This window comes from Cucumis melo, chromosome 12, assembly GCF_025177605.1.
Source record: "Cucumis melo cultivar AY chromosome 12, USDA_Cmelo_AY_1.0, whole genome shotgun sequence".
Taxonomy (NCBI): domain Eukaryota; kingdom Viridiplantae; phylum Streptophyta; class Magnoliopsida; order Cucurbitales; family Cucurbitaceae; genus Cucumis; species Cucumis melo.
In genome coordinates, this window is record NC_066868.1 from 21,385,054 (window position 1) to 21,457,142 (window position 72,089).

The following is a 72,089-nucleotide window of genomic DNA, read 5'->3' on the forward strand; positions in this document are numbered from 1 at the left end:
ATGTTCTCCGTAAACATGCATGTACGTTTTTCCTGTTGAATGTTTTTCTTGTCGCTCGATGTACACCTTGTCACTCAGTGTTAAACTTGTCGTTTCGACTTGTCGTTCAGTGATGTAGAACATATGCTTCTTGGTCTTAGCTGACAATGGGTCTAAATCAATGATGAGTACATCTTTACTTGTATGCACATACATCTGAATCCTTATGTTACATCTCATACATTTTGTGGTTGATTTTCATTCACCGATTTCGTTCTTTTCAATTACCCGATTTGTTTCTACTGATTTCGGATGTATTCCATTCACTGATTTCGTTTCTACTTTGGTCTACTAATTTTGGTACATTTCCATTAACTAATTTATTTTCTATTTTCGTGTACTGATTTCAGTTTATATTGTTGTGATTCATTTTTTTTATGCTTTTTACAAAGTCATTTTTTGTATTGTTTCGTTTAGGTGATTTGGTCCCTTGTACATATCCTTTATTTGATCCGAAAATTATGAATTCTCCTACCTTCTTCACCGTTATCAAAATATATTTTTCCAAGTTTAGTATACTCACTAATATCTTTGAGAAAAAAACCATTTATGTTGCAAAATTTTTGTCCCTTCAACATATTGTCTTATTTTTTCTTACTTTTTGTATAGTTTCCAATATCTACTATTTGACTATGCTTAGACTTAAATTTTGCATAGATTCCCTCTACCTTTTATTGGTGTGGTCATTTATGTCAATATTTACTCCTCATCTCCCTCATATATAAACCTCATCTCCTCTTATCATTTACTACTTTCATTTCTTATTGGTTGTCTTCTTCCTTTGTTTAATTTATGTTTCGTAGATAAATGCTTCTAACATTTCCATACTTTTGTCTGTAATGTGTAATGTATGTTTCTGCCTTCTTTTCTAAGCACATTCTATAATTACATATTTGCTTATCCGATTCCTCTATCTTATGTCAATTATTTTATTTCCTTCTCTTCTAATGTATGTTTCTTTTCATATAAATATACCTTACCTATTTGCTTTTGTGTTTTGTACTTCTTTTTTCCTTTCTCTTCTAATGTATGTTTAGTTGTATATTAGTGTACGTTGCTTTTGAAAAAATTTCAATGATGTTTCAACCACTATGAAACTCCTCTTAATGTTGTTAGATAATTTTACTTATTGTTATTCATTTTCTTTCATGTCTTGCGTGCATTCTGTACCTTCTACTTTGGCTGTTCATATGCTTTGTTGTTTGTTTTTCTTCCTTCCTAATTGGTATTTCCACAACAATGAAATTTGGTTCAACTTATTGAACCGATTTCTAAATTTTGAGGCTGCTTAACACCTATTTTGAAAAATGATTTTTACGTTTGAATGTTATTTTTTAAAGTACATGTTTGAATCTTAATTTCGGGCCATTGTTTTACATACAAGGTATGTAATCCTTCCTTTTCCGCTTTATTTTTGTTCATTTCTGCTGCATTTAAAAACTTTTCCTATTTTTGGCGTTTGTCGTATCCTAACTTATTTACTTTTTTATGCATAACGTCCGCGGTCATCCCACCCTTGTAAAGGGTACTACAGATTAGCTATTTGTAGATTTAAAGTTCATATTGTATTACTTTTTTTCATTACAATTAAAATTATGTAATTTATTTATTTTGTAGCAATCAAACTATCGGTTTTGTAATTAATTTTTTGCATGGACATTTCATCTATTTAATAAATTTTTTATTATTTTTTTATTCCATGCTTACAAAGTTTCAAATTTGTGTTTTTTTCACATCCACGTGGAATATATTTTCTTTTGAAAATTACCATCCCAATGTCTACATTTTCACTAGTATAACTCACTCTAGTGTAACTAGTTATTTGACTACAACTTTTTTTAAAAAAAACTTTCCTACTACCCTATCATAACAATCATAGTTGTAAAATGTGAATTTTGTTCGTTGAAACGTAATAGAAATGAGAACTTTACATTTTCTTTAAAGTTAAAAAAGTTTGAAATGGTTGTTTTTAAAATATGCCCTAAGATGTCCAAGTAATTAAATTAACTACATTTAATACGTACACATTTCACCACAATCTAAATCATGTTTAACTAATTGTCCTAAGTTTTGAGGAAAATCAAACTTTGACCGTTAAAAACATAGTGAAGTAGTAATTCTAGCACATTATATTTTTAAAATAGTTAGTTCAGTATGACACATACTTGTAGAACTATAGCTACATTTTTTTCTAAATTAACCGCTGCCCTTTTAAAACAACGTTTCAAAGAACTTATTTGTCTTAGTTAAAATAAATGATTAAGTGTAATTTGTCTTATGTTAAAATAAATGACTAAGTGCAAGCAAACACTTTTCAAATGTTTTGAAGGGTTGTTGGAGAATACTTCGTGGGAAGTCGTACTATCCCCTCTAAGTGCAGTGTCACACTATCCTAGCATTTTACCTGCTGCACAATTTGATAAACAGAGAAACGACCAATTGCAAAGATATTGATGACGTTGACGAGGGGGACTCTGCGTATGTGACAACCATCGCTGCATAAGACATTCAGTACATGAAAACCACAAATGAGTGGTCTTAATGGCGCAACAAATTAGATGAAGCAATGTTCACCGAATGACAGTTGCGTAACGTATAGCTAAAAAAAAATTAAATTAGAACCCCTCGATCGTATGGCAACTTAAATGACCTATACTCTGTATTTTTTTATATCTAATGTGTATGCTTTACATCAATTGGGAATTACAAATTATATGTCATGTTAGAATTAGTACTTTTGGAAAGAATAAAATATACTTTTGGAAAAAATAAAATATAAGATTTATTTCCTAAATATTTCCTAAATCTTTTCCTTTCTTATTCCTATTGTACTCTATTTATACTCCCTTTGTACCTATTGTTTTTGTTCATAAGAAAAATAATAAAAACTAAAGTATCGTGGTTTTTCTCCCGGTTCTCGGGTTTCCACGTAAGTCTCGGGTTGTTGTTAATTGCTTTCAATATGGTATCAGAGCAAAGCAATAACGAAACCCTAGAAAATAACCTAGGAGAAACCCAGATCGAAACTGAACCCGTCACCGCCGCCGCCGCCGCCGCCGCCGGAATCGCCGCCGCCGTGGACGCCGCCGTCTCCGCCGCCATGGAGAAACTGCTCCAGAACCTACAGAAACCGCCGATCTACCCAACGGGAGTGGTTCCGCAGCCGTACGCGCCGCCGTCTGACCAGAAGTTGATTCACGCGCCGCTCGTGTCCGGCGCGTGGGCCCACGCGCCGCCGCCATTTCACGTCACCGCCCATCCCGTTCCCTTCTACGCGCCGTCGGATGTCCAGCCGTCAAACCCTTCCGGCCATCCGCATCCTCATGCGCCATCTACGAGCTCCGGACAGCATCCCTCAATCGTAAATCTGTCAAATCAGTACAGTAAGCAGCAGCTGTACGTTGACCCTTTACAGCAACCGCTGTTTTCTGGTAACGGAATTGATCAACCCCAAAACAGATCGGACATTGAAGCGGGCGAATCTTCAACGCATTCCAAACCAACCGAGTTGCCGATGTATTCCAAGAACCCGGTAACTTCGTTCCCTAATTCACAGTCAAATTATATAACTGGCTCTTTGGGTTCGTCTACAGGGAATTTTTCAGGCGAAAAATTAAATGGTCAAAATTATTTTTCTTGGTCACAATCAATAAAGATGTTCCTCGAAGGTCGATACCAGTTCGGATTCTTAACTGGAGAGACTGTACGTCCTCCACCAGGAGACGCCTTGGAACGACTCTGGAAAGGAGAGGACTCACTTATTCGGTCCATGCTGATTAATAGTATGGAACCACAGATCGGCAAGCCTTTACTATATGCAGCCACAGCAAAAGATTTGTGGGATACAACTCAGACCCTTTACTCGAAACGACAGAATGCCTCTCGGTTATATACACTGCGAAAACAGGTCCATAATTGCAAACAAGGGACCCTGGACGTAACTACCTATTTTAACAAGCTCTCTCTCCTCTGGCAAGAGATGGATTTGTGCAGAGAGACAGTTTGGGACACACCAAATGACAGTACACAATATGCTAAACTTGAAGAGGCTGACCGTGTTTATGACTTCCTTGCAGGACTTAATCCCAAATTTGATAATGTTTGTGGTCGTATACTCGGACAAAGACCTCTTCCCTCCCTAATGGAAGTTTGTTTTGAAGTCCGCCTGGAAGAGGATCGCACTAATGCCATGGGTGTATTGACTACCCCTACCATCGACTCCGCAGCCTTTAGCGCTCGGTCCTCAAATCATGACAGTGACAAGAATAATGGGAAGTCAATTCCTGTGTGTGAGCACTGCAAGAAACAATGGCACACCAAGGATCAGTGTTGGAAACTCCACGGTCGTCCCCCAGGAGGTAAGAAACGGTCCTCCAACGAGAAACAGAACTCAGGACGTGCCTACATTAGTGAGACTACACCTGCTAGCACTTCTCAATCAACTGATCCTACTGTGAGCCAGACCAAGACTCCGACTCTGGGTGCCATTGCTCAGTCAGGTATGCCTCAGTCCCTTGGGCTTATTAGCGTTGATGGAAAGAATCCCTGGATCTTAGACTCGGGGGCTACAGATCACTTGACAGGTTCTTCAGAACACTTTATCTCATATGCCCCGTGTGCCGGTAATGAAAAAATCCGAATAGCCGATGGCTCTCTAGCTCCGATCGCTGGCAAAGGACAAATAGTTCCCTTTGACGGTTTTGCTCTCCAGAATGTTTTGCATGTCCCTAAACTGTCTTACAATTTGTTATCTATAAGCAAGATCACTCGTGAGTTGCATTGTAAAGCTATCTTCTTACCTGAATCGGTTTATTTTCAGGACATGAGCTCGGGGAGGACGATTGGCACTGCCCGGCATAGCAGGGGACTTTACATCCTTGATGATGATACCTCATGTAGTAGTTTGTCTAGGGTTAGTTTACTGTCATCCTACTTTAGCACTTCTGAACAAGACTGTATGTTGTGGCATTTTCGACTGGGCCACCCAAACTTTACATATATGCAACATTTATTTCCCCACCTTTTTTCTAAAGTTGATGTCTCTTCTCTATCTTGTGATGTGTGTATCCGGGCAAAACAACATCGAGTCTCTTTTCCCTCACAACCATATAAACCTACACAACCGTTTAACCTCATCCATAGTGACGTTTGGGGTCCTTCCAAGGTCACCACCTCCTCGGGAAAGCGGTGGTTTGTAACTTTCATTGATGACCATACCCGTCTCACCTGGGTCTACCTTATCTCAGATAAATCCGAGGTTCCATCCATTTTCCAAAACTTCTATCATACTATCAAAACACAATTTCATACAAAAATTGCAATTCTTCGAAGTGATAATGGTCGGGAATTCCAAAACCATAACCTTAGTGAATTTCTAGCCTCCAAGGGGATTGTTCACCAAACCTCATGTGCCTACACTCCTCAACAAAATGGAGTGGCCGAACGAAAAAACCGACACCTTGTGGAAGTAGCCCGTTCACTTATGCTTTCCACTTCCCTTCCATCATACCTGTGGGGAGATGCTATTCTTACAGCTGCTCACTTAATCAATAGAATGCCTTCTCGTATCCTCCACCTTCAGACTCCCTTAGATTGTCTTAAGGAGTCTTACCCCTCTACTCGTCTTGTTTCTGAGGTTCCTCTTCGTGTGTTTGGGTGCACCGCCTATGTCCATAATTTCGGCCCTAATCAGACCAAATTTACCCCTCGGGCTCAGGCCTGTGTGTTTGTTGGGTATCCCCTTCACCAACACGGTTATAAATGTTTTCACCCGCCGTCTAGGAAATATTTTGTCACTATGGACGTTACTTTCTGTGAAAACCGACCCTACTTTCCTGTTAGCCATCTTCAGGGGGAGAATGTGAGTGAAGAGTCTAACAACACCTTTGAATTTGTTGAACCTACTCTTATTACCGTGTCTGACATTGATCCTCATCCCATAATCTTACCCACAAACCAAGTTCCCTGGAAAACATATTACAGGAGGAATCTCAGAAAGGAAGTTGGGTCCCCTACTAGTCAACCGCCGGCTCCAGTCCAAAATTTCGAACCTCCTCGAGACCAAGGTATGGAAAACCCTACAAAACCTTGTACTAATAATACAATGAGTGAGAATGACAAGTCTGATATTGCTGTTCTTGAAAATATGGAAGAAAAGAACTGTGATGATGAGACTGAGGTTAGAATAGAAACCAGTAACGATGAAGCTGAACAGGGTCATACAAGAAAACTTGATGAGTATGATCCCTCTCTTGACATTCCAATTGCATTGAGAAAAGGTACCAGATCATGCACTAAACATCCCATTTGCAACTATGTTTCCTATGATAATCTCTCTCCACAGTTTAGAGCGTTTACAGCAAACCTTGACTCTACCATAATACCGAAAAATATCTACACTGCTCTAGAGTGTCCTGAATGGAAGAATGCTGTTATGGAAGAGATGAAGGCTCTCGAAAAGAATAGAACTTGGGAGATCTGTGCTCTACCCAAGGGACATAAAACTGTAGGATGCAAATGGGTATTCTCTCTCAAATACAAAGCAGATGGTACGCTTGATAGACACAAGGCAAGGTTAGTTGCAAAGGGGTTCACTCAAACCTATGGTATTGACTATTCGGAAACCTTTTCTCCAGTTGCTAAATTGAATACTGTTAGAGTCCTGCTATCTGTTGCTGTGAACAAAGATTGGCCTCTATACCAGCTGGATGTTAAGAATGCTTTTTTGAATGGAGACCTTGTGGAGGAAGTCTACATGAGCCCCCCACCAGGATTTGAAGCCCAATTTGGTCAGGAGGTGTGTAAACTCCAAAAATCTCTATATGGTCTGAAACAGTCTCCGAGAGCATGGTTTGACAGATTCACTACCTTTGTCAAGTCCCAAGGGTACAGTCAAGGGCACTCTGACCATACTTTATTTACAAAGGCTTCCAAAACAGGAAAGATAGCTATTCTAATTGTTTATGTGGATGACATTATTTTGACTGGAGATGATCAAACAGAAATCAGTCAACTAAAGCAGAGAATGGGTGATGAATTTGAAATCAAAGACTTGGGCAATCTGAAATATTTCCTTGGAATGGAGGTGGCTAGATCAAAAGAAGGTATTTCCGTGTCTCAGAGAAAATACACCCTTGATTTGCTAACCGAGACAGGTATGTTGGGATGTCGTCCTGCTGATACTCCTATTGAATTCAACTGTAAACTAGGAAACTCTGATGATCAAGTTCCAGTTGATAAAGAACAATATCAGCGCCTTGTAGGTAAATTAATTTACTTATCCCATACTCGTCCGGATATTTCCTTTGCTGTGAGTGTTGTCAGCCAGTTTATGCAGGCTCCCTATGAGAAACATATGGAAGCTGTTAACAGAATCCTGAGATACTTGAAAAATACACCTGGTAAAGGGTTGATGTTTAGAAAAACAAATAGAAAGACCATTGAGGCATATACTGACTCAGATTGGGCAGGATCTGTTATTGATAGAAAGTCTACATCCGGTTATTGTACCTTTGTTTGGGGCAATCTTGTAACTTGGAGGAGTAAGAAGCAAAGTGTTGTGGCCAGGAGCAGTGCTGAGGCTGAATACAGAGCTATGAGTCTGGGAATATGTGAGGAAATTTGGCTCCAGAAAGTCTTGTCAGATCTTCATCAGGAATGTGAGACACCATTGAAGCTTTTTTGTGATAATAAAGCCGCTATTAGTATTGCTAACAACCCAGTGCAACATGATAGAACTAAACATGTTGAGATTGATCGGCATTTCATCAAAGAAAGACTTGACAGTGGAAGCATATGCATTCCGTACATTCCTTCAAGCCAACAGATTGCTGATGTTCTTACCAAGGGGCTTCTCCGACCACACTTCGACCTTTGCGTTAGCAAGTTGGGACTCATTGATATTTACCTCCCAACTTGAGGGGGAGTGTTAGAATTAGTACTTTTGGAAAGAATAAAATATACTTTTGGAAAAAATAAAATATAAGATTTATTTCCTAAATATTTCCTAAATCTTTTCCTTTCTTATTCCTATTGTACTCTATTTATACTCCCTTTGTACCTATTGTTTTTGTTCATAAGAAAAATAATAAAAACTAAAGTATCGTGGTTTTTCTCCCGGTTCTCGGGTTTCCACGTAAGTCTCGGGTTGTTGTTAATTGCTTTCAATATGTCATAATATTGTTTGCCAGTTGTTTGTGTCTCGTGAATGTGAAAATGTCAAATTGCTAACGTGTTTCATGTATTTGTTGTCATTTTTCATTGTCAGTATGACAACCTCGTCCTGTGCCCTCTAACATGTATGGACGGAGGAGGAGGAGGACACTCTTGTCGAGTATTTAGTGGAGTTGGTGTCCACCAGGGATGAAAGTCCGACAATGGTACGTTCCGACCAAGTTACTTGGCCCAACTGATACGCATGATGGCCGAAAAATTGCTTAGATGTCGTGTCTACGCAACCACTGTAATAGACTGCATAATAAAGATACTTAAGCGGACCTTCCAGGCCATCGCAAAAATACGGGGGCCAACGTGTAGTGAGTTCGGTTGAAACGATGACGCAAAATGAATAATTGCAAAGAAGGAAGTCTTCGATAACTAGGTTAGGGTAAGGAAAAATAATCTAAACGTGACACTAATTGTGCATTGTACATTTAGTTCACAATTTTTGTATCAGTAGTTTTAAGTAGTTTTGTTTTTTATGCAGTTGTATCCTGCAGCGAATGGACTCCTTAACAAAACCTTTCCCTATTAAGACGAACTTGCATATGTGTGCGGACGTGATAGGGCGACGAGTCGCTTTGTTGAGACATTTATTAGTGTCGGGTTTAACAAACCTATCGGGTATGAGGGGTTTGACACATCCATGTACAGTTAGGAGATTGACATGTCTTAGGAAGACATATGCACATCACGACCTGCTTGCGCGTCAAACGGTAAGGTCAGATCGAGCGGATCAAAGAGAAAGAGAGGAAGCCAGCTAGAGGGTAAGCTTGACTTCATACATATGACCCTCAAGTATACGAATGACTAACTTAAGACGATTGTAAAGCGGCCTGCACATGCCCTTGCCAATGACACCAATGTTTGCCAGGAATTCTTACGCTTATTGCGTGAGATGTTCGACTTAAGCAGTTTGGATAGGGCATTGTACCAAAGGCAGCTGATGTCTCGTATGGACGACATGCGGGGTTTCGTAGAGATGACTGACGAGGAGAGGAAGAACTTTTGCAGAGTCCTCCTACGAGACATCTCCAGATAGTTTATGTCCTTTGGCTGACTTGCTTGTTTTTTTCTTACTTCACTTGGACTATGTTTTTTACTGTTCTTTGTATTCCTATTTTAGCAAACTTTTTTTCGTATGTACAGTACTTGGATCCCTGTATGATTTGTAACCTGTTTATGCATATGTTTTCTTTGTCCCTTCTACATCTCTTTGTTTCTGTTTAAATGTTTTGTTCAAATTAAGGCAAATAGTAACAATTGAAGAATATGGCGTTCAAGAACTACGTAATAAGAATTTAATTAATGACAATAAATATGGACGCATGCGTTAAACCACGTAATTAAATATGTTAAAAACAAATGTACGACGCTATCGCTAATTACAAATAAGCAATAACTAGTTTGTATTCGTAAAAAATGACTTAAAATAAAATTAGTATAATTTGTTAACAAATTATTTCGAAATTAGTCAAGAGTATTTTCTAATTTAATAACTTTAGACATAGAAAAAAACAATATGCAATAAGACAGGTTCAATGCTTTCGTACTAAAAGATATGCAATAATAATTTATTTGGTATATATACAATGTGAATTGAATTGAAAAAAAAAATTAATAAGTAAAAAAAAATATTCATAACCCTATCCACGTAACTCTTTCCATAAACACATCTTATCATAAAATCCTTACAAACCTACCAACGTAACCCTTACCCAAACACATTTTATTCATAATCCTTCCTCCAAACACCTTTTATCATAAAACTATTTTTTAAAACATTTTCCCCAAAACACTTGTTATGATTATAAAACTAGTTTTATCATAACACTAACTCTTCCCCCAAACACCCCAATATTTATTTTATATATTTATTTAAAAATTAATTAATTATAGGTAAATTTTCATAAATATAACAAACTACTAAATTATTTACGGTCTCCATAAAGTTATTCATTTTTTAAATATTCCAGGTTTGTCCTTCCATCTTTTCGTCTCTCTTATTTTCCTCTTTTTACGTCGTTTAGATTTGGATAGCGGGATGTAAACCATCATGTACCAAAGAATTAACCAAATCTAAATGATTCTATAACCAATTCTAAACGATTATGTCGTGTAACCAAATTAAACGATAGAACTGAAAAAAATAAATCGTTGATTTGTCCAAATCTAAACGACCAAATCTAAATGATCACGTATCAAACAATAGTCAAATATATTACACGCATCGTTGACGGGATTTGTTATATTTTCGAAAAGACCCCTTAATTATATATAAAGGATAAAAATAAAACTTACCATAATACTAATCTCTTCATATTACAGCTATTAGGAAAAGAAAAAAGGAAAAAAAAAACACACAATTGACTAATTATTAAGAGAAAACCCTGTTTAATGGTTGTGTTTAGTTAAAATATGTTGTATTTATTAGGAACGTTTTAAATTTAATAAATTCAAGTTTGATAATTAATTTGATCGAATTTAATAGATACGACCAAACTGAGGTTTAATTCTCATATATTCCTTATTATTGCCCATCTCAAAGAAGGAACAAAAATCGAGCCTCAATTAGTATTTTCCATTCTCTTTCTTTTACTGTTTGATGATCTCAACTTGTAAAATATTTTACTGCCTTCATTCTTTTCATCATATTTTAATATATCTTTTTTATTGCATTTTAACATTTTTTGGTTTCAATTGTAAGGAATTTCAGGGTTATTTTCAATAAAATTATCCTCAATCACAAATTAATTGTTAGAAAATATTTACGAAACATATCAAAATTTTAGATTTATCGACCTGGTAGAATTGTATTTGTTTCTATTCGCGATATTAATAATCATCTTTGATAAAATCTAACATTTTATTATGTTTTGTTATTATTTTAGTTTATTTTGCTATAAGCATTATTTTTATCTGATTATTAGTTTATAGATAAGTTTATATGTCTGTATTGTTGTACTAAAAAAAAGCTTATATGTTAGTCCAAATAAATATTAATATTTTCACGTAATCATGGATTTTTTCAGTAATTTATTAATAATTAGTTGTCGTGTTAAAAATAAAAATAAAAACAAAATATTTTCATTTTTTTAAAAACCTATTTCATAATTTTAAAATAGATTTAAAAATGTTTAGGTTGATCTTGAGAAGGATAGGCACATATTTATAGATGTTTATTGTGTCTATTATTGATAAAATAATTTTTTTTTTATATTTTATAAATATTTTTAACAATTTTGTTTTAATTTTAAATTTATTAAACAAATAATAATCTAAGTTATTAAGTTATGTAATCAGGATAAAAAACTAGTAGAAACATTCAAAAATGTTTTCTAGTCTAAGATTTTGTAGGGTTTTCATTATTTTATAATAAAAAATGGATATTCAAACAACATATAGTCTTTTAACATATAAATTTATGCCAATTTCTATTTCAAATATATTTTATCCTTCATTAGAAAAATTAGATTTGACCACAAGAGTCCAGAATGAACGCTCTTCTTGATTTATAGACCAAACCATACCGGTCAAAGGTCTATTTTTGACATATTTAAGGTTAAAACATACATCTAAACACGAAAACTAAATAGTGAGGTTGATAGTACAAATACTCTATCATTTAAACTATCAACAATTTGAGAAAATGGGTATGACCTAACTTATTTGTCAGATTTATACATAATAATATAATTATGAACTATTGAAACCATTCCTACACAATTTATATTTTAAACTATATATTATAAAATTTTGATTTTGAATGGAAGAAGTCGCATATAGCAAACGTAGAAATATAGTATTAATTCTAAATTTATAATATATTGCACCTTAATGTGAAATAAAATAGAATTTCATATGAGCAATGTTTGACGAGTAGATGTGTAGAGTTAGATTCATTTGATGAAGAGAATTTGAGTTTAAAATAGTCTATGCAAGCAATCTATAAGGAAAAACAAATTCGGAGTTTTGAATTTCAACAGTCATATAATAATTTCAACATAAAACAAATTCATTATTTACTAATAATTAATATTTGACTAACTATAACTAGTCTGGTTTATAAATATATTATAAAATACATTCTCAAAAGAATTATAAATTGGATTTTAAATTATACTTCCAAACACATGGAAAATTGAATTCGATTTCATCGAATCTCTTATTTTAAAATTGCCAGCAAACAGCCTTAAGGATTCTCCAAAATTGTTTGTGAATTTGTTGAAGAAAATTGAGGTATCTCGGCGTTGTCTTTGTACGGACGTAAGCATAGATTTAAGGTTGTTTAAAAATCTCTTCGCAAAAAACAAATACTCCCAAAACTATTTGTAAAAATAGGGATTGAATTGAATAAAATTCGGCCTTTCATAAAGACTGAAATGTCGACACCTCAGCAACCCTTAGATGTCGTGATATTCAATCTTGTTCTATAACTTTCTTTCTTTCTTGAGTTACAAATCTTAGCTTCTCCTTTATTTTCACAATCTCTAGGCTCAAAAAAGTATTTCCAAACTCAATCTCTCTCAAACCTCTCAAAATTTATTATTTTTTTAACACCACCTAGAGATAAATGAAATTAGAAGAATAATTAATTATTCATGAAATCATACTAAAATCTTCTAATGAGTTGTTAAGCCATTTGTTACGAAGTCCACAATGTAAAGAATAAATAAGTCATTAAATTGATGTTTTTTTAACCGAAGAACCAAATATCCCCATTAGATGAAGTAAAGAAACCCCTATTCCTAAGACAAACATGCCCTGAAAAGTTGAATGATAGCAAATAAGAATAGCATTGCAATGCAATGGATGAAGGTTCATACCAATTTTTGCCGGCCCTATGATGATAGATGTGGCACATAATACAATGTGGCTAAACAAATACAAACGTCTGTTAGAATCAGAGCTACCACATCAAACACAAATTTCGGAGCAAACAACCCCCACACCTGCCACCAAGATTTAAAATGTCACAACTATACTATACCAAAAGAAATCCTATTCTTTGTATTATATAACAGCTATTGTTAAAATTTGGTTAGTTGATACTCTTGAAATTGGTTCGATTTGAGTCCATATACGTTCAATTGTTCCAATTTAGTCCTCACACCTCGATTGAGGCTTATTTTTAATTCCTCAAAGTTAACTTTTTAGCAAAATTGAATAAATAATAAAAATAATATCTATGTTAGAAAATGCAACGTGAATATATTTTCAAAATTTATAAGAAAAATGTTATAGATAATAAAAGGTTTCTTTTTAGAAAAAATTGACAATAAAGGGCCTAAATTTAAGACGTATTGGAAATATAGGAACTAAACTTGGATGATGAAAGTATATGGACTAAAATTGAACAAACTTAGTATAGGAATCAACATGATATTTTAACCTTAAAATTACTAGGGGAACGGTTTTCTAATCGCTTCGAAAGTAATTTCAAGCCTGTGTTTAACTTGTGACTTTGAAGTGAATACTAATAAAGTATTCCTGAATCTACAGGATTTCTGGAACCATGTTTTTCAATGTTCTTAAACTTCAAATTTTCAATATTGTACCAAATACCGCAATTTGCTTTTAAAAAAACTTCATATCTTCTAAATTCATGCTAAACTAATTCTTGCTTTAGAGAAAATGAAGTAGTTAAGGTAATTACCATCAAATGCCGTCTTTGAAGTATAACACACAATATAGTGGCTGTAACTGGAACCGCCATTACGAGCCCATACATCAAGTAAGCCTAAAAGTGATACAGGGGAAATTGAGAGAGATGTTTAAAACCATGTTACAATCGGATAAAGTTTCTTACTTCAACTTTGAAAGATCAGAAGATAGATAAATAACTTACTTGAGATAAACCCATGAAGAGAGCGCTTTCCACTTTTGCAGCGTGAGTAGATGAATATTTGTTTGCAACAATGAAAGGAAGTCCAAAAATTGGAAGGATGATAGAGAAGCCAAATGTATCAATCATGAGAAGGACTGCTTGGCGAACTAGAACAAACTCGTCAAACCTAAGATTAGGGCATCATGTGTTTCAGGATTTTAATCTATCACTTGAATATTTTAATCTAAAAGAACAAGGGGACAGTACAACCAACATTGTTTTAGGACAAGAAAAGAAAAAATCCCATCAACCAAAAAAGAAAAATACAAATGGAGGTGGCTAGGCACCTTCCCAAAGCATCAAAGTACATCAAGAATGAGTGTTGGTTAAAGTTTTCAAAGTAAAGAATGAGGGAAGTACGAAGACAGAATCTCACTTAACCTTACTAATATAAAATAAAATAAAATAAAGTTCCTAGATCAGCCCAAACAATTGGCCATTAAAAGATCGCTTAAAAACACCAATCCAGATCGGGTCTTGATTCAGGAACCAAACAAGAGGAAGACTGATATCAACCTGATCAAAGCACTAAGGAGTTCGAAGGGTATTGGATGGACTCCGTTTATTTTTGCTTCAGTTTTATACTTTATTTTCCTGGATGTGTTGAGGATGCCATAAGTTTAAGTTGCAGTTAGTTGTAGTTTATGGACATAACAAGGGCGTTAGGAACTTAACCTAGTTGAGATGGCCCGGTGCGCCTATTGATCCTTAGGTTTATTGCTCTTTGTATATCCCTTATGTATCTTGAGTTTTGTCTCTTTATTATTATTTATATATTTAATAAAGAGATCAGTTTCCTTTTCAAAAAATAAAAATAAAATAAGATAACAATTGACCTCTTAGGAAATAGTAGAATAGACAAGGTGTTTCTAAGAAAAGTATATTTGGCAATTACTTGAAACAGCATCAAACTAATAATAATAATAACAATAACAAAACAATATTTGTATTTTTGTGTACTCTTTTCATGAGACAACTTGCTAATGCTAAAGATTTGGGTGTCAAAGAAACTCGTAAGATATTAAAATAATTGTGCATATATAAGACCAACTTAATTTTCACGTATAAGAAGATTAACATGCATTGGATTAAATTGGTAATAAAAAAGCAAAAAGTAAAGGAAGTACCAATGAATATTTAGAAACAGCCTTTTAAATAAAGAATAAGAAAACAGTTTTCTTTAGACAGTAATGCACGAAGAAAAATAATCGTAGACTGACTTTTGGAAATGATATACAGAATATTAAACAGACAATGGAAAACTGCTTTATATCAACATTAATTGACAACATTGAGTTTTCAGCGCACAAGTAAAGACATACCCAATAAATGCAGCAGCATACCGAAGGCCATCGAAAGCACACCTACAGGAATCTTTCATGGGTAAGCAGACAGTAATATGATATAAAGAAATATCTAGTTGTTGAATAGAAAAGGAAAATAAGCATTCAAAACGTCAGAATTGAAGATATTCGACGCAATGTTGACCGTTGAACAAGAGGGAGGCGGCATAAATTAAGTCTCGAATAAAGAAGAGATAAATTACCAGTGGCCAGAGCTAAAAAAGAGGCAAATAGCAAACAAGCTCCACTGCGTTACAGGAAGACTGTCAACTGTCAGAATTCTATCATTTCCATCCCCTCCGTGTTTTAGATTGTCCATACTTATTATGCAATATCCTACCAAGATGAACAAATAAATCAATGACAGGAACTAGATGGAGAAAAATATAAAGAAAATTAAAATTAACGACCAGAGACATCTCAAACCCTCACTTAAAAGTGAGAAGAAACTAACAGCACATAAGGTATAGCAAGGGCAAGTAACAATATTATGCTTTAGAAATGGTACAGCTATATAATATAAAATGATAGCATAATGCACGAACTGACGAACCAATTTGTAAAATAGTATAAACAAAAATTGAGATATTGTTTAATAACCAACTGGCTTCTGAAAACTACTTCCACCTATAAGTTCCCTTTTTTTCTTTTTTCTTTTCTTCGTTATCTACTTTGTACTCGTTATGTTTTAAAGAAACAAACCAAGTTTTGAAAAGAACCAAAGTTATTTTAAAAAAGTATTTTTTGGTTGTTAAAACTGACTAAGAATTCAACCATTTCTTAAAGAAAAGTGAACTCTTGTAAAGAAGTTGAAAAGAAACAAACATCGATTTCAAAATAGAAAATTAAAAACAAAATTTTTATCCGACAAGACCCAATTAATCTCTCCACTATTCTAAAAAAGCATGAATAGATCATTTGAGGTGTATATCATGGCAAGTAACATGTAAGAAGACTATGGGTCACTAATGCAATTTAGTAACATACAGTGAAGTCCAAATAAAAATTCACCTCCAAGAACAGATGCCAAAGCGACCAAGGAACCTTGCTTTCCCGCTAGAATAATCACTGTTGGACTCCATGCAGCTAACATGGCGACTGTTTTGGTTACTAAAGTTTTTCTGCAATTTAAAGACTTGTCTTCACCAAAAAGTTTCCTAAATAGCAGTAATGACAGTTGTCCGAGTCCAATAGCATAGATTATTCTTGGAATGCAATTTTTTCCTATGCTGTCAACCGCTGGAACAAAATGCAACACATCATTTTCTAAAGCCCAATGGACTCCAGTAAGGATATAACAAAAAATTGTTCCATACACAACAAACTGCCAAATTCCCTTAGATTGCCTGCCAGCAACGTTTTTAAGGAGCAACTGTACCAATAATATCAGTGCGATAATTGGCACAGCTTCTGTTACATAAGTCCAACCAGGAAGCAAAGATGCAATTTCAAGCACCCATGAAGGATAAACTTTCAAGAATGCAGATGTATCAGCCTGCTTCAATAGACCAACTTCAATTGTAAATCTACAGTAGTTCATCAAAAGAAGAAAAATGACAACCTGCAATAGAAACTGATACACAGTTAACACTGACATTTTCAATAAATTATTCAAAGAAGATATCTGTTCTTAAAATACTTACTTTCAGAAAATGTTTCTGCTTTGCGATTGAATATCGTAGCATGATAATGGCAGTAGTAGCCAAAAGAAAACTTGTCACTTTTCCTTCTTCCACTGATCCCAAAGAAATTGGGGGGGGGGGGGGGGGGGGGATGTGAGCGACCATTTGCTATACTACAGTAAATTTAGATCTGAGAGATTTCCAACTTACAAATGAAGCTATTTGAGAGAAAGCTGCATGCACGTATTGCCACCAAAAAGCAAGAAAGCATCAATTCAAAAGTTGTTCCACAATCTTCATTTGCAGTTAGTTTGCTAACCCTCTTGATAGCAAGAAAATGGATAAGAAGTGAAGCTAACATGAGGCCAAAACCAAGAGTCATCATTTTCAAATTAAATTCTGTCCATTTAGAACGTGCTAGCTCAGCAACACTTGCTAGAAAATTAGAGTATCGTTCAATTTGCCTCTTAATTGAAGATATATTGTCGCTTCCATCATCATTAGATAATAAGCCTTTACTAATGTGGGACCAATTCTCCATCGCATCATCATACAAACTACGAGTATGAAGCAAGTCCTCGTCAGAAAACCCAATGACAGATGAAGCAGTATAATTATCAATATACCTTTTCACCTACAAGGTAAGGAATGCAATAGCCATTAGATTGAATGATGAAAAATAATGAAAGAGGAATGTCTCCGATATAGCAGCATGATCGACTAAATGACAGTAGAAAGATAAAAGAGAACCATTTCTAATATCCTCTCCATTAAAGGAAAAGCCTTCCATATCTCAATTCACAATTGTACTTTTTGAAATCTGCAACTTACAGCTTAAGTGTTATCAACTTAATCGTTCTAATGAATAACCAGGTTGAGGAAACTATAGCTCTACCACAAACCGATAAAAGAATGAGCTAGTGATAGGCCATGGCTTGGTTAATAGAACCCAGTAAACCTAATACCAAAAGCAATCTTCATATGGTTAATCTCACTGATTATAGAACCCACCCTAGTTGATCTATCAAAACTAGGATGGAGTTTGGGAGAACTAAGTGAAGCCCTTCAATGTTTGTTAACCCATTCAAAAGCAACACTGGACCTTGTTTGGTGAGTGAGAATGATATGATCATAGAATTTGGGTCAATCTTATAAAATAAAATACTTGGAACATGGGAGGGGAGGAGGGAATGAGATTTAATTTTGAAGAAGCTTTTGGAAGCAAAAGCGATGCCGAGATGGCACTGAAAAGACAAAGCAAATAATTTGTTCAGCTATACATGGCAAAATTCCAAACATTGGAGACAACTCAAATCTCCTATGGATCAACATGGTTTTTCCACACTTTGGGAACTTTGGAATGAAAACTATGAAGAGGGACTCGGGTGGACCATGTCTAGGCTGGTATATGTCTTTCATTGATTCTACTTGATGTAATTTTATATTAGACAAGAAGGTTCTGCCAAAGCAACTAAAGAGAAAGAGGTCAAGGAATGAATTAAGAAAGACTTGGGAGAACCATGTCTGTATTGGATGTATGCTTTTGAGGTAAGAATGGTACATGTCAACAAATTTATAAAGTTTTTTTTATAGTTTATAATTACAATGATTGTTCTTTATATGTTGAAGTTTGAACACAATAATATTAGACTGGTACTTCCATCAAAGCAATCATGAGGGCTGCTCATCATATACCTGCCAGGAGTTAATACAAAGCGCATTAACGTAATTCTGCATCCATCCTCCTGACTGATTTAGGTAGCTTCCCACCTTCATACCATCAAACTTCATTGAACCAGCACCTAGAGCATATAGCTCAGGATTTACACGCCCTATGCTGAAAAGAGAGCATGGAAGTTCGTGAATTCTCAATATGTTCATCGAAGAATTGATAATCCAGGATTCTACAAATCAAAATGCCATTGATTTTTAAATTATTCACTTAAAATTTAGTTATGGTTGTTTTGCTATGTTTTTAGGATAGTTTAGAATGAACAAAGTCACGATATATAAGAAGAAGAAGTCATTATCATCTAAAAATCCCTGTTTTAATTACATTGTTTAAGTCAAATGGATTTTTTTTAAGAATTCAAACAAGATTTCTTAGTTCTAGTCCAACTGTCCAGACGAATAAGTTAGGTTTATCTTGTTGAGCTTCCATAAACCTTTTCCACCAAGCATAGAAATCGTTTTCTAAACATGTTACGCTTAGACCAGAAAGCATCTTGTCATAAAGGGAGGTCAAGCACCTCCATTCTACCCTACATCATCTTTTTCACTACAATCCAACCACTTGACCGAATGAAAGGCACCTCTTTTTCATGCTACTAGAAAATGTTCTCCATGATTCTTTGTCCAGATTCCAACTAGACACTAAAACAATGTTCTTTTAAGAAGTACAAATAAAGACTTCTTTTAAAACCGAATGAAAGCCACCTCTTCTTCATGCTACTAGAAAATGTTTTCCATGACTTTTTTTCCAGATTCCAACTAGACACTAAAACAATGTTCTTTTAAGTACAGACAAAGACTTCTTTTAAAACAAAAACAGTTTCTATTGATATTTGATAAATGAAATTTGAAAAGCATGGGTCAAATTACAAGATTACAATAATCTCTTTAGAAGAGCAAAAAGAATGAACCATGAACGAGACCGCATTACAAGGGAAAAAAAACCTTCCATGTTCCATGTATTGCAAAAGAAGACTGTACTCAAATGGATTGGATGAAGGTAGGTTATCGTTCTTTAAAAGTACTCTTCCATCCAATAGGAGGGGAGTTTTTTCTTCTTCTTCTTTTCTTTTAACTTTTCCACTATGAGGCAAGCCTGGTCCTTATTGCTAATCTAAAGTGAGGAAAACAAGAAAGAAAATACAATGCAAATAAAGACACAATGGTACGGCAAGATGCTTACACTGCACCTTCCATAAGGAAAAGGAATTCCAAGCAAGGCAGATAAGGTCACTGGGAAATCAAGCTGCAGAGAGCAATTAAAATCAGTGCAAGAGACGCAATAACTTGACATTTTTTTTATAGGATCTTAATTGTTGAAAACTATTCCCTGCAAGTCATAGATAGCAATATAAACCTGTTGGATGGAGCTGGTACATATCTCCCTTCCTTGCTGAAAAAAAGGGACAAAAAAGGTAAACCAATCAGTACACACAAATTTGGCAAATAAAGCCTTTAATATTTCATCTTCTAACTCCTTCAAGTGGCTTTCTGGAGATGTACTAATATGAAGGGAAACCAAAAATGTTGGAAGAGGTAAAAGTTCCGATTGAACTGGCACAGAAGATCCTAAATTAAATCAAATATATACTTGAAACAGGTATATCCACATCCTATTTTCTCCAAACTACAGAGAGTTTAACTTGTATAGTAGCCAGTACGGGTACATACTGGTTTTGGCTTTGGCAGTCTCTTCTGTTAATTTAGTATACCAATGAAATGGTTATCACTAGGATTATTCTATCATACTCAACAGCCTCTAGAGCAAATCAAATGGTACTCTGGTCCTAATTACACCACAATTCTATTACCTAGCACTTCAAACTTAACTTGAAGTTAGTAGACAGACCAATGAATCAAAAAGTCTCCAAATTTACACTTTGAATGAAGAAAATGCCATTTAAACTTTCTTTTTTATGAGAAAAACAACTTTCATTGAGAAAAAAAATGAAAGAATACAAGAGCATACAAAAAATCCAGCCCACAAAAACACCCCAACTAAAATAATTACAAACGGACTTCGAAATTGAAGCTCAAAGAGAAACATGAAATCTAATCAACAACCAAACCTCATCATGATCTCTTTTCCTACCATGAAACATCAGATCGTTCCTCTCCCCCAAATACCCATAAAACAGAACACCCCAACGATCCATTAAAGACCCCCTCTCTCTGAAGAGTGGATGGAGGAGGAACTCCACGATCATCTGATAGAACACCAGTGTGGTGATCCTATTTTTATTGATATCCAAACGTATTTACAATATAGGATAGAAACCTAAAGCAAAACAACATTACTAGGATCTCAATCCTTCCCTAACTGAAGCAAAGATACAATAATCAAACTATAACAAGATGAAAGACAGAACAAAAAAAACAAGAAAGCAAAAAAAAACACAGTAACCAGTGTACTACTCCTGTCTCTCAAGGAGTGAGATAGTCCTCTTGACTTCACCAAAATTCTGCACACCCACTTCTGCAAACTCCCCGGCCTAAATTCCCTCTCCAATCCAAACTAACTGCTGGACCCACCACTATAGTTTCCCCTTTCCGAATTTCCCTCCACGTCTCTAATTAACATCTCATGTGCTAACTTCCCCTTATTTCTCCGATTATATGTGAACAACAATGGTGGTTTAACATCATCATCGCACGAACACCCCTATGACCAGCATGGCTAACACCAAACTCCTGCAGAAACAAACTCCATAAAGCACGTGCCTAGTGACAATCCCGAAAAGGGTAATCAATCTCTTCCTCCGCTTCTGACAAAGCAAGTAGCAAAAAGGCCAAACAAGAGTTGACCCCCTCCTCACAGCCTATCCACAGTGTTAACCCAACCCAACGAAATTTGCCATATGAAGAACCTAACTTCTTATGCCATTTAAACTTTCATCGATGGTAGAAATAGACTCAAATACAAAGGAAAAGGATGAATGACCTAATTATAAAAGGATCTAGTGCTGACACCCATAAGGAAGCATTAAACCTAGCCACCTCTTAAACTCCCTCACTCGACATCTCCACCTCTCTAATAATGTTATTGTTTCTTTCTATCTAGATTCCCCACAAAACAACAAAGAACTTAGCTTGCCACAAAATTTTACCATTCTCCCTTAAGGGAGAACTCAAAATCACCTCCTCCAGCTAGGCCATACCATCTCTATTCCAAGCCCAAGAAACAGCAGATGAGCTCAACCAACAACTCCAAAGGTGGTGAGCCAACTGGCAGTCCTAAAGCAAATGCTCAAGGTCATCCACACACCTCCTAAAAAAATGCACTCAAATACAAAACATCGAAAAAGAGTGTCTATGAACATGATCAATGGTATTAACTCGCCCATGCAAAAATTGTCATGCAAACACCCTAACCTTCTTCGGAATTTAACTGTCAAGATAGGAAAACATAGAGATAGCAAGGGAGGGAAGAAGGGGAAGACAAGATATGTTATAAAAGATTGAAAAAAGAACCCCCTAGAAGGATTGGGGGACCAAAACGAACACTCTCTCTCCCTCGAATCACATGCCAATCTCAAAGGAGAGAGCCTCTCTATCAGACAGAGGATACAAAAGCCTTAACCATTGTAAAAAAAGTGATGATAACTCTAAGTCAGAGCTCACAATAGACATGATCTCCTGCAACCCATCTTGTAGGAATATCTTAGAGAAACCACGCACTAGTCATAATTGATCATTCCTCCAGTGGTTACATTAACAGGTAACCAAGGTTATCAACCAATTGCTGCTGCATTGAAGTCAACTGGGAGGCAATGCCTTCACAGGTCGGATGTATTTGTTCCCAACTGAGTACGGTGGCATGAAAATTAGAGGCACACAGGTTATTACCTAAGCTCAGCCTTTTGCTATTCCTTATGCAACATGGTTCTCAACACCCAGAAGTACAATCAATGTGACTATCTGAAGTTAAAGGCCTTCAGACTATTAATGAAAAAGTATCTTTGTTCACCCCCCAAGCTCAGCCTTTTGTTCTTCCTAATGCAACATGGCTCGACACCCAGAAGTATAATCAGTGTGACTATCCCAAGTTCAAGGCTTTCTGACTATTAATAAAAAAAATTATCTTTGTCATAAACAACGTCAAAATTGTAGTGAAATGCGCCCAATCAACTTTCATTAGTATCATTATGGAAAAATGATTTCAAAGATTAATCAGAACCATCACCCAGACCTACCTTAGGGAGGAAAAGGTCACTTTTGGAAGTTAGGGAGAAAAAGGTAGTTTATTTTCCAAACTTCGAAGTGCAAAACTGTATTTTTTCAGAAGAAAAGAACCTAAAAGAAATTCACATCCAGTTATATCTGTAGAGTTAAAAGAGAGGAAATACCGAATCTAATTGACAGGAAGAAGTACCAAACTCAGATGGTAGAGATCCCGAAAGCTTATTAAAGCTCATTGCAAATAGAGACGTCTCAACCTGCAAGGTACAGCAGAGTATCATTCCGGAAAAATGTGATCAAACACAAATTGAGTTTCCATTATTAACATATATTATACCTCTTCAGCACTTCCTCCACCATGATCACCATTCAAAGTTTGTCCATGATCACCCATCACAAGAAGAAGAGTGTTTTCATGTAACCCGCCCGTTTTAGACTGGCTCTCCAGCACATCAACTACTTTCTGAGAAGAATGGGATCATGGTTGAACTAAGAAAGGCAAAACAGATGCAGGCAATATGAAAGGATAACAAAATTGTGTTGGGGAAGAACTTATTTGAGCTTACAGTATGCCTAAATATACCCAAGAATTCAAAAAAATAACACAGATGGGTATATTAGGGATACTTGAGCCTGCAAATAACACTTCCCCTTTGTATTGCTAGATCAAGTCATATTGCTTGAGCATACCTCTAAAACAGTATTATATTGCTCCAGCTTTTCAAACATCGGACTAGAATCAACACCAAATATATGCCCAGCATGATCCTATATTGCATACATTCAGTTACTTGTTCTCACTTAATACAGTAAGCAACAAATGTTCAATTTAGACGGAGGGACAAAGATTCCCATCTTCTCCATTGAGCCACAATACAGATGTGAAGGAAGCAAGAAAAGAAGAGAGAACCAACACAAGACTTTACAATGTACTTCAAACACAAGGGTAATAAAGTCCTTACCACACCAAGAAAATGTGCGATTAGAACATCCCAATCATTTTCGTACAAGGATGGAAGAAGATGCTCGATGCATCCATTGTCTACCTAAAAGAAAATTCTTCAAATATTTAGCTGCTCATTATGCCTTGAAACTACAGAGAACATTATTGATGAAAGAAAAGTTTTCCATTGAAAAAAAATTGAGAGAAAAGGTTGTTCTAATGTGAAACGAACACTCTAAGAAAGAAATGAGACTAAATAAAGCATACCGTATGAAGATCTTTAACATTAAATGAGGGATAGGGAAATGCTTTTTGAAAATGATTAGGAAACAATTGCATCCATGTGTCATCCCCCATCATCACTACACGTTTTCCATTCTGAACAAGCTGTAAATGAATCCAAGTCGAGAGAACTGAAGTAGATTAATTAACAAAATAGCCTCTAGATGTTTAAAATAATAAACACATGTCCACTCCAAGATCATTCTTAACCAGCATCTGTATAACTAATAGACCATTAACAAAGATGCATAATTCAACCTGATGAATCAAGTTGTCTTCAATAATTGCTGGCGCACCAAAGCTGTTTCCAATATCAATAAACGTTGGCAGTCCACCAGTTGTAATGCCCTGAAAGAATACAACAAAATCAGACTTCTATACTACGATTTGTAACCCCACCCTAAGAAAGAAGGAAGCGAAAATGAAACAACAATTAGAAATATGTGCAATTTTAATGAAGTTTACAAGAGCATCAAAGTAATTTCACAAAAAATGCTTATCAAACAAGCCAGTTAGAAGCATGAACAGTTTATAAGGGCCACAGGAAAAGTCAAAGTTTTCACATAGCCTATATGAACGCATTCTTGAACAATAAGTTATGTTCGACTACTGGGAAGTAAGCCATCAGATATACGAAGGTAATAGTGAAAAAGTAAAAGTTAAAATCTGTGAAGTTCAGATATATAACGATAAACATTGCATCTAAAATAACCAAAAAAAAAAAAAAAGAAAAAAGAAAAAAAACCAATAGACCTTCAGTCGCTGCAAACTTGTGGTGGGTGGATCAGCAATAGCTTTGAAAATCTTGGCAGATGAGCCCCGTTCCGATGCCATTTTATGCAATACTCGTAACTTATCCATCCATGGTTTCGATTCTAAAGCACATGTATATAATTGATCAGTCTTAATTACAACATCATGGATCAAAAGTTTGACAAAAACCACATCACTTAAAACAGGAGCTAACGAATAGGAATTTAGAAGTAGCCCACACGTCACTACTATCAAAGAATTTCAAATACAAAATACAAACTCGAAAAACCACGTACATATTAAACAATACGGCACACTGATTTAACTTAAAACAAACTAAGAATAGCAACATTCTAAACTAGAAACACAAGAGAGCTAACCTTCGAAGAATGAACTAGGAGCAACAAAATCAAACCTGATATACAAATAGGTACAACACAAACCAAACAAAAATTATTGAATCAGATAATAGACAATGAATAATAATAACAACAATAATAATAAAGGATGGGAAACAAGCGGGAAATGAAGAAGAAAAAAACCGTAGAGCATCAAAAACGATGATGATGATGCGATTAACGGTGGGGTTGGTCCAGCAACGGCTAAAATTTGCTTTATGAGAGGGAGACGGAACCGAAGGATTAGAGTGAGAAAGTGAATCGGGAGTGAAACAGGGAGATTGAGAAACATCGGAGCAGTGACTGAAATAAGGAAGCTCTGTACGAGTAAGAAGAAATCCTTTAACGAAGATGAGAATGGCAACACCATGAATCGCCAATATAGCCCAAAACGGCCATAAGAGACTCCATTTCTTCATGGTTTTTGCGCGAAATTCAGATTCAAAACAAGCTCCAGTTTTCAAAAACAAAACGATGAAGAGGACAGAGCCATGAGAAATGGAGAGAGAGAAGAGAGAAGAAAACCAAAACACCATGGAAAAGTCGAGCATAGTCAAGCTGGGCGAGGCCCATTATGTTAATACTTCATTGCGGCCCAATAAATTTCGAATAATTTACCAAGCCCAAAGGAAAATAAATAAATAAATAAAACATAAAAGCAAAATTAATAATAAACCCTAAAAACCATACCCCGTATTCTTCCCATTTCTTCCACAATTCCCTCCGTCTACCCTTGCCGCCGATCAGCTGCGCTGCCTTCACGCCGTCGCCGCCGGTCAGCTTCAACCCTTTACTTTTTCACTCTCTTTTGAATATATATGTGTGTGTGTGTGTGTGTGTGTAAATATAGAGAACATGAAGTCTCCTCGATGTATCCGTATCTCATAACTGTTTTGCTTCATAGCTGGTTCATAATGTGCCTCTCTCTTTTTGACGGTATTGTAAGAAATCACTCTAATAGGTTTCCACCTGTTTGATCTGCTAAAATGGATGGCTTATTTGTTGTTTTCCTGCTCCTAATAATTGGGTCGAATTATGAGTTTAATATCTGAACTTTCTGCTTTATGACTATTTGGTACATGAACTTTTAATGGAAGTGTTCGATAAATCTCTGAATGGTTGAAAGGTGTTAATGTTCAATTTTGTGTCTAGGTCTCATAGTTTTCAATTTTGATCGAAATATTCAATATCCTTTAAATTTAGGGACGCGCTAAACCCAGTTTTGAAAGTTTAGGGTCTCGTCGGACATAAAATTCAATTCTATATCATCTAGAATAGTTAATTTGAAAATGTTCAAATATGTCAAAGGCTTATTGAACACATAATTGAATTCATTAGACACTTTTATAGTTTAGACACAAAATTGAAAATTTAAGTTCCCATTATACACCTGTTGTAAAAAAACTTGAAAAAGATTGGTGATTTAGCTATATTTGAGTGAGAAAAACCTGTGTTAAAATCCATATAGTTTCATTTAATTCAGCATCTGCACATTTTCATTGCAAATAGCTGCTTGAATATGTTTTCGTATCCTTGAATTTCAATGTATTCATATTCTTTCAGAGACGCTCTGTTGTTTCATCTTGTATTTGGGGTTTTATTATAATATTTGTTGTAATCTTTGGATATTTCATTTATCAATGAAATAGTTTCTTATGTATATATTTTTATAGTATAGCATGTCAAGAACTAGCTTTGAAAATTACTGGATAAGTTAATTTTGTTTCTCTTTTTGGTGTTAGGAAATGGGTGACAAGAAAAAGAAAGCTACCATGTTCATCCGACTTGTATCAGCTGCAGGGACTGGATTCTTTTATGTTAAAAGAAAGCCAACCAAAATTACAGAGAAGCTCGAGTTCCGAAAATACGATCCTCGGGTCAATCGACATGTTTTGTTTACGGAAGCTAAAATGAAATGAAAGAAGAGAGGAATAAAAATCAATTATCCTTTCAACCTGGATCTATTCTTCTTTTGGTCCATAGGTTTTGGAGCTTTGCAATTAGTCTTTTTTCTTCTCCATTTTAGACTGATGTCATATTTGCTAGTTTTTTCCCATGACTCATCTTCAGCCTTTGTGGAACAGTATTTTTGTACATCAACTTCTATGGCCACGAATTGTTTGCCTCTTGATTTCTTGTGGTCAAATGTGTTGAGATAAATTATAAGATATAACTTGAGTTACTAAGCTTGATGATTGCATCTTAGACTTGCGGGGATGTTTGGTGGCTCGTAATGTGATTGGATCTAATGTAATAAATGCAAAATCCTTATTTGGATTTAGTGTTTTGAATACAAAACTTAGTTTTCCACGTGATTCTATTCGATATTATTTTTTATTAGTTTCATGCTTAGGATTTCATCTTTTTTTTTACGCTTTTTAATACTCCATTGATTTGATTTTCAGGCATTTGATAATATTTCAATTCTTCAAATAGCCTTTTAATTTATTAATATTGGGAAATTGCCAAAAATAGGTTAAAAAAAGAGGGTTAAATGACTTTTGGGATAACTTTTCAAAATGAAGAGTTTTAGGACAATTTAGGTGTTAATTGACAAAAATGACATTCATTAAATTTCTCTTTCTAGTTCGTTTTTCCTTCTCTCCACAATCGTTTTCCCTTCTCTTTCGCGTAGAAAACTTGAAGTAAAAAAAAAAATCGTTGTGCCATTCGAAGATACTCCGGACATTCGTCGCTTGTTGTTCATCACTTGCCATTCGTCGGTCGTCCAATGCATTTCGTCGCTCCTCTTCGAACCATTTTCTCTTATTCCGGTGAGTTTCATCTCTAACCCATTTTCAATTTATTTGCTATAAATGTTTGGTTGAGGTATTTGTTGCTAGTTTCATCCGTAAATGTTTGGAATGGACTTATTTGCTGTAAATTAGTTTACTCAAAGTTTGGTTTAGGTTCTTAGAAAGTTCAATGGGTGGTGAAAAATGAATTGAACTAGAGGATTTAGTTGGGTCAAATAGAGGAGTAAGCAATAGGAATAGAAGGAATAAAGTTTTTTTTTTTTTATCTACATTGCTCTCATGTCGCTGCTATGGATGCTTCTCAAGCCACTCTAGCTTCTATCTATTATGTATTATCGTATATTGTGAGCATTAGTTTGAATTGTTTTTATGTATGTGTAGTAAGTCTCTTAGGCCCTCATGGTTTATGTCGCACGTATCTCGCACTCATCTCACGCCTTCCAAACTTTCATTATTTATTTCAAAATCAAATTGGTACACCTCCTAATCCATTTACAGCGATTCTTTGCATGTTTCATAAGTCTCTTAGACACTCATGTTTTATCTCGCACGTTACAAACTTTTACTATTTATTTCAAAATCAAATTGGTACACCTCCTAATCCATTTAGAGCGATTCTTTGCATGTTTAGTAAATCTCTTAGGCCCTCATGTTTTATCTCGTACGTATCTCGCACATATCTCGCACGTTCCAAACTTTCACTATTTATTTCAAAATCAAATTGGTACATTTCCTAATCCATTTAGAGCTATTCTTTGCATGTTTAGTAAGTCTCTTAGGCCATCATGCTTTATCTCGCATGTATCTCGCACGCATCTCGCACGTTCCAAACTTTCATTATTTATTTCAAAATCAAATTGGTACACCTCCTAATCCATTTAGAGCTATTCTTTGCATGTTTAGTAAGTCTCTTAGGCCATCATGCTTTATCTCACACGTATCTCACACATATCTCGCACGTATCTCGCACGCATCTCGCACATTCCAAACTTTTACTATTTATTTCAAAATCAAATTGGTACACCTCCTAATCCATTTAAAGCTATTCTTTGCATGTTTAGTAAGTCTCTTAGGCCCTCATGTTTTATCTCGCACACATCTCGCAGTTATTTTTGTTATTTATTTGCATCTCGCAAACATCTCGCACGCATCTCGTAGGTTTTTAAATTCAAATCAATTTTTGCAGTAACTAAAAAACTTAAGGTAGTTTAAGGATGTCACATGTTCGGATTTGAGTGCGTTACGGTGGTGCATGGGATGAGAGACGAAGAAAATATGAAGGAGGAGTGTTAAAAGGCATTGTTATCAGTAAAGAAATAACACACAAAGATTTACAGGATGAATTATATGACCTTGCAGAAGTTGACCCTACAACGTTCGACATAAAGATAAGATGTATATATGACTATTTTACCTCCGAAAGTAGTTAAAAGAGTTGGTCGACTGAAGAAAAAGAGGATTCCAAGTGCTGGTGAAGCTCTGAAATTGCATAAGTGTGGTCGGTGTAAACAAATAGGTCACAACAGATTAACGTGTACCAATCCAATTTCATATACCGAGAAGTCGAGCATACACGATTAGAAATTTCTCTACCAATGTACTAATTATTACACTAATTAATGAATGTTTGTTAATGATGTGTTTTCTTAATACTGTCTCCCAACATTCTTACTTTATGTGCTTCCAGATAAATGAAAAAGACAAAAATAACAATTGGCTTATTCATTTAGGAACACAAAAAATTGGTTTCATGATCGTTTAAAAATAACTAAACGATCTTTTAAAAACAACCAAACGATCGTTTAAAAACAACCAAATGATCGTTTAAAACAACCAAACGATCGTTTGAAAACAACTAAACGATCGTTTAAAAAAAAACTAAACGATCGTTTAATTTTATTAAATGATCGTTTTTATATTTCACACAACTGTTCATTTAGTTTGTAATTCTTTAATTTATATATTTTTTAATTATTTGCTACACAGCTGCTTTCATGATCGTATATACATATTTAAAAGATCGTTTTGAAATAATTACACGATCGTTTATATATATTAAACATCCAAGAATGCGATTCAACATTTTAAAAAAAGTATGCGAATTTACAATATTGCCTCTTTGGTAAAAACAACGAATATATACGTTATGCCTTCTTCGTTTTCCGTCACTTCGCAATACACAACCGCACTAATCACTCAGTCCATTTTTCTCTCAGACCATTTATGTCTTAATCCATTTTTTCTTCAACATCAAAATGTATTAACCTGAACTTTTCCTACTATAACGTTACACTTTTCCTTTCTTTATATTTCAAACGTTTCGACTTCTGTCTTGAAAAACTATCGTTCTGTTCTTAAATTCTTATTGTCAAGCGTTTAGGGTTTCAGATTCGTTTAAAATTCTATTCTCCAAATTGTTAAATTTATTACTTGTCGACTAACTATATTTTCAGGATGGATGTACGTAGCAACAAGTATTTTCCTGCCACTGTCTCATACCAAGTGCACAAGATCGGCAGTCTTATTAAGGATAAACTAACCAAGGAATAACTGCAAATGTTCGATAAAACAATTTTTGGTCCATTGCTGAATGTCAACATGGTCTTCAATGGCCAGTTGATCCATCATTTCTTACTGAGGCAGATACCTGAAGACGGTAACGCAGATGGAATCTGTTTTTCAGTTTTGGGAAAGAACGTCCGTTTCACCTAAAAGGAATTCAACATCATAACTGGATTGTGGCCAACAAACACAACATTGGAGAAAGATTTTGATAACAAGCGCCTACAAAACCTTCTATTCGAATCAGAAAATAAAAAACTAATAACATGCTTGGAAATTGAGGAAATTTTCAAGAATTTTGAGTTTACAAATGATGACGATGCTGTGAAGGTTGCCTTGGCTGTCTTTATAGAAACTGTGATGATCGGGAAGGATAAGAAAACACAGTTTGACATGAATATTTTGGAAAGAGTTGATGATGAAGAAACATTTAAAAGCTTCGATTGGTCAACTTTCTTCTACACTCGTCTGCTCAACAGTTTAAAGACAAGTCTACAAGGGAAAAAAGAAGCATACGAGCTAAAGAAGACAACAAGTTCCAAAACAGTGGCATACTACAACATCAAAGGCTACGTGCTTGCTTTTCAGGTGATTTTTATTTGTTTATACACTTTAATTAAATGCTATTTGTTTAAATGTTGTAGGTGTGGGCTTATGAAGTACTCTCAATTGCAAGTGAGCACCTGGCCACAAGAAATAACAAGGGATTAATCCTTAGGATATTGAGATGAAATTGTACACAAGCTCATCTTACAAAATGTTGCAGAAGAACATATTTGACAACAAAAATGTAAGTAAAACTTGTCAGCGATCGTTTAATACAATTACACGATCGTTTAATATGATTACATTGCAGACTGTTGTTAAACATAAACTGAAGCTGCCAACCCAAGAGAAAGCTTTCATGAAGAGTCGAATTCGAGGGGATGATAACATGCAAATGGAGGACGATGAATCCATTCGAGATATTAACAACAATGATACCAATACTCCTAATCATGCAATGAACAACAAATCATTGGAGCAATCAGACTCATCTCCACAACTGTCACCACAAAGGAAACAAAGTCAAATAGTGGCTGAACAATCTGAAATGCATCCAATCACCAACAAGAAACGTTGCAGATTAAAGAAGTCCAATGACGAAGAACAACAAAGTCATTCAAAATCCTACAAGAAACTAAAGAACGAAATAAAAGAAGTTCGTAAGAATTTATCCATATTGACTTCTATAGTTTGTAGGATGGATGACACAATCAGAAAGCAGCCATTGGAACTGTTTGAAATGAAGCAGATGTTCGAGAGATTGATCCAGGTAAAATTTGTTTTCAGAATACATTATATACATGATCGTTTATCAAAGTTACACGATCGTTTATCAAAGTTACATGATCGTTTATCAAAGTTATGCGATCGTTTAACAATACATTGTTTTTTAATTTTATTTTCGTTTTTATTTGTTTATTAGAATCAAAATGAAAATCAAGAGAATGATCATACTCATCAGAATGACAATGATGATGATAAGAATAGAGAAGATATGATCATCAGTAACCAAGCATATGTTGAAGAACAACATACTGAACATCAAGAGGGAACTCAAAGGTTAATATTTCATTCATTGTTTACTACTTTATAATGTTGAAAATTGCTTACATTCTAAATAAGTGACAACTGTATTTTTTCTTATTCTCATTTTTTTTTCTCATTTTATTTAGGGAACATCAAGAGGAATCTGGTAGTGATATAAGCATATACGGCAGGGATGCAGACTTGCTAATAACTATAAGATATATATCGGATAATCTAAATGCTCAAAGTTAGAAAGAAAAAGACCTGCCAGAAATGATTACTACCCTTCCACTTGTGAGCCAACCTCTTGCACTTTGTGAAATGGCTCTATTGGATCAAACTGTACAAATTCATGAAGTGCCACCATCAATTTCAGTTGTAAATGAAGAATCTCAACTAGTATGTATACACAACAAATTTGTAGTCCTTTGAATTAATAGTTTGTTACTTGTGTAATATCATACATTGCAGGAAACAACAAAACAACAGGTTGAGATTAGAAAAAATGATGAAGCAGTTATTTTGGTTGAAAAAAAACTAGTAACGGTACCTGATAAAGATGAACAACAAAAACCAATAAAGAGAAGAAAGCTATGTAAAATAGTAAATAAAAAGATGTCTGATGAAGATAAACAAGTTAATCCACCCACAACATCTACTAAGATCATATGAAAATCTACAATACCTGTCCCAGATGTCGAAATCAAAGATGTAGATAGATATAATCTCATGTGACAAGTGGATCCAAAATTATGGAAGGCATACTTAGAATGGAAAAGATCAAGAAAAACAACTAATGAAGAAAGGAAAGTAGTCTCTACAACCAGAAAGAAATATTTTTTTCAAACAGCTTGAAGAAAACACATGGATACTTGAAGACGTAAGTACTCTTTCCAAATTTCATTTTATATGTAAACGATCACTCGTATTTTCTAAATGATCACTTATATTAACTAAACAATCGTTTATATATATACTACACACTCGCTTAGTAAGTAAACGATCACATGTACATTTTTTAAACGATCGTTTATACTCTCCTTTCATTCACTAAACGATCGTTTAATTTTCTTTGTAGACCATGAATTTACTATTATCCCACTTGCAGGAGAAAATGTTGCATCTCAAGCAACTTTGCAAGCGTACTTTTAGAATATTAGATTCCGCGTTTATAGTAAGTTGTTATTCTTTATTTTTTTTTGTATAGAAGTTATACTGCATCATTATATTCTGACTAAATTTTTTTACTTATTCTTCAAGACTGGAATCAATAAACCAGACTGCATAGTTTGGCAACATATTTTTGATACTCATCTAGTGACACCAGACAATAAAAAAGCTGAATGGACAGACACAACAACACACTTAAATATATGGGCAGAAAAAGATTTGGAATACTATTTTGACACAGCTGTTGGTGATGTCGAAGAAAAACCAGGGTGGGAAGATGTCAACTACGTGATTCACTGCATCAACATAAAAGAACACTGGTTGGCTATTGCAGCTGATATGAGAAAATGCAAGATCTACGTGTTTGACTCAATGCCAAATTATGTTGAGCAGAAACTTGTTGATCAAGCTCTTCAAATGCTTGCACGATGCATCGCCTCACTCGCAAATTACAATTGGAGTGAACCTCTATTCAGAACGATTTAAATATAGCCCTTGGCCAGTACGCAGATCGAAAACCACATTACAGAAAGGGCATTCACTGGATTATGGTATTTTCTGTTCTAAATTTATTGAATGCCTTGTAACTGAAACTGACCATGGTGTCTAACTGTGCCAAATATGAAATTGTTTAGACAACAGTATGTACTGGAACTTTGGGCGAATAAATACTTTTGGTAAATAAATATATATTAGGTTCTTGTACTTTTGAGTTAATATTTGTATTCGTTTAGATACATATCACAAAACATTCGTGTAAAGAAATATTCATTGCGCATATATCTTTAAGCGATCGTTTAGTAAAGTCTAAACAATCTTCTTAATAAACATAAAAATTATTAAGCAATCGTTTATAGAAACTACACTAATATCTAAAAGAATATTAAGCGATTTTCTAATCGTTCAGGTGATTCCTAAACGTTCAGGTGAAGAATATTAAGCGATCGTTTATATGTATCAAACTAATGTAAAAGATCGTGCACATATCTTTAAGCGATCGTTTAGTAAAGTCTAACCGATCTTCTTAAAATTATAAAAAATATTAAGCGATCGTTTACCTACAAGTAGTTTTGCAACATAGAGAATAATCGATACTTGTGATTTATATACATATTTCGTAACATACATGATATACAACTACTACAAATCTCGCAACAAAATTCAACACATAGGAGTGTTGGTCCATAATTGAAATGCTAATTATTTTCTGAAGTACGACATGTTTTCTTGACATAATGTATCTAAATCAAAATACTTAATGGTGAATACGCCACAATCACTATTATTTCGTAGTAGTGGAATGGAGTCGACAATGACAACTGGCTAAGGTTCCTTGTATGTCGATGATCCACCTCTCCTAGCAAAGAATCCAGTACTATCTAACAAATTTGGCACCAACTCTCGAATCGATAGTAATATGTTTCTCATCTCTTCGGCAGTCGTAAGTGACGGAAGCGAATCTCATACCTTGACTTGACAACTTACCAAATCCAAGCATAATAGAACCCAATGGTTGGCATGGACATTGAATAGAGAGAAAACGTAATCAACACTTGCCCAAGGATCTTGGAAGTCCTCTTTTGACCCGACAACATAGTCAACCAACCTATACTCTTCCTTCCAGTCAAACGGGCGATTCTCTTTAATACATTCTTTGTATTGGGGCCACTTCGCAACTAAAATGCGCTGCAAAGAAAAACATACAAACGCAAATATCAGACCGAAAGACAAATATCAAACACAAATACACACATAAAGTAACGTGACGATTCCAAACCATAAAGATTGTGTCTGTAGTTGTAAAGTTTTGAGCAGAAGGTATCCCGGCTGTCTTAATCTTGAAGCGAATGAAAAGAAAAAGTGCATCCAAATGCTAATAGAAACAAAAGTAAGCACTCAATGTATAGAACCATAACAATAAAAAAATTATAATGGCATAAATAATAAGATAATCTCTTACCTCATCCGTCAACCACTGGCGACATATAAACAAGTCTCTGAAAAATATCTTCGATTTTTTTCTATGAAAGATTTCACGCACCTCATCGTTTGTACGCTTGTCTGTAATCCAAACTCGAAGTCTATCTAAATCGACATCAAGTATTTTATGCATAGGATCATAAACAATTGGTTCACACTGAGAGGTAGTGGTGGTTGATGTCATAGACCATTTAGGTAGAGTTGTGAATGGGATTGATAGGTAAACACTTGCACGCTTCCTACGGGCGGGCCGAACGTGTGGTCGTTGAGTGGAAAATGGTTCTATCTTTGTGACGTCTGAATCAAAATGAGTACGAAGTTTTTTCCCACTGCCCTCAATTTCAACCTCATCGTCAACGACATCTATTAGCTCATGTAAACCAATCTCAACCTTCTTCTCCAACATGTCGATTGGCTTCTCTAACTCAATATTAAACCTCAACCAAGGAGGGGTACCGATGGTGTGAACATCTCCGTCGCCCTATAGAAGCTCATAATGCCTTAGTGTGGATAATGATAGAAATTAAACATCAATATTAGCAAGAACATGGAACCAAACCTTCTTTATAAGTTCAATGCGTTTCGCCCTATTACTTGTGTCATCCTCAACCAATTAGGGGTACCACCTGTGTCAACATCTTCGGTCTTAACATTATCCACTTCTTCACTTTCTAGTGTATGATCTACTAGGCCTTCAAACCTCTTGCGGTCTCCTTTGTCACCCTATGAAACCTCAAAATAAATTAGTGTGGATAACAATAGAAAGTAAACATCAAGATTAGCGAAAACATGCAACTTAACGTATGAGTAATTACCAAATATGAAACAACTAACGTCAATACAATTAACAGTTTGATTCCTAACCTTTATTTGAAGTTCAATGTGCTTCAATATGGTTAACATTGTGACCTTCAATTCATCAATATCTAATTTTATACTATTAAGTTGCCCTTCAACAACCTCTACTCGATCTTGGAGATTCCGAATAGCCTTTTCTCCTTAGACTTTGACTTCTGTTTCTTACTCTTTTTGAAGTCACCTTCATCATTAACAACTTCTCTTCCTTTTTTTAAACCACCATTCTTCAACTGAACAATGGTAGATGAGCGGAGGTTTTCAAAAAGTTCACCTGAAGCAACAACTGCTCCTCTTCAGGTGTCATCTCAATGACCGCCTTAATTATCAACTACAAAGAGAAAAGGAAAATGTATTTAGGACAAAGAAATAAGCACAAAATCATACGATCTTAAGTTAGTTACTATTGCTTGCTACTTACCATTGGCGAGTCAAACACCTGGCTTATAGTTTGGGACTTTGGTGATTATTGGCACACCCACCTCAGCATTCGTGGTATGACATCATCGTTTACTTTATCTACACCACATCCAATGATGGTTGGTATAGACTCATATGTCCAAACCTATTCACATTTGACAAACAAGTTTAGGAAATGCCACAAGATATATATAAATATATAAAAAAGTGGTTTCACAATCGTTTAAATATAACTAAACGATCGTTTAACATAACTAAACGATCGTTTAAAATAACTCAACGATCGTTTAATTTTAAATGTATGCATAAGTTTTGAAGTAAGAAGTCACATACCTGTAATGCATGTGGAAATCCATTGATAGTATATTTTTTTGTCTTAGTTGATTTCTTATTTCTCTTGGCATATTGCTTGTCCAAGGCTTTTTTTCAAGGCACTTAGCGTGCGTCCAAAAACAATCTCGTCCCAATCATGATTATTAAATGTATTCCAATCATCAACAATCTTGAAAAAACCAATGTCGACTTTGGTTCGCCTATCTTTTCCTAACAAAGATAGCTCTATAAAGTAGACTAAAGCTAATTTCACAATATCATTGTCATCACCCTCGTATTCCAAAAATATATCCTCTAAGTCGCTTGGATAAATACACTCCTTGTCTTTGAAAAACTTCTCCAATAATCTACTATTCCCAACCAACTGAATAGACTCCTCTTTAGGACCACATTGACCCGTTATGATGTTAAACTCTCTCCTACCGAAAGTATAAACAACGTCCCCTAGTAAGAAACTTATATAATCATTTCCTTTATCTTCCACCTCCCTTAACAATAAGTAGTGGATGAGTGGCCCATTAAAAACAATATTTAGGTCCAAAAAGTGCCCAAACTTTGTTTTCCTAAATAAGGCTAATTGATAGAGTTTTAGTTTGACCTTAATATTATGTGTTGTCTTTTCTAAATGAGACAAACAACTTACTTGGGCATAAAAATGATGGGAAGGATTAATCTTGTACACAGGTCCATCGGTCGATGTCGATGTCATAATTGAAGCATGAATAAAAAGGAACAAATTCAAAGTTAAAGAAGGGATCTAAAGAAAAAGGAGCAAAATGCCAACTATATTTAACTTCAATTCATTTCACTACCCATTTAACTTTCTAAGAACCTAAACCAAACTTTGACTAAACTAATTTCCAGCAAATAAGTCGATTCCAAAAAAGCCTAAACTAGACGGATGAAACTCACAACAAATACCTAAACCAAACATTTACAGCAAATAAATTGAAAATGGGTTAGAGATAAAACTCACCGAAATAAAAGAAAACGCTTAAAGTTGATTGAATGGTTCGAAAAGGAGAAGCGACGAAATGCACTGGAGGACCGACGAACAGTCGGAGTATCTTCGAAGAGCAGAGCGGAAAATTTCAAAAACGGAAAATTTCAAAAGCCAACAAAAGAAGTTTTTTTTTTTTTTTTTTTTTACTTTAGGTGTTCTACGCGAAAGAGAAGGGAAGCGAACGTGGGAAGAGGGAAAGGAAAAGAGAGAGAAATTCAATGGACATTTTTATCCATTCACAAGTAAATTGTCCTAAAACTCTTCATTTTGAAAAGTTATCCCAAAAGTCATTTAACCCTCCTTTTTAACCTATTTTTGGCAATTTTCCATTAATATTCTATGGAGATTAATTGTTTACCCCTTGATATCTTCTAGTAAAATGTGTTAAATAAATTACTATGATATGCTCTTGACTTATAGAGTGAATTTAAATTAGTAAAAATCAATTGTCATGTTTGGAGTGATTTATGGTTTTAATAACTCAAAATTAAATAAATATTTAATCATCTCTTTTCAATAGAATTTTTATAGCACCGAAATTGGTTTTGACGGATGAAATATACCTTTTATAATGGCCAAAGTAAATTTTATCTATGAAAATCATCTTTTATTAAAGTGTTTAGACTAATGCGAACCTTCACCAATCGCACCGACACTTCACAGTTTTAAATGCAATTTTGAGTTTGCATAATGGTATAACTAAAATTATGCTTTGAATGAGGTTTATCATTTTATGATTAATCACGTACTTTAGTACTAAGTTGCAATTCAAGAATATATTTTCTTTTAAACATTAAAAAAAAAAAAAACTCAAAATTTAAATACCTAAATATTTGATTAGATTTTTTTATAAATTTTATATATATATAAACTTATTTTCTCCAAAATCAATTTTGAGTATTTTCTTTAAAATGAATTATTTTTTAATCTCATTTTTAAAAAAATTATTTAAAAAAGTTATCAAACACCTCAATTTTTATAAAAATGATTCTCTTTTTCAAATTTACACTTTAAAAAAGTAATCCAAACATCTATTCTTTTTTCTTTTTTTTAAAAAAGAACTCAAACCAAATGAATCACGAAGCTGATATTTTATGAGATGCCGAGAAATCAAAACCAAGTGTGCTCTCAAATATCAATGCATTCGTTGGTTGAACTTCAGTGCTAGAATTGAAGGCAAGTTATCAACATCAACCGGACTTCACAAAAACAAATTGGACATGAATTTCTACATCAATTCTCATGAAGCAAATCACCATATATTTTGAATAGGAAAACTTTAAGAAGCAATAGAGATAGATTACGAATGACAATAAACAGAGAAGGCGATGGCAAAAAGATTTGTTTATCTTTTGTTTGCAACAATGTATCGGGTTCGCAATCCGAGACATACACAAAGTAGTGGATTGTTTGAAGAACATAAGGTTAACTCAAAGAGGGAAGGGAATAACAACAGTACTTGCTCATTTTGCAAACAAGAAATTTTTATTGGAAACAGTTCACATGTATGAAGATCATTCCAAGGGACAACCTTTCTCAAATGCTTCCTGCTCTTTGCGACATAAATCGAACTCATTAGTATGGTAGTACATACACCCAACATACGCATCCATCTCTTTCGTGCACCTTTGATGAAGATCTTTAAGCCTGAAAACAAAAGCAGACTTTCCATTAATTAATTTTCTTTTCCTTTTTAAGAAACCAAACTTTCGTTGAACAAAATAAAAGAACATACAAATACATAAAAAACGGATTCTAATCTAATTGAATCAAATCAAGACCACAACTACAAAAATATCTAGTTACGAAACTCGACAGGAAGGGAATTAAACCTCTCAAACCGATGCAGATATTAGGTATAAACAGGTATAGTTGTCAGATGTGAAACTGATGAGAGGTACGGCAAGTGATTGTATGATGAGAGTGAATGCAAAAAATGAAATGAAAGGATGTCTCTCACAAAATATCCAGCTAAAAAAGTGAAAAAAGTGGAATGGGGAATAATTTTAGAAGACAATAAAATAGAGAATGGTAATGAGTAGTGCCTGCAGTCTCATGCGCTAAAAGTTGACACAGCCAAACCAACCAGGGGAAAGAGGCAAAAAAGATTGGTGAAAAAAAAAGAAAACATCAACAAACTAAAGAAAAATGGATATTCTTCCTTTTTCTGTTTTTCATAAACTATAAAATGCATTGTGAAGAACTATTCTATAGCAGTCACAAAAAGTAATGTATGATGTTAATGGTTGAAAAGATAACTTTTAACTCGGAGAAAAACATATACTCTGAAAGCAGTTATTTCTATAAAAAAAAAAAAAAAAAAAAAAAAAAAAAAAAAACAAATAACTTGCAATTGCAATTCAATAAGTCATTAAATGTTTTGAATATTTTAATCAGTTTAGGGGTTAGGGCCCATCATACCAATATCCTTAGTTCGTAGTGTACCTTCCAAAATTTATTTACTACACTTTTATGAAATTTCAGCTAATTAAAGGGATTTGGTACAACCTGCCCCCTTTGTGGGGTTGGCTCTCCACCCCTGTTGAACTTCATTTATCTAATGAAATGCCATATTTCTTATTTTCCAATCGAAAAACAGTAGTGCAAATAATCCATAGGAAAACAAGAAAACGACGCAGAATCAGAATTATCTTCATCATCTATTAGGTTCACTATTCCACAGCCACCTATTCAACCACTGAAATACCCCTATACCCAACGCTGCAGAAGGATTCATTTCTGACAACTTAAAAGGTAGAACTTAGGAACAAAAATGGAAAACCGAGATAATTACAAATCCCTCACAAATAAAAAGTCTCAACATAAAAAGTATTCAGATGTGCAGTAATTATAATTGATCAAGCATTTAGACGATCAAGCAAAGCTTTTGCATCCAAAAATTGTGAAAGTAAAATTGTTCATTTATAATTGTCATCTAACCCCACATATTTCTAATAACATTCACTTATATCCATGATTTTTTCTTCTTTTAAACAGATACAAAATCTATCGATCAAAGGAAATTAAACAAACAAACGAACAAAAAAGTTCAGTTATACAAACATCCAAAGGGAGTGGACAAAAAGAAGAGAGAAATATCAACTAAATTTGGAACATGAAAGCATCTCAATTCAAACAAATATTCTAGAAAGATAAATAATCAATAAAATCTTATAAGGAACACCATTTGAGGTTTTCAATCCAGCTAAACTTGAAATGTTCAAACCGGTCAAACCAACTAGGTTGTTTATTCTAAAAAATCTAGTGCTCATATGCTCCACATTTACAGATAGTTAAAATAATAGTGAAAACAATCCTTTAGTGATCCATGAAATAATCTTCACTAAACAAGCTAGCTTGTTAGAAATTAGTTTATTCTATTCAGTCCACCTGTTACTAGGCCATGGCTGGCATCCTTGAATTATTCTCGTAAACTAAAACTATTGAAAGCAATTAACAACAACCCGAGGCTTACGTGGAAACCCGAGAACCGGGAAAAAAACCACGATACTTTAGTTTTTATTATTTCTCTTATGAATGAATACAATAAGTACAAAGGGAGAGAATAAATAGATTACAATAGGAGTAAGAAAGGAAAAAATTTAGGAAAGATTTAGGAAATAAAATCTTCTATATTATTCTTTCCAAAAATACTCTAAGGGCAAAGCCCTACTAATTCTAACACTCCCCTCAAGTTGGGACGTAAATATCAATGAGTCCCAACTTGCTAACACAAAGGTCGAAGTGTGGTCTGAGAAACCCTTTGGTGAGAACATCAGCAACCTGTTGACTTGAAGGAATGTACGGAATGCATATGCTTCCACTGTCAAGTCTTTCTTTGATGAAATGTCGATCAATCTCAACATGTTTAGTTCTATCATATTGAACTGGGTTGTTAGCAATACTAATAGCGGCTTTATTATCACAAAAAAGCTTCAATGGTGTTTCACATTTCTGATGAAGATCTGACAAAACTTTCCGGAGCCAAATTTTCTCACATATTTCCAAACTCATAGCTCTGTATTCAGCCTTAGCACTGCTCCTGGCCACAATACTTTGCTTCTTACTCCTCCAAGTTACAAGATTGCCCCAAACAAAGGTACAATAACCGGAGGTAGTCAACAATAGATCCTGCTGAATTCGAGTCAATATATGCCTCAATGGTCTTACTATTTGTTTTTCTAAACATCAATCCTTTACCAGGTGTATTTTTCAAGTATCTCAAAATTCTGTTAACAGCTTCCAAATGTTTCTCATAAAAAGTCTGCATAAACTAGCTGACAACACTCACAGCAAAAGAAATATCAGGACGAGTATGGGATAAGTAAATTAATTTACCTACGAGGCACTGATATTGTTCTTTATCAACTGGAACTTGATCATCAAAGTTTCCTAGTTTACAGTTGAATTCAATAGGAGTTGAATTCAATAGGAGTATCAGCAGGACAACATCCCAACATACCCGTCTCGGTTAGCAAATCAAGGGTGTATTTTCTCTGAGACACAGAGATACCTTCTTTTGATCTGGCCGCCTCCATTCCAAGGAAATATTTCAAATTTCCCAAATCCTTGATTTCAAATTCATCACCCATTCTCTGCTTTAGTTGACTGATTTCTGTTTGATCATCTCCAGTCAAAACAATGTCATCCACATAAATTATTAGAATAACAATCTTCCCTGTCTTGGAAACCTTTTAAAATAAAGTATGGTCAAAGTGCCCTTGACTGTATCCTTGGGACTTGACAAAGGTAATGAATCTGTCAAACCATGCTCTCGGAGACTATTTCAGACTATATAGGGATTTCTGGAGTTTATACACTTGCTGACCAAATTGGGCTTCAAATCGTGACGGGCTCATGTAGACTTCCTCCACAAGGTCTCCATTCAAAAAAGCATTCTTAACATCCAGTTGGTAAAGAGGCCAATCTTTGTTCACAACAATAGATAGCAGGACTCTAACAGTATTCAACTTAGCAACTGAAGAAAAGGTTTTTGAATAGTCAATACCATAAGTCTGAGTAAATTCCTTTGCAACTAACCTTGCCTTGTGTCTATCAAGCGTACCATCTGCTTTGTATTTGAGAGAGAACACCCATTTGCATCCTACAGTTTTATGTCCCTTGGGTAGAGCACAGATCTCCCAAGTTCTATTCTTTTCAATAGCCTTCCATAACAGCATTTTTCCATTCAGGACACTCTAGAGCAATGTGGATATTTTTCAGTATTATGGTAGAGTCAAGGCTTGTTGTAAACGCTCTAAACTGTAGAGAGAGATTATCATAGGAAACATAGTTTCAAATGGGATGTTTAGTGCAGGATTTGGTACCTTTTCTCAAAACAATGAGAATGTCAAGTGAGAGATCATACTCATCAAGTTTCCTTGTATAACCATGTTCAGCTTCATTGTTACTGGTTTCTATTCTAACCTCAATCTCATCACCACGGTTCTTTTCTTCCATATTTTCAAGAACAGCAACATCAGACCTGTCATTCTCACTCATCGTATTATTAGTACAAGGTTCTGTAAGGTTTTTCATACCTTGGTCTCGAGGAGGTTCAAAGTCTTGGACTGGAGCCGGCGGTTGACTAGTAGGGGACCTAACTTCCTTTCTGAGATTCATCCTGTAATATGTTTTCCAAGGAACTTGGTTTGTGGGTAAGATTATGGGATAAGGATCAACGTCAGATACGGTACTAGGAGTAGGTTCAATAAATTCAAAGGTGTTGTTAGACTCTTCACTCACACTCTCTCCCTAAAGATGGCTAACAGGAAAGTAGGGTCAGTTATCACAGAAAGTAACATCCATAGTGACAAAGTATTTCCTAAACGGCGGGTGAAAACATTTATAACCGCGCTGGTGAAGAGGATACCCAACAAACACACAAGCCTGAGCCCGACGGGATAAATTTGGTCTGATTAGGGTTAAAATTATGGACATAAGTGGTACACCCAAACACACGAAGAGGAACTTCAGAGACAAGGTAAAAGTAGAGGGGTACGACTCCTTAAGACGATTTAAGGGAGTTTGAAGGTGGAGGATACGAGAAGGCATTCTATTGATTAAGTGAGCGGCTGTAAGAATAGCATCTACCCACAGGTATGATGGAAGGGAAGTAGAAAGCATAAGGGAACGAGCTACTTCCACAAGGTGACGATTTTTTCGTTCGGCCACTCCATTTTGTTGAGGTGTGTAGGCACACAAGGTTTGGTGAACAATCCCCTTGGAGGCTAGAAATTCACTAAGGTTATGGTTTTGAAATTCCCGACCATTATCACTCCGAAGAATTGCAATTTTTGTATGGAATTGTGTTTCAACAGTATGATAGAAGTTTTGAAAAATGGATGAAACCTCGGATTTATCTGTAATAAGGTAGACCCAAGTAAGACGGGTATGGTCATCGATGAAATTTACAAACCACCGCTTTCCCGATGAGGTGGTGACCTTGGAAGGACCCCAAACGTCACTATGGATGAGGGTAAACGGTTGCGTAGGTTTATATGGTTGTGAGGAAAAAGAGACTCGATGTTGTTTGCCGGGATACATACATCACAAGATAGAGAAGAGACATCAAGTTTAGAAAAAATGTGGGATGAAACCTCGGATTTATCTATAATAAGGTAGACCCAAGTAAGACGGGTATGGTCATCGATGAAATTTACAAACCACCGCTTTCCCGATGAGGTGGTGACCTTGGAAGGACCCCAAACGTCACTATGGATGAGGGTAAACGGTTGCGTAGGTTTATATGGTTGTGAGGAAAAAGAGACTCGATGTTGTTTGCCCGGATACATACATCACAAGATAGAAAAGAGACATCAAGTTTAGAAAAAATGTGGGGAAATAAATATTGCATATATGTAAAGTTTGGGTGGCCCAGTCGAAAATGCCACAACATACAATCTTGTTCAGAAGTGCTAAAGTAGGATGACAGTAAACTAACTCTAGACAAACTACTACAGGAAGTATCATCATCAAGAATGTAAAGTCCCCTGCTATGCCGGGCAGTGCCAACCGTCCTCCCCAAGCTCATGTCCTGAAAATAAATCGATTCAGGTAAGAAGATAGCTTTACAATACAACTCACGAGCGATCTTGCTTATAGATAACAAATTGTAAGACGGTGTAGGGACATGCAAAACATTCTAGAGAGCAAAACCGTCAAAGGGAACTATTTGTCCTTTGCCAGCGATCAGAGGTAGAGAGTCATCGGCTATTTGGATTTTTTCATTACCGGCACACGGGACATACGAGATAAAGTGTTCCGAAGAACCTGTCAAGTGATTTGTAATCCCCGAGTCTGAGATCCAGGGATTCTTCCCATCAACGTTAATAAGCCCAAGGGACTGAGGCATACCTGACTGAGCAATGGTACCCAAAGTCAGAGTCTTGGTCTGGCTCGCAGTAGGACCAGTTGATTGAGAAGTGCTAGCACGGGTAGTATCACTAATTAAAGGCACATCCTGAGTTTTGTTTCTCATTGGAGGACCGTTTCTTACATCCTGAGGGACGACATGGAGTTTCCAACACTGATCCTTGGTGTGCCATTGTTTCTTGCAGTGCTCACACACAAGGATTGACTTCCCATTATTCTTGTCACTATCATGATTTGAGGACCGAACGCTAAAGGCAACGGAGTCAATGGTAGGGGTAGTCAGTACACCCATGGCATTAGTGCGATCCTCTTCCATGCGGACTTCAAAACAAACTTCCATTAGAGAGTGAAGAGGTCTTTGTCCGAGCATACGACCACAAACAGTATCAAATTTGGGATTAAGTCCTGCAAGGAAGTCATAAGTACGGTCAGCCTCTTCAAGTTTAGCATATTGTGTACCGTCATTTGGTGTGTCCCAAACTGTCTCTCTTCACAAATCCATCTCTTGCCAGAGGAGAGAGAGCTTGTTAAAATAGGTAGTCACGTCCAGGGTCCCTTGTTTGCAATTATGGACCTGTTTTTGCAGTGTATACAACCGAGAGGCATTCTGTCGTTTCGAGTAAAGAGTCTGAGTTGTATCCTACAAATCTTTTGCTGTGACTGCATATAATAGAGGCCTGCCAATCTGTGGTTCCATACTATTAATCAGCATGGACAAAATAAGTGAGTCTTCCCCTTTCCAGAGTCATTCAAAGGCGTCTCCTTGTGGAGGACGTACAATCTCTCCAATTAAAAAGTCAAACTGGTGGCGACCTTCGAGGAACATCTTTATTGATTGGGACCAAGAGAAATAATTTTGCCCATTTAATTTTTCACCTGAAAAATTCCCTATAGACGAAACCAAAGAGCCAGTTATATAATTTGACGGTAAATTAGGGAACGAAGTTACCGGGATCTTTGTATACACAACTCGGTTGGTTTGGAATGCGTCGAAGACTAGCCCGCTTCGATGTCCGATCTGTTCTGGGGTTGATCAATCCCGTTACCAGAAAACAACGGTTGTTGTAAAGAGTCAACATACAACAGATGCTTACTGTACAGATTTGACAAATTTACAGTTGAGGGTTGCTGTCCGGAGCTCATAGGCGACGCATGAGGATGCAGATGGTCGGAAGGGTTTGACGGTTGGACATCTGACGGTGCGTAGAAGGGAATGGACTAGGCGGTGAGATGAAAAGGCGGCAGCGCGTGGGCCCATGCGCCAGACAGAAGCGGCGCGTGAGGCATCTTCTGGTCAGACAACAGCGCGTACGGCTGCGACACCACTCCCGTTGGGTAGATCGACGGTTTTGGTAGGTTTTGGAACAGTTTCTCCATGGCGGCGTCCACGGCGACGGCAGTGACGGGTTCAGTTTCGATCTGGGTTTCTCCTAGGTTATTTTCTAGGGTTTCGTTATTGCTTTACTCTAATACCATATCGAAAACAATTAACAACAACCCAAGGCTTACGTGAAAACCCGAGAACCAGAAGAAAAACCACAATACTTTAGTTTTTATTATTTCTCTTATGAATGAATACAATAGGTACAAAGGGACAGAATAAATAGAGTACAATAGGAGTAAGAAAGGAAAAGATTTAGGAAATAAAATCTTCTATATTATCCTTTCCAAAAATACTCTAAGGGCAAAGCCCTACTAATTCTAACAAAAACAACAATTACACAGTCATCTAGAAAGTTTGAAAAATGTTTTTTATAAAATATACAATTTTGAGAAGAACGGAATGGAGGCGATGTTTTCGAGTGAATGAGGACTTTTTTCTGTGCAGAATAGAAAAACATAGTGCTTCTTCGTATGACTCTTTCGTGAGGGTTAAAAAACATTTCCTTGATTAATGAACGGAAAAACCCCAAAAGCCAATAGGCAATTACAAGAAATATTTCCAATTGGAGAATAAATATGACAAGTTAAAATAATTAAAAGGGTGTTTATCCTTGCACCAATAAAAAGCAGTAGACTTTCAAGAGGCTTCATTATTGGCCATGAGAGTTATACCAGAATCCATACACTACTGATCTTAAATCATAAACCATATCTGACTCCTTCAAAGTTTCTTTTTACTTTCATTTTTAATAAGAAATTAAACGTTTACTAAGAAACATAAAAGGATATACCCGGGCATAAAAAAAACAGGTCACATGAAAGGGCCTAAACCTAAAAAAGGGCTCCCAATCCAAAAGAACAGCACCTAAATAATAATTACAGAAGTCATTAAGGCCACGTGTCAGACCCCTAAAACCTCCACCTTGTGACACCAGCACCCACAAATAAAGAAGTATTGCATCTCACAGTATCCCACAGAACATCCCAAGACCAATCTACCCCTAAAAATCCTACCATTTCTTTCAAACCAAAAACAAGCTTGCCAAAGAACTTCCCCCTTTTCCTCAAAAGGAAGGGACAACATGACCTCCTCAGACATAAACCTACAATCTCTATTATAACACAAGAAACCCCAAAGTAATCCAAAAACCGGTCCTAGATCAATTGCACGAATTGGCTATTCCAAAACAAATTATCAAGATCCTTAGAATCTTCCATGCACAAAACACACCATAGCAACACCAAAAACACAGGGGAACACCTCCGAATGTGATCCAAGGTGTTGGTTTTCTCATGCAAAAGATATTAGGCAAAAACTTCAAACTTCTTTGGGATTCCACCTTTCAAAGAGAGGAGAACAAAAAGGCCTTTGGGAATTCCAAAAGTAGAAAGAGTAGGATACTCATGTTCAATTCAAGAAGTAACCCAATAAAGTGGCTCCAACAACAAACTTCCAAAGAATCTTGCCTTTACCTTTCAAGGGCCAACCATTTATGGCTTCAAACAATCATTCATTCACAGAGCGAGGGAGGCAAGTGTCAACCCCAAAATCTTTGAAGAGGCAAATCCAGCATTGCCAAGCAACTAAGCAGTGCAGAAAAATATGATCTAAGAATTCCCGGCACAATGACAGGCTTAAGGCAGTCAAATAACATTTCTTTTGCATCATATTTTGAGTATCAAAGCTCCTGTGAGACACAACAAGAAAACACCTTCACCTTCTAAAGAATTTTAAATTTTCAAATTGAATCAGTCATAGTATGCCTGAGAGTCGACCTATTTCCACCAAACTTCAAGAGAAGTGTTCTAGAAGAGAAAGCACCAAATGAGCACCAAATGAGTCCACCTTAACACAGGCGAAAAGCATCCAATTTGCCAATCAAAGGAATCCAAGCTTGGAGCTGTCAATCAAAGAAGCCTCTCCAAATGCCCAATTCCACGTTTCATTAATATCAACCCAACAATCTGCAACTGTTGCCTCTTTCCTAAGAGAAGCTATAAATATATGGAAAAGCTTCATGAAGGGATTCCCCAATCCACACATCCTTCTGAAAGCAAATCTCCTGCCCACTTCCAGCTTTAAGTTTAAAAAAGTTACGAAACAAAGGTGGAAAACCTTGGGCTGTTCTTTTTGGAGCAACCTTTAGGCTGAGAGATCCTCCATCCTAGAGACCCTTCACCACAAATTCTGCTTACCACTTTTCTCCAAAGGGCCTTCCTCTCTATCGATAATCTCCACAGCCATTTCGAGAGAAGAGCAAGAATTTTGTTTTTAAGAGACCTTATCTCCAAACCACCATTGAAAAGGGGAAGAGAAGCGATTTTCCACTTAACCAATAAATGAGTATCAACCTAAGAAATAGCACATGTTTTCTTTCCAGTTTCCTGGTCTTGTGTTTCCAATCATATGATTCCCAAAGCAATGTATTTCCCAACCCCCTATTTGCTAGCAGATCAGAAGACGATCATATGATAACTAAAGCAGTTTTCCAGAGAAATGGGAATTCGTACTTTGCCAAAGAAAATAGTAAAATGTTATTCGCTTACAGGGAGAGGACGCATCGAGTGACTTGATGGCCTTTGTCCAGGCATTTCTCCGGGTTGGGATCCTTCTGTTTGCACTGGAGGTACGCCACATTCTCCGATCGACACTTAATCGCAATGTGCTTTGAGGAGGACATTAGCACCGCCGATGTAGGAATAGGATCTCCTGCAGCATCTACAGCGCTCGCCATCTCTAATTCGATCAATTCAAAACAAGAAAACATAGATAATTTAGCTTGGTATCATCGGCAACAAAATTTTGCATCCACAACGTGCCAGAAAAAAATAGTTTCCGAATTAGAAAATTTCAAACCTTTCAATCCACTAGGTCGAATCCCGTAAACTAAGAGTGAGAATCTGAGAGAAATGCAGACCTGATAGTAGAGTATTAGGGTAAGAAATACTAACTTACACGCTGCCGATGAACTGAAGAGTTTTCCCCCTTTTTTTTTTCTCTTTTTCCCTTTGTATTTTTTAATTTTATTCTATTTTTAGAGTCCAAATGAAACTGCAACCAATTGTTGAGGTATGATGGAAAATGTTCTCATTAGTTGATTAGCACTTTGTGAATTTATTTAACTATTCGATCCTGAGAATTATCCACACATTGTGATATAGAAGTTTACTCAATATCCAATGTTTAATGCTTATGCCTTTTTAAGTTATATGTTCTATGCTTGAGGTTCAAATGAATTCGTTAAAAATGAGGAAAAGAAGAAAAATATCACCCAAACGAAAAAATGGGACACTAAACACAATAAAGAAAACAAAAAGGAGTAGTTTTTAATTCTTTTTTAATATGCTAAAAATTCAACTTTTTCTTAATAGATATGAAAACCATATGTTAAGAAATTAAGTAAAATTAAGCATGATTTTCAAACAGAAAAATACAAATTTAAAATTTAAAAAGTGTATTAGACTTGAGAATTTGACGTTTTTTAATTTAGGAATATCAACACAAAAATGAAAGTTTCGAAAGTTATTAAATATTTTAAAATTTTATTAACATGTTTGACATAAATATAAAAGTTTAAGGTTTATGCTATGGGTTGTTTTTTTTTCTTTTTCTTTTTTTTTTTTTTGTCTATCGTATGCAATTTTCTTTTACGATTTTCATGTTAGAGAAATACATGGTTATATATCTTTTCTAAAATTTAATTTGTTGAACAAAGGTTAAATACTCCATAGACATATCTATAATCTATAACATATAAACAACTAAAATGGAAGATTTCTACCCAACTTTATCCTTCAACAGCCAAGATGGAAGAAAAATATTTCTAGACAAATATATCCTTATATTTAATTTCCTTATATTTTAATTAATTACAATTATACACTCCTAATTTGAAATAAATAAAAGTTTCAAGTTAATTAATATATTAAATTTAGGTTAATTTTTATAAATATAACAAAACATCAAAATATTTATGGTCTGTGTATCAAAAACAAAAAACCGATGAAGCCGACCATTTTTTAAATATTTCATGTTTGTCCTTGTCGCTTTTGAATTTTCTACGGCTCAGATTTATTCCTTCTTTTTTTTTCATGTTCTTTCTTCTATTCTTTTGCAATTTTTCTTTTTCTTTCCATCTACTTTTTTCTTCTTCTTTTGCAATTTTCTTTTCCTTTCCATCTCCTTTCTTATTTTTCTTATGCAATTTTCTTTTCCTTTCCATCTTCTTTCTCCTCTTCTTCTGTAATTTTTTTTTTGAAAAATCATGATCTTTGTTTTCAATTAATCATAAATCTTGTTCTTTTTTTCAAAGTGTTATTTGGTTCAAGATCGTGTACCATACCAAATATAAAGATCTTGGTACACGATCTTGAACAAAATTGTTGCATCCATACTATAATACTAGCGAAGAAAAATAAACACAATATAACAATAATACTTTGCATCCCAAACACAGACTATAATACTCTTTACCCCAAACACGGACTATAATAACCCACTATGTGCCCCAAAGTGTCCCCTTATTGATTTATCTTTTTCATAGATCATGTAAGTTAAAAAAATATAATTTTGTGATACATGGAAGGAAGTATGTTAATGCAACGAGATATATTTATATATATATATAAGAATTTGAAAGGAAGAGAAAAAGTGGAAAAGGGAAAGCTTTCTTTCTTGTAGTTTGTTTCTCTCTTTTGTATCCACTGTCATTTTCAACTTTCCATTCATTTCTCCATCCTTTTTCACCCAATTTTTAGAGTAAGCTCAAGAGAAAACTAGAGGAAGAAGAAAAAGAAAATGGTTTTGATTTTGAGGTTGAAAGAAATAAAGGGTGTTTGGTTAGGACTATGAAGTGCTTAATTTTTAAAAAAAATTATTTTAAAAAAGTTGTAGTGTTTGACAAATTAAAATAATGCATTTTTTAGAAAATGATTTATAAATATTTTGGACAAATCCTGAAAAACCACATTTTTGCAAAATGAAGTTGAGGTGATTGATGGAAAATTGAGTTTTTTCACCTTATATCAAAATTACTAATATACCCTCCACATTACCCCTCTTCTCTCATTTTCCTCCCCATTTTTGATCTACTGTCGAAAGCACCTCCTTCCACCTCCTCCATCAAACTACTCGAGGTTAGTAAATTTTGGTTGGGATTATTGGCATTATTGATATGATTTTTTCTTATTGTCTTATTTGGAGCTTCCCATTGCGTGATACTTGGAAATTCTTGAATTTTGGCATGTGGGTTCTTAGTTTAGGCATGTTTGTAGATGTGGGTTACAATTAAGCTCCGCATTCGACGTGTTTGAATGTTCTATGAATTTTCCAATTGTTTCTCGTAGGTAGAAGTTGAAGTTTGTTGAACCCTCCCCCAACACTTCCCACCCTGTTGGAACAAACGAATCAAATTGTGTTTTTGTTTTAATTTTCACTCTCTCTAGGTATTATAATCTTGTAAAATCAATCCTCTGAAAGAAATGGTTCCATTAACCTAGTCACTGAGTTACTAATCTTCCGGAGAAACGATTCTATTTAATTCTCATACGTAGGCCATCTTCAAGTTTCTAAATCCTAGGATGCCTAGTGCTTTTAGCCTCTAAATGGAGCAGCATGCAACCAATTTAAGTTACCTCTTCCTTTGAATATGATAAGATTTATTGGGCCAAAATGAAAAGTCCTTGAATTGCAGCTTTATGAATTTCTTCTATACTGCGAATACTTATGCTATGTTCATTCTTTTCTGATTTCTTGAGTGATTTACACTTTGCTTTCAAGGATTTGAACTTAAATGTCCCAATTAAATACTTGATATAAAGTTTGAAGTTGTTCAAACAGTACTCCTTTGAGCCACTTTAGTATTTTGTCTTTGTCATTCTGGCCTGAATGGAAATATTTAGATAATGCAGAAGGATTAACAACTCTAAGAAAATATTTAGTTTTTAATGTTCGTGTGTTCTCTGCTTTAATTCTGTTATAGTTCTAATAAATAGAAAATGATGTTACTTAATCCACCTTTTTGTTTCAATAGATGTCCATAAATATAACTACAAATAGAGATGAAAAAGAAAAACAATTCAAGACAATTTGTACCTCAAAGTAATGAAGGAAATTCATCTAGACATGTAGGAGAAAATGATGATACATATGAGGATATGGAGCATAATGATACTAATGGTACAGAATAGTCGATACATACTGCTGATTACACTCAAGGGAAAGGAAAGAAAAGAAAAAAAAATAGGATCAAAAGGTAATGTTGCAAATAAACTTTGTGATCAGTTGGAACGTGTATGTGGATCAATAGATAATAGGAGAAGAGATCTTCCAGGTTGCAGTATTTTTGAAGTGATGAATGCCTTACGGGACATACCTAGAATTATAAAAGGTGATGAGCTTTTCTTGAAAGATGCAGATATCTTTACAAAAAGGGAAAGTAGAGAAATGTTTGTAGCGCTACAAGAGCCTGAGATTCAAGTTGCATGGTTGAAGCAAAAGAAAGTTTGACGACCTTATATTCTAGAAAATGTTTGCTTGTAGATAATTACCATTTTGGAGTGTTATTTTTGTTATGAATGTTTTATCGTTATGTTTTTCATAAATGTTTTTAGATTCCTTTATGTTTATCAGATGTCGTCTGATTATTACAATACTTAGCAATGATAGCAATATATTATATTGTTAGGATCTTTGGTTTCTAATTTTATTTTTTAATGTCTTTATGCCTTTCAGATGTCATCTGATAATTACAATATTGATAGCAATGATCATTATGACGAAAGGGATGTTGAATATGAACTCGATCAATTAGTAAAATTGGGATGTGGTGATGTAGTCCATCATTTTGTAATGCATGTTTGCAAAGAGCCTTGTTGGACATCTTCTCACACTGGTTACAAATTTGTAATGGAGATCTTGAATGGTCACGAGGATAGATGTCACCAACAATTTAGAATGGAAAAACATATATTTCAGAAATTGTTAGTAGTATTTGAACAACAATATAACTTTAGTAAAGCCAAACGTATGCCTTTGGAAGAGGCTCTTGCAATGTTTCTTATTACAGTCACGATTTCTCAAATAGAATGGTTCAAGAAAGATTTCAACTCTTAGGTGAGACTGTATCAAAGTGGTTTAATATAGTGTTAGATGTTATTTGTCATATGGTTGTAGATGCAATTAAGCCTATAGATCCACAATTCAAAACTACTTCTGATAAGATTAAATAAGAAACTAGATATTGGCCGTATTTCAAAGATTGTATTGGAGCAATTGATGTACTCATATGTAGGTTGTAGCACCTAAAGGAAGACATATACCGTACATTGGTCGAAAAAGTATTACCACCCAAAATATTATGGCAGTCTGTGATTTTAACATGTGTTTTACATTTGTTTGGGCTGGATGGGAAGGAGCTACTCATGATGCTCGAATTTTTGTGGAGGCATTAAGAAGACCACATTTAGGGTTTCCACATCCACCCAAAGGTTAGTATGTAAGAATAAATACATTAATGTTTATTATATTTTTTAAATATTTATTTTAAGTGTTTACTTTATTATTTTAGGAAAATATTATCTTGCTGATTTAGGTCCTTATAGAGGTGAATGATACCATCTTGCTGATTTTCGACGTGGAAGTCAACCAAGAGGCATGAAGGAGGTATTTAATCATAGACATTCTTCATTAAGATGCACTATTGAAAGAACATTTGATGTTTGGAAGAATAGATGGAGAATTGTTCGGCAAATGCATAGTTTTCCATTTGACAAACAGGTAAAAATTGTTGTTGCTTCAATGCCTCTTCATAACTTTATAAGGGTTCGTTCAAAAACAAATTATGAGTTCAAGCCTTATGACGGACCTTCAAATGATGAAATAAATTATGAGGACGTCAATGAAGAGCATAGAGGTTCAGTTCGTGAAATGGAGATAAATGAAGAACGTGATCGAATTGCACAACTTCTCATGTCTAGTTGATATTATATTATTTAAGAAAAATTATTATTATTATTATGTTTTGTTGTTGGAGATCAATTATAATTTTTATGATTATGAATTTAAGTATCAAGATACTTCTACCACTAAAATAAAATTATCTAAAAAATTTAATACGAAAAAAATAATACTTGGTTTTAACTTTACTAATTTCAAAATTTTAAAACAATTAGTTTCAAGATAACATGCTACTAATTTCAAAGTATATTCCTTTTTGAAAAATCAAAATATGTGTATTTCTTTATGAAATTAGGTAATATTATTTAGTAGTACTTTATGGTAATTTGAGTTAAGTATAAACATTTTTGTTATATTACAAACCAAATAAAATTCATCTATAAACACTTATAAAAAAATCTAACCAACATGTAAGTGTTTAAATTTTAAACTTATTTTCAAAAAAGTGTTTAAAAGAAAATATATTCTGGAAAAACAATTTTTTAAAAATACAAACCAAACGCACCCGAAGAAAACTTGAAGAAGAGGTAGTCATGGCAAAAGCTTAGGGTGATTTGCACATTTCTAGTTTTTAAATTGGTTTCAGCTACATAGAAGGAATTAAAAGGCAAGGCTTTTCTTTTTTTTAAAAAAAAAAAGTTTACTCATTTTCTAATAATTTTCATGAAGGAAGCCTGAGCAAATGCTGATGTTAAGTTAATGATTTTTGAAGTGGAAAAAAGGTCACAGAGATTTTTATAATCTCTGGTGTTTTAAGTAGCCCAAAGTGTACAGATTAAGTTAGAAGCTCTATTTGATATGGTTAGAAGGTTTATTAAGCTTTCTATGACTTTCATAAAGAACTCGTAAGCCAAAAATAAATGAAATTAGGTTTAATTTTAGAAGCAAACAAGAGGTTAGTAGAAGATGCGAATTTGAAATACATGTGTTTTGTGCGATTTTTATAACAATTCGTGGGAGTCTCGTTTTCCTTCCTTAAACTAAGTTGTTGAGGATTTCAAAATGAAGAGTTTTATATAAATTACATTAATTTTGGTCAAGTATTGAGGAGGTTATGAGTGTTTAAAGTTAGGTTTTTTTTAATTCAGAAAATTCTGGTAAAAGTGTGAAATGTTTTTTTATTTCTAAAGTTTAGAATTGATGAGTGTTGTCGTCTGTGAGTCATCTTAAGTTTAGTATAGAAAGACAAGACTGTTTAAGGTTCCGATGCTCAATTTTGGTTGTTTGACCGATCAAGAAAAAATAAGCCAAGACTACAAACCAGAAAACTAGCACAAGGCTATGAGTGACAAAATCGATTTCGAAAGTGATTCCTAAACTTTTATTTATGATTGAATGTTTTATATGCTTGAATTTGAGTTTACGAATAATACATGATTTTTATGAATGGTTTCAAACACAATTTTTGAGCTTAGGTTTTACAATAAAATTTATATATGAACACGTGATTTATGGATTTTTGAAAAATAGTTGAAATGATATCATTTTAAGCAAGGTGTGTATTAGTAAGTATTGTTTATAGATTTTCAGTTTTCCATGAGCAAGTTGAATAAGCTTGAGTTTTACAAAAGATAAAGATACGTAGACATGTTTTAATGTTTTAATGTTTTCATATGACTTTCTGAAATTTCTATTTGACTACATGACTGAGATATTGAACTCGAGGCTGTAAGGTACCGTGTGCACAAAGGTTAGATTCCATTGTTGATATTGATTGTACTTCGTGACAACAATGTTGTCATGAGAGATGGATGGACCCCACTACGATAAAAGTGATGGGAGTGTTGGGTGAGCCCCACTACATCGTAAAGCTAGTAAACGTTGGTTGTATTGGGCGTGCCCTACACAATGTAGATTTGTCATGTTAGTTAAAATGTTTAATATACTTGATATGCCTCGCTAGATTCTAATGACCTACTTGTCGAGGATTTGAGATTGTCGTTATCATTACACTCTTATATTTAATGCTTTGATTAAACAGATTTATATATTTAAGGTTTATCATGTACTCCTTACTAGATTAACAGTTTTAGATTTAGTCATTCATTAGGCTTTATAGCTTACCCTTTCAAAATGTTTTCCCACTTTTCAAGTAGAGATCGAACTCCCAATGCTTGATAGACTGCCATAGTCTGCTAAAATCTTCCAGATCGATTATTAATACGTGGGTGGAGTTATACATCAAGTTTTTTTTGTTATGTTGTAAATGTTCTTGTAAAAATTAGATAGTTTACAATTTGTGTAAGCTCTAGGTGTTGTGGTTGTGTAAACCCTTGTTCGATATGTCTTTGGCTATGATGTCTTTATTGGGTTTGTTTTCTAAAAGTGAGTTATTCGAGGGCTGCACTTCATGTATTTGTATGGGTTATCTAGGTTCCACTATGTTGTGTTGCATGTAAAGTATTTTATGTATAAGGTTAGTATGTTTATCAAGTTCAAAGGTTCAACATAGTCGGCAGGTATCGTTAGAGGAGAACGATGTCGGCTTCACACCTTCTTTCGAGTTAAGCTAGCAGGTAGTTCGAGAGAAGGTTTGACACTATGTGTGATAGATCATGATAGACTACTATAAAAAGATAGACTATTATCTGTGTCTATTTGAGATTGACATGGATAATAGTCTATTTTGGTCTGTTTTAAATAGATTGTGATACTTTAGTGTATTTTATAAATATTTTTTGATTAATTTAATCTATTTCAATATATGTATATATATATATAAATCGGGGCTGGAGACGGGGAATGCAACCCATGATCTACGGTCAACTAAGAAAAAAAATATTTCCATGATTATATGGGACAGATTCTTCTAGAGCTCTAATCCACAAGATAAATGGACATCTCTATTTGCACCTAGTTCTCCAAGCAAGACCCATGTCTTACAAAATAGGGGGCATGGGGGGTTTGTTAGTGCAAAGACCAATTCTTTCATGATTATCTTCAATCAAGGTGGTTCAATTATTATTGTTTTGATTTATGTTGTTGATATTTTGATCACATAAAATATCTTTTCTCTTATTCGACAATCTTTTTAAGATCTTAATGTGCAATTTTCTTTAAAGAACCTTGGTGATATTTCTTTCATTCTTGGTATTCAAGTGTAATGCACAAAAGATTCTGCATTTATATTAATCCAAGTATATCTTTAGATCCCTTGGTAAGGGCAAAAATGTGTGGTTGTAAACCTATTCACTCTCCGATGGCTTTTGGAACACATTTGTCCATTCATAATGGGGATCTATTGGAGAATGGTATTAACATAATAGCTTGGATATTTTATTAAAATAATGCTATTTTGAAAGCTTATTACAAAAATATTGCTGTTTTGAAATAATTTACAAGAATACTATACATTTTTAAAAAATTAAAAAACGAAAAAAGAAAAGGAAACAAAAGGTCGAGCGTTGAATGCACGACCAATTTATAAAAAAAAAATAATAATAATAATAATTAAGAAGTGGGCAACTCCCCCACCGATTTCTCCAATTCTGTTTAGTTTTCAAAAAATTATTATATACATGTTTTAAAAAACTTAATGGTTTAATTTTGAAAAAAATGTAAATTTTAATTTTTAACTATTATATATATGTTTTAAAATAATATTTTAAAAAAATATATGGTTTTAACCGTTTTAGACAGAATCATTAGTCGTGAGAATATGAGTAAAAAGTAAAGATAATATCAAGTTTGATCGTAACATACTATAAATTAAGAAATTCATATCCTAATTTTGGTAGTATTAAAATACATCCTACTCAAATTCTCTATAATAGTTTCATATGAGTTATCTAAATGACGTGGAGATATGGAGAAGGAGAAGTAATGATGACGTGAAATTTAAAACCAATAAGAGCAAATCTAAAATTTACAAAAATATTGAGTGGCTTCGTAGATTTTTTTTTTGTTACATAGATAGTAAATATTTTTTGTTTCGTTTTATATATGTGATTACTTTTTTTTATTGATTTAATATAATTCTATTTTTTATGTGCTTTTTTTATTAATTGAAATTTGATTCTAGTTTTTTTATAATAATTATTTATGTATATTGTTTGTTGTTTTTATATAGAAAATGACAACAGATATGTGTCATTTATGCTGTTTACAAATGACCATATGATTAATCTCCACGATGAAACTTAAATAGTGCATTTATATGTGACTGTGAGTAAGGTAGATTTTGCAAAAACTTAAAAGCAAAACCACCACTATATGTACGATGTACCCTATTATTTTTTTTCAATTATCAATATCGTGTCCTTCTTTCTTCTTCTTTCACCAAAAATCCAAACGATTATTTACCAAAATCATTTAGATTTGGTACATGATCGTGTAAATCTCTCCCCAATATCCATGCTCACCCCTTTACTACTTCCTACACGTTGCACACACGTACATGTAACATAAACACGATATCAAATTTTAGTCAAATAAAACGTACCACCCTCACGTTACATCATTTAGATAACTCATATGAAACTATTATAGGGAATTTGAGTAGGATTTATTTTGATACTACCAAAATTAGGATATGAATTTCTTAATTTATAGTAAATTAGGATCAAACTTGATATTATCTTTACTTTTTGGTCATATTTTCACGACTAATGATTCTAAAAATAATATTTAAAAAAATATATATATGACAATTAAAAATTAAGGTTTACATTTTTCCAAAATTAAACAATTAAATTTTTTAAAACATATATATAACAGTCAAAAATTAAAATTTACATTTTTTTTTTCAAAATTAAACCATTAAGTTTTTTAAAACATGTATATAATAATTTTTTGAAAACTAAACAGAATTGGAGAAATTGGTGGGGGAGTCGCCCACTTCTTAAATTTTTATTATTTTTTTAAATTGGTCAAGCGTTCTTCTGTGTTTTTTTTTTTTTTTTTTTTTTTTTTTTTTTTTTTTTAATGTTTTTAAAACGTACATTATTGTTGTAAATTGTTTCAAAACAGCGATATTTTTTGTAATAAGTTTTCAAAACAGCCCGATTTTGAACCCTAAGAAAACAGAACCCCAATGGTCACAAGTAGCAGCCGCCAATCGGCAATTACATGCCCACCGAAACCTCTTCTTTCCCTTTCCAATGGCCAATTCTCTCCTCAAACCTTCTCTACTACGCCTCTTTGCTCAAGACCTCCAAAATTTCACGCACAACAACACCAAGATTGGCCTCAAACTCCTTTCTTCTCTCTCTCAAACCCCTCAATCAACCAACGATCGGACACTCGATTACCTCGTCCACACCATCGGCCTCCCCAAGGATTCAGCTCTAGCCGCTGCCAAGAAAACCCGTCTCAAACCAACCGCAGATCCCGACTCTGTTCTTGCACTCTTTAACGCCTATGGATTCACACCTTCCCACATTGCCAGCATCTTTAGCAAACAATCCCGCCTCCTTCTTGCCAATCCGGACACAACACTCAAGCCCAAGTTGGAGTTTCTCTCCAAAAATGGCATATCTGGTAACTTACTCGTCAACGTAATCTGTAGGGACCCATATATTCTTTGTAGGAGCCTGGACAAGCAGATTGTTCCATGTATTGATTTTCTCAGAAATTTCTTTGGGTCTACTGATGGCGTTGTTTTGCTTTTTTCTGCTGGAGGTGGGACTCGGGTTTTGGAAACTTTTTCTGAATCTATGGCTCCTAATATTGAAGTACTGAGAGCTAACGGTGTGCTCGATTCAAACATTGCTAAAATGCTTTCTTTGCGCCCGATTGCACTCTCCAGGGATGTGGAAAACTTTATTGACATTGTCGAGAAGGCAAAGGAAATAGGGTTAAATCCTTCGAGTTTGATGTTTATTCATGGGCTGTGTATGATTTCATCGATGAGTAAGGACAAATGGTTATCGAAAGTGCATCTTTTTAAAAGTTTTGGGTGGTCAGATGAGCAGTTTCAATCTATGTTTCTCAAGCAGCCTTTTTTCATGAAACGGTCCGAGGAGCATTTAAAGAGGATGTTGGATTTCTTTATGAACAAATGGGACTGGACACGGGAAGATATTTCCAAGTACGCAGTTTTGCTAAATCTTAGTCTTGAAAAGAGGGTGATACCGAGGTCGTCTATCGTTCAGCACCTGATATCAAAAGGTTTTATCAAGAGGAAGAGTTTTGGCATAGCATTGCAAAGACCCGAGCATGAGTTCTTGGAGAAGTTTGTGATGAAGTATCTTTCAAAAGATCCCCATCTATTAGAGATGTACCAGGAGAAGAAGAAGATGGCGATATAATGAAAACTCTCCTCTTCACTTCGGGTAATTTGTCTATTCTGCTACCAACTCTGCACTTCACTCTGTGAGAGAGAGACTGTAGGTTTATGTGCAAAACTTGTGAGATTTCACAGATCTTAGAACTGTGATTTGATAACCGACATATGATAGTTATAGCATTTTGATCTTTTAGGAATTTACCAAATTGCATGAGACTGTGCCAAGAGAAGTAACTAATTATGATGCTTAATTTTAAAGATTGGTATTCTTAGGGATTATCATTGATGATTGGGGAGTTCCTCTTCCATAAACTAAGAGAAGTAGTTTGTATCTCTTGTTTTGTTTGGGTTTTTCTCGCTCCCTTTTGGAAGATTATTGTATCTTGAAGAATTTATTCATTTTTATAAATCAGCAAAAGGTTTCATCTGGTTAGTGTATATATTTGGATTTCAACTACATATGCAAACTCAAGATTCGATCCTCTTCTCATTTGTTTCCTTATCATATTATGATTATATCATACAATTATTTGTAGTAGTAAAAAAAGTCTAACCTTATTTATCATTGACTCTTGTGAAATACAAGATAATCTTTGTTAATAATCTAACAAAATACAAAAATTCATATCAAGAACGTCGAATCAAGTAAATCTCACTCAGAAGAAACACACCATTATTATAATTTATAGTACATTTCTTTAGACATTCGAGTTATTCCTTTTCTTTATCTTTAAGTTAACAAATGTTGCTGCTGCGTGTTGCAACTTCTGCTATTCCACTTTTGTCACTTAGGAAGGTGTTTGTAACAAAGATTGGGTTATTATAGTCTTAGATTTTTATATTTTGATTAGAATGGTTTGTGTTTGGGCGTAGATTGTTTTAATTTGAATTATAATAATATGAGTTTATTGGGTAGACTATTTTAGTTTGATAAAAAAATAGTAAACGTTGTAGCAAAGAATAAAAAAATAAGTCAAATAGCAAAAAGTGCAGCAAATAGTAAATAATTTAGCAAATTGAGAGTTTTGAGACCCCAAACAACGATCCCTTAATCTAACTATTAGCCGTGTACTAATTAAAAGACGTGCTATTTTTATGAACAAATTCATCGATAAATTTGAAACGTAACGAAATTATGTCATATATAGTTCTAACATGAATGAATTTGAACATCGTTAATCATGATACGGTTCCTTGCAAAAAGAGAGGAGGTGTAAGATTCACAATAAATGGTAGAGATTATTTTGAATTTGTTCTAATAACCAATGTGGGAGGAGCTAGTGACATCATATCAATATCTATTAAAGGCTCTAAATCAAGCAATTGGACCTCAATGTCAAGGAATTTGGGGGCCAATTGGCAATCCGGTTCCTATCTAAATGGCCAATCTTTGTCCTTCGAGATCACCACAAGTGATAGCCAAACCCAAGTTTCAACAACGTCATGCCTTCATCTTGGAGATTTGGCCAAACATGGCCAAACATTCGCTAGTAGGGTCCAATTTAGGTGAGGAAAGACCCTGCACGAGTCTAGGGTGTTGTGGGTTTAGTGGTGATTGGATTGGCAGAGGCATGTCCAAGTGATTTTTTTTTAATCTACGGAAGCAACCCGTCATCTCAGCTATCTAATTACCGAATTTTATGAAAAGGATCCACGACATTGTTCCTAACCGATGAAAGTTTGAATTTGTGTGAGGAAAGTAATAAGAAGTTGAAAGGAAATTACTTTTATGGCTTCAAAAATATAGGTATCTTCAATTATTCATATAAAAGCTTTTTTTTTTAATCTTAAAAAGTCAATTTGTAACGTTGGTCGTTTATAATAGGTTATATAATATATATATCAACTTACTTTGTTAAATTGTTTCATATATTATGTTTGTCTCTAATTTATTTCCGCTAATTAATTATAATTTTAGTACTTGAAGTTTACGTTTTCAGTCAAATTAGTTCATAAGTTTTAAAGTTTGAAGATTCAAATCTCAATATTTTATATGTGTGTTTAATTTTGGTCCCTCAGTAGCTAATAGCATTGAAGCTCATTAAAAAGAAAAAGTAACTTAAATAATTTGAAACTAATTGGCTTTTAAGCCCAAACAAGTACATGCCCACAAATTTGGCCAAAAGTCAACCAAAGTTAAGCCCAAGTAATGTCCAGCCGAAGTATATGTATTTAGATATAGGATCTCATCCTTCATTTCATTCATTCATATCTAGAGAAGAGGGTAGAGACTTGGAGACTTTAGAAAATTAAATAGATCTCTTAAAAAAAAAAGCCCAATCACTTTTTGAAGATGTGAATACTTCGGAGATAAAAACAACTATTTACCAGAAAGGAAGGTATAAAAATGATGGAAACATATAACTAAACTAAAGCTACAAGGTGCATTATTTGGATCACCAATTTGAAGTCAACGGAATATAACTCACTTCATGTGTAGATCTCCAATTATAATAGTTTATTTTTTTCAACTATTTATATAAGCTACAATTTAACCACGATATAACTATTTCACATCACTTTCTTGTTACATTTTTTATTATCTATTATTATGTTTACCATTTCCTACTCATCATATCTTTTTTGTCTTCTTTTTTATATTGTTTACTATTTCCTACAAAAACTAAAATAATCTACACTTTATATATAGATTGTTATAATTAAAATACAATAGTTTGCATCTAAATGTGGATTTCATCATCCAAGTGTGGCACGACTTTTTGAATGCTTAGTTAAAATACTTTTTTTTTTGTCCATTACAGTGTAAACAAACAATTGAAAAATTAACTTTCATGTCGTTTGTTTTCATAGAAAGTTTAATAATTTCTAGTTCATTTGTTTTTACAGAAACTTTCAATATATTTGAGAGCGATTTCGAAATGACTAAAATTACTTTTATCATGATTAACATTGCTTTGAAACACATATTTAATTATCAAAATTATTTTAATATTTATATTTACACTTTTAAACACAATTATCATATCATCAAATTTAGTTTTGAATAATAAAAAAACGTGTTTCAAAATTATTTTAAATATAACAAAAAGTTTTATATGAACGGTTGAGATGATGAGAGAATCTCGCATCAAATTCAATGTCTATTTTGTTATATTTCTAAAAATATTTATGAACATAACAAAATATAACAATCTATTGTGATTGACCTTATAGACTACTACGTTTCATCATAAATAGACAAATGATATTTTGTAAATATATTTTGGCTTATTTTTGCTATATCAATTTATTTATGAAAAAGATCTCAAGTTTTAACACTAATTTTTACTTGTTAAAGGAAAGTTAGGGTTTATGAATTATTAGTATTTTCCAATATTATTTTTCTTTTTGATATTTTCTATTAATGAATTTTCCTTTATTGGTTTCTTTGAGGTCCATGCATATTCTTATGTAAAACTCTAAATTATTTATTCAATAATATAGAAATTTTAGTGTGAAGTGAAGTAGTGGGCTATAATAGTTCACTCCTTGTTTGGGAATAGGTTTAATTTTAGTTGAGGATTAAAATTAGGATTTCAAGAAACCCACGTGCCACTACTAGTTCTTCAACCCTGGGGCTATTTGTAACAAGGGTTGAGAAGTTTCTCGACAAACTTTTTTCTAAGTCATTCCAAAAACACTTTTAGTTTAATTATAATTATTAATATTTTTTAAAATACATTTTCTTATGCTTTTTTTTTTCTTGCAAAATTGTTTTATCTACTTGTTAAGCTTGTCAATAGTCATACGTGGAGATTGTAGTTAAATTTATTAAATGAACAACCTAATTAACAAAATTTACTAAAATCACATATCAATTTCTATCCAATATGTTATAATATAAAATTGTAGAAGACGTGCATCCAAACTAGTTTGTATTAATAAGTGGAAGTTACAATTCAAATTTTGTGTTTTAAAAAACGGTATTTTCATGTACCTAATATATGTATGCCAAAAAATAATAGTAAAAAGAATAAACATAATATACCACAGGTTTATAATAATATGCACCTCAAATATAGACTATAACAACCTAGCCTATAATACTCTACATCCCAAACACAAATTATAATAGTCGACATATTATTATAATGCACATACTATAATAACCACATATTATAATAATCCACTATGTACTTCAAACGCCCCCTAAATTGTTATATATTATATAGTACAATGATTCAAATGAAACATAATAAAGGTTAGAAAGTAATCGTCATAAAAATTGAATGTATTTTAATTAAATTAGAATGAACTAAGGGGTGTTTGGAAACTTAGATAATTTGGAAGAGTTGGATTGAGTGAGTAATCACAAATAAATTTAAAAAATTTATTACCTTTGCATCAACTAAAGATTCAAACTCCTCCGTAATTATTATCGACTCAACTATTTGTTTTTTAGAGCCGAAATAAGTTTAGGGCCCTAGTAGCTACTGATTTGTAAAGATATTTTATTAAGATAACGCTGTTTTCAAAACTTATTAAAAATATTACTGTTTTGAAACAATTTAGAAGAATAATGTACATTTAAAAAAAAGTTAAAAAGAAAAAGAAAACAGAAGCGACCAATTTAAAAAAAGAAAAAAATTTAAGAAGTTGGCGACTCCCCCACTAATTTCTCCAATTCTGTTTAGTTTTAGAAAAAAAAAATTAATTTTTTTTAATAATTTATATATTGTTTTAAAAAACTTAATGGTTTAATTTTGAAAAAAATGTAAATTTTAATTTTTAACTATTATATATATATATATATATTAAAAAACTTAATTGTTTAATTACGAAAAAGATGTAAATCTTAATTTTAATTATCATATATATGTTTTAAAATAATATTTAAAAAAATGGTTTTAATCATTTTAGAATTATTAATTGTGAGAATATGACCAAAAAGTAAAGATAATATCAAGTTTGATCCTAACCTACTATAAATTAAGAAATTCATATCCTAATTTTGGTAGTATCAAAATAAATCCTACTCAAATTCCCTATAATATAAGTTATCTAAATGATACGGGGATATGGAGAAAGAAAAGTAATAATATAAAGAAGATAATGTGAAATTTAAAACAAATAAGAGCAAATCTAGAATTTACGAAAATATTGAGTGGCTTCGTGGACTTTTAATTTTTTTTTGTTACACGGATCATAAATATATATTTTTTGTTTTATATATGTGATTACTTTTTTTATTGATTCAATCTAATTTTATTTTTCTATGTGCTTTTTTTATTAATTCAAATTTGATTCTAGTTTTATTATAATAATTATTTATGTATATTGTTTGTTGTTTTTATATAGAAAATGACAACAAATATGTGTCATTTATGTTGTTTACAAATGACCATATGATTACTCTACACGGTGAAATTTAAATAGTGCATTTGTATGTGACTGTGAGTAAAGTAAATTTTGCAAAAAGTCAAATGCATATAACCACCACTGTATGTACGATGTACCTATTATTCTTTTTTCATTATCAATATCGTGTCCTTCTTTCTTCTTCTTCCACCATAAATCTAAACGATTATTTATCAAAATCATTTAGATTTGGTACATGATCGCGTAAATCTCTTCCCAATATCCATGCTCACCCTTTTACTACTCCCTACACGTTGCACACACGTACATGTAGCATACACACGATATCAAATTTTAGTCAAAGAAAACGTACCACCCTCACGTTACATCATTTAGATAACTCATATGACACCATTATAGGGAATTTGAGTAAGATTTATTTTGATACTATCAAAATTAGGATATGAATTTCTTAATTTATAGTAGGTTAGGATCAAACTTGATATTATCTTTACTTTTTGGTCATACTTTCACGACTAATGATTCTAAAATGATTAAAATCATATATTTTTTAAAATATTATTTTAAAAAATATATATATAACAATTAAAAATTAAGATTTGCATTTTTTCAAAATTAAACAATTAATTTTTTTAAAACATATATATATATATATATATATATAATAGTTAAAAATTAAAATCTGCATTTTTTTTCAAAATTAAACCTTTAAGTTTTCTAAAACATGCATATAATAATTAATTTTTTTTTAAAACTAAACAGAATTGGAGAAATTGGTGGGGGAGTCGCCCACTTCTTAAATTTTTATTTCTTTAATTTTTTTTTAAATGTACTAATTATTTCAAAATAGCAATATTTTTGTAATAAGTTTTCAAAACAGCTTTAATTTAATAAAATATCCGATTTACAGTATTGAACCGTTGCTTGATTAGAACTCAATTTTAGTATGAACAAATTATGTCAGTATCTTTACGTGCTCTAACAAATGTTTATATGCAAACTGCAAAACGTTTGTTGTGCTACCTTAAGAACTCGATGGAACATGAGATCTTTGTCTCCCGTGCTTTAACTTGTTACACAATATGTCAATTGTGCAAGTTGTTTAGATGACAAAAAAAGCACCAACAACTTATGTATCTGTCCTGGTTTTTTGAAGTAAAAAAAGAAAAGAAAAAAGAAACAGGTCATGCTCATATCAAATTGTTGAATCTGAATATCATGGTAGGTTAAATGCCACAATCGAGTTATTGTGGATTCAATCAATTTTGTTTGAATTTGGTTTTCACTTTCTTCCTCCTCTGCAACTATTTCTTGACAATTTCAGTGGAACTTACATGACTGCAAGAATTTAGTTCTTTATAGTCAAACCAAACATGTTGAGATAGATGTCTATCACTTCATCAGAGAAATAGTTGCTTAGAAATAGTTCACTATCAAGTTTGTTCCTTCTGAAGATCAATTGGTTGATATCATGACTAAGATCCTTCCTTCTTCTTGTTTCACAAAATTGAAAGTCAAGCTCAGTATTGTTGCTCCTTCTTGTTCGCTTGTGGGAGGTGATAAGATTATTATTTTAATGTGTGATTTATTTGTTCTTATGAAATATGTTACCATTTACCTTTTGTGGAATGATGTATCCTCTCTTTGTCACGTTGCAGTATTTTCTCATTCAATACCATAAATATTCTCTATAATCTTTGTAGAAAACATTTTCTTTTTTATATTTTCTTCCTTACAAGTATTTGTTAAAAATAAAATGGTAGAATATTAAGAAAATATTTTGTTGTCTTCTTAATTATTTGCTTATGGGCAATATTAAAAAAAAAAAAGAGTATACAATTTAGAATGTATTCTACCTTACCTACTCCTCATAATTTTTTTGTCCCATCCACTTTTAATTTATGGAACCAGTCTAAGTCCTTTATGTTAAATAGTGGCAAATTATTGACTCCTTGTCCACCTAAGTAATTATCATGTCATAGTATTTAAATTTAATGTCTATGTCTTAAAAGTTCTTAACTTTTTTTTTTCCCCCTAAAGAAGCTTAAAAGATAAACTTCAATAATAGAATTGAAAAGTCAAAATTAAAATTAAATACAAGACACCATCATTTAAAAAAAAAAAAAAAAAAGAACTTCTGCCAGATATGGTGACTCTTGATTATTTTTTTTCTATTTTATAATTTCCCTTGGACCTTCTAAAATTATCGAAAATTTGATTTAAAGATTTATTCTTAAAAGTGTAAAATGACTTTTGTCCCACATTTTAAAAGGTAAAAATTTTGACTTTTTTGCTTGCTTTATCATCAAACCAATTTTTTTGCATCATTACCTTTATTTAAATTAAGATATATCAAAAAGTAGAAGCATTAAATTGAATAATTGAGGGTATGACAGCAAAAATGTAGCAAGCCTGACATTTTAAGTTGAATAATAGATTGAATTTTTTTAAATATAGTAAAATAAAATAAAATATTGTTTAGACTAATAATATAGATATATATAAATTAGAGAAATTGACTTAGATGATAATTTTTTTTTAAAAAAAAGCAGTCCATAGCACTCTTTTTTATATTGTAAATATGACAAATGTAATGAAATATATGATTACCAAAAAGCTGTTTTTAAATTTGCTATTTTTGCGATTTAAAAAATGTAGTGACATGTGTTCTATTATCGTACACTTTTTTACTATTTTTACAAATGTCCCCAAAGTGATATTTAATTATGTATCTATTGTTATAAATTGTGATATTTTGATATATTTTGTAAATACTTTTACTAAATTTTATCACTTAAAATAAAATTTCAAATTAAGTAGTAGAAAAAAACAATAAAATCCTTTTTTTTTACATAAAGGAACAAAATCGTTAGTAAACCAAATAAAACAAAGGAAATTGGGCATTTAAGTATTTAAAAATAAAGGCAAACCATTTAAAGAAACTACACAGTGAAACAGAATATATGTTGGGTTTGAAAGTTGAAGCAGAATCAAAGGAATTTTGGAGCAATCTTCATGTAAAAGAAACAGAGAAAGAAAGAAAGAAACCGAACACCATCGATGATGATGATGATGATGATGGGTTATGAATAATAATAGCAGTTGGTAGGTGCTAAGCTAAGCTAAAGCTAAACCAAGCCAATTCATTGGATGCTTCTCATTTCTCGATTTTCGAGCTTCCCAATTCTCTCTCTTCTTTCTCATTTTTCTCTCTGTAATCTGTAAAAAGGAGGGACACATAAAGGCGACGGACACTCACAACCTTCTTTTTCGACGTTACACTAAATTTCCCTTTCCGTTTCACCATTTGTTTTTTCTCATAAACCACCTATGGTTGTTGTCGCATTATCACTTGCCTTCTCTTGTTCTTCTTCTTTGGGCAGTGGATTCTGCAGCTGACACCCTTCTACTGTCAGACCCACCGTTCTAATGTTCTTTTTCTACCATTTCATCAATTAAAAATAGCTTCTGCGAGATTTCTCAGAGTAGGGGTCTTGGACGTTTTTTTTTTTAAAACTGGTTCTTACATTTGTATTTTTTACTGCTTTGTTTGTTTGGTTGTGAGAGTAATGGGGTTTTGAAGCTGTGTGATTCTGGTTGTTTATTCTTCTTATTTTGTCTTTTTTGCGAATCCTTGAACCAATCAAGCTGCTGTGAATCGTAATGCTCGAGTTTGAGCATAGAAGATTCGAGTAGAACAATAAGAGGAGTTGAAGTCTGAACCCCAGCTGAGAAAAGCATTGTCCGGTTATTTTGGTATCTCTTTGTCTTTTCATGGATCTTGTAATTTGGTCACTTGGGTATTGTTGGTTGTGAATTTTTATAACGAACATTGGATTTTAAGCCGTTTGATTGGGTTTTCGAATCACTTAAACTTGGAAGAGGGAGATTCTGTGGGGCAGTTGAGTTTATTCAAACATTGTCAAAGGTAAGCCCAATAAGAATTTATTATTAGGGAGTTTCTCGCTTTGGGGTTTGATTGTATCAGCGTTTCTCCTTAATGATTGTTCTGCTTGAGTTTCTTTCAATTGGGTCTACTATTTCTGGTGCGTTTGTGATTGAAATTCTATAGCAGACATCTTTTATTTGGTATCCATTTGGTGAAATGGGTTGTGCTGCCTCAAGTATTGATGAGGAGGAGAGAGTGAAGGCTTGTAGGGAGAGGAAGAAGCTAATGAAACAGTTAATAGGGTTTAGGAAAGAATTTGCAGATTCCCTGCTAGCTTACTTGAGGGCATTGAAAAATACAGGTGCAACCCTTAGACAATTTACTGAGTCTGAAACATTGGAGCTTGAAGATACTATTTATGGCTTGGCATCTCCTCCATCACCACCTCCCCCTTTGCCTCCCTCTCCACCCCCACCTCCACCTTTTAGCCCTGATTTGAGGAAGCATGGAGCTGAAGATGCACAAAAGGATGAGCTTGCCCAAGAAGAAAGCATAGTTATCGATGAGGATGAGGATGAGGATGATCACTCTCCATCACCTCCAATCTTGAGCTCATCTTGGGAGTATTGGGATCCTTTCGAGCATTCTGCTGTGCATCAACAAAAAAAGAGTGAAACTGTGGGGCCAGTTGAAGAGGAAAATTGGGCAGAGACTAGAAGCGAATTTGAGGAAGAGGATAAGAAGGAGGAAGCTGTGGAAGATGTTGTGGATCCAGTACCTAAGAGTCTAGAGCAAAGGGAATTGATAAGTAGTATTTCTTCTACGAGTAGCTTGCATATGAAGGTGGCTACAGACATGGGCTTGATATCATGGAAAAATAAGAAAACCTTGGGAGCTGTGGTCAAGGAACTCGATGAGTATTTTCTTAAAGCATCGGCCGGTATAAAAGAAATAGCAGTTCTCATTGATGTCAGTGTTGGAAATGATTTTCCACCGCATAATTTCAGGGAAAACAAGAGTAAATACTCTCTTTCGTTATTCACTTCTTTGTCTCCTTTATGCAGTTGATCTCGTTTTTAACTTTCATATTTGATTTTCCTTGAAACGGATGAAAAATTAACACTTCCTTTTTCCAAAAATAAAAAAAATATCTGGTATGGTTTCATTTTTTCCCTTAATTATGGCATCGAACTTATTTAGAGGAGTTAATATTGAGCATACTACTAATGCATCCCCCCTGCAATTGTAGTCTTTTGCCTTCCAATGCATTTGCAATTAACCTTGAAAGCATTCAGCACTCCTCGATTTTTTTTATGCCGGTGTTTTTGTTTTAGTCTCTTTTGTGTTTGTTATGTGCTGATATTATTTGTTAGTTTGTGGTTGAGGTCTCAGTCGACTTCTTTTGGCTTCTTTAGGGCTGGCATTTTCCACAGGATGTTACATTCTTTTTTCTTGTTTTTGAGATGCATACTTTGATGTCTTGGAAAATAAGTGGATAACCAATAAGATTCAGGCTTTTGTTTAACCGTAGTTTCAGATAATGCAATGCTTCCGTTACTAATTTAGTCTCTAAACTTAAAAAGTATCTAAGAAGTCTAAAATTTCAATGTCATGCCTAGTAGGTTTTTATTTCAGTGAGCTTTTTGTGTTTAATAGATTTTTTACCTTTGAAAAATGACTCACCAATCAAGAACCTTGACACGAGTTTATTTGGTATTTTAAATTTCCAGACCTATTAGCAGAATACTGAAAGTTTAAACCCCTTTGGAATACTTTTTTAAGTTCAAAGATCTATTCGACACAATATTGAAAGTTTATAAACCTCTTAGATACTTTTTTAATTTAAGAGATCTTTAGACATAAACTCTAAACCTTTGTTTCTTGGTTTAAAAAGGG

At 33.8% G+C, this 72,089-nt stretch overlaps 5 protein-coding genes and 1 long non-coding RNA gene across 7 annotated transcripts in view; 4 read left to right on the forward strand and 2 right to left on the reverse strand.

Moving 5' to 3' along the window:
- Positions 1-12,918: 12,918 nt before the first annotated feature.
- Positions 12,919-25,931, reverse strand: LOC103488244 (uncharacterized). Of its 2 annotated transcripts, none has more exons than XM_008446885.3 (20): positions 25,539-25,931; positions 25,377-25,411; positions 24,997-25,118; positions 24,502-24,591; positions 24,229-24,348; positions 23,981-24,064; positions 23,709-23,786; positions 23,356-23,481; positions 23,186-23,275; positions 20,197-20,232; positions 20,030-20,085; positions 18,804-18,945; positions 17,319-17,742; positions 17,130-17,221; positions 16,498-17,059; positions 15,690-15,822; positions 15,466-15,507; positions 14,105-14,270; positions 13,913-13,996; positions 12,919-13,208 (listed from the first exon to the last, which is right to left on the reverse strand). In XM_008446885.3, the coding sequence occupies exons 1-20, from the start codon at positions 25,928-25,930 to the stop codon at positions 13,098-13,100; spliced, it is 2,985 nt and encodes a 994-aa protein (XP_008445107.2). In that variant the 5' UTR covers position 25,931; the 3' UTR covers positions 12,919-13,097. The 2 variants fall into 2 exon arrangements, with proteins under 2 accessions (XP_008445107.2, XP_008445112.2); XM_008446890.3 differs by having other exon boundaries at positions 16,498-17,047; positions 25,539-25,930.
- Positions 25,932-26,011: 80 nt separating this feature from the next.
- On the forward strand, positions 26,012-27,704 carry LOC103488236 (uncharacterized). The gene is made up of 2 exons (XM_008446873.3): positions 26,012-26,169; positions 27,137-27,704. The coding sequence occupies exon 2, from the start codon at positions 27,140-27,142 to the stop codon at positions 27,311-27,313; it is 174 nt and encodes a 57-aa protein (XP_008445095.1). The 5' UTR covers positions 26,012-26,169; positions 27,137-27,139; the 3' UTR covers positions 27,314-27,704.
- An 11,670-nt stretch (positions 27,705-39,374) lies between these two features.
- Positions 39,375-49,856, reverse strand: LOC103488226 (NADH dehydrogenase [ubiquinone] 1 alpha subcomplex subunit 8-B). The gene is made up of 3 exons (XM_008446861.3): positions 49,660-49,856; positions 49,350-49,537; positions 39,375-39,692 (listed from the first exon to the last, which is right to left on the reverse strand). Exons 2-3 carry the CDS (start codon positions 49,535-49,537, stop codon positions 39,560-39,562), a joined length of 321 nt encoding a protein of 106 aa, XP_008445083.1. The 5' UTR covers positions 49,660-49,856; the 3' UTR covers positions 39,375-39,559.
- A 1,610-nt stretch (positions 49,857-51,466) lies between these two features.
- Positions 51,467-54,926, forward strand: LOC103488168 (uncharacterized). Its single transcript, XR_007815903.1, has 3 exons — positions 51,467-51,938; positions 52,925-54,290; positions 54,395-54,926. It is a non-coding gene; the product is annotated as an uncharacterized LOC103488168 (long non-coding RNA).
- Positions 54,927-59,742: 4,816 nt separating this feature from the next.
- Positions 59,743-61,423, forward strand: LOC103488160 (transcription termination factor MTERF8, chloroplastic-like). Its single transcript, XM_008446762.3, has one exon. It carries the CDS (start codon positions 59,859-59,861, stop codon positions 61,005-61,007), a length of 1,149 nt encoding a protein of 382 aa, XP_008444984.2. The 5' UTR covers positions 59,743-59,858; the 3' UTR covers positions 61,008-61,423.
- A 7,832-nt stretch (positions 61,424-69,255) lies between these two features.
- The window catches only part of LOC103488153 (protein ALTERED PHOSPHATE STARVATION RESPONSE 1), a 6,927-nt gene continuing 4,093 nt past the window's right edge, over positions 69,256-72,089 (forward strand). The window contains exon 1 of the mRNA XM_008446750.3: positions 69,256-71,211. Within this exon, the coding sequence (XP_008444972.2) occupies positions 70,410-71,211 (802 nt within the window). The 5' untranslated portion in view covers positions 69,256-70,409. The remainder of the gene's footprint in view (positions 71,212-72,089) is intronic.

Excerpts from the sequence above, each read along its gene's own strand:
- LOC103488244 (XM_008446885.3), bottom strand. The coding sequence starts at position 25,930 with ATGGTGTTTTGGTTTTCTTCTCTCTTCTCTCTCTCCATTTCTCATGGC. Across the intron at positions 15,508-15,689 it reads TTTTTTAGCTCTGGCCACTG|GTGTGCTTTCGATGGCCTTC; the intron begins GTAATTTATCTC and ends AGATTCCTGTAG. Across the intron at positions 13,209-13,912 it reads TTCAAAGACGGCATTTGATG|GTGTGGGGGTTGTTTGCTCC; the intron begins GTAATTACCTTA and ends TCTTGGTGGCAG.
- LOC103488236 (XM_008446873.3), top strand. The coding sequence starts at position 27,140 with ATGGGTGACAAGAAAAAGAAAGCTACCATGTTCATCCGACTTGTATCA.
- LOC103488226 (XM_008446861.3), bottom strand. The coding sequence starts at position 49,537 with ATGGCGAGCGCTGTAGATGCTGCAGGAGATCCTATTCCTACATCGGCG. Across the intron at positions 39,693-49,349 it reads ACTCGATGCGTCCTCTCCCT|GCTTAAAGATCTTCATCAAA; the intron begins GTAAGCGAATAA and ends TTTTGTTTTCAG.
- LOC103488160 (XM_008446762.3), top strand. The coding sequence starts at position 59,859 with ATGGCCAATTCTCTCCTCAAACCTTCTCTACTACGCCTCTTTGCTCAA.